Source organism: Primulina huaijiensis, chromosome 6 (genome assembly GCF_012295235.1).
Source record: "Primulina huaijiensis isolate GDHJ02 chromosome 6, ASM1229523v2, whole genome shotgun sequence".
NCBI classification, from domain to species: Eukaryota; Viridiplantae; Streptophyta; class Magnoliopsida; order Lamiales; family Gesneriaceae; genus Primulina; species Primulina huaijiensis.
In genome coordinates, this window is record NC_133311.1 from 2,990,017 (window position 1) to 3,062,105 (window position 72,089).

The following is a 72,089-nucleotide window of genomic DNA, read 5'->3' on the forward strand; positions in this document are numbered from 1 at the left end:
AAAACATGAATCGTAATCTACGAAACATAAATCAATACAAGTCGGTGAATCAACCTCTTGACTCGACTCATCTAATCTAAGGATCCCGGTTGAATAAGAACGCAACAACTCACCTACTCTCCACAGCTAAATGGTGGTACGTTCTTATTCCCAGACTTTGGTACTCTATATCGAATATCTGCACTAGAAGTCGATCTGCTCCTAAGCACATCGATATAAACCAATGTCCAGTGACCTGGCACCTTTGCCAAGGACTCTCTGATTCAAACTCAATCATCTAATCCATGCTTTCTATAAATTAATAGAACAAGCATATAAATGCAATGAATTCAAATATCTGAAACAATAGCAAATAAGTATGTGATTTTAGGGAAACTCAGGTCATATCTTACTCGAGTTATCAATCCCGATCTAACATTGATTTATACCTTTTTTCTGTCGATCTGACGAAGTCGAAGTCTTGAATTCGAAGCTGTCAATACTCAATCTGGCAATGACAATCGAATATATTGTATCACTTTTCCATTCAAACAAGATATCTTAATCTTATCAAATTCTGACGGCATAACGCTACAATCTCAAAATACCGGCAATACAAAATCAGTATATACCAATCTCAATATCTCATAATCAATCAAGAACATAATATGATATCAAATCTGTATAATCTCATCAAATCAAATCTGAAAAATCATAACAATTTCACATGTTATCCGTTCTTCGATCTGGTTTCGATTATACGATGTCTAATATCTCCAGAACACTATATATTAATCATATCTGATTCTTTCAATATCATATTTGCAAACCATATCAAAACATAAGAAAACTTACGTCTTTGTGTAGCCTTTGTCGAGAGGATCACAGAAATAAATTCAGATCGAAAATCGGACGGTTAGATCTTGTGTAAATCAAATTCTCGTACATGAAGGAACTCAAATGTCCCCTGGAGCTCTCTCTCTCGGTTTCTTTCTTTTGCTGGAAGAATGAATGAAGGAATTGATATATATATATATATATATCATGCAGGGTAAGGTTAGGTGGCTCCCTCTTGGTGCAGCACGTCTCGCGCATATGCGCGACCATCACCGGCGCATATGCGCGAGACCTACTGTCTCGGCACTTGTCAAGTTCACTAGCTCGCGCATATACGCGCCCTTTTCTCGCGCATATGCACGAGGTTCTCTACCTGCCTCGCGCATATGCGCGCCTCATGCGCGAGGTGTTCTGTCCTCGCACATCACATATCACATGCCAACTCAAATCATGTCTCGGAGTGGTCTTTCTATAAGCACATCAATGCATATTCAATAATCTCAGATTATCATAATAAAAATCTCGGGCATTACATATGAGTTGATCGTGCCCTTCTTATTCTCTCTTATTTTTCCGCACACATGTGTATTTCCACACTTATTGATTGTTATGTTGATGGTCTTGATCTTGTATTTATAGTGGCAATGTATGACCGTACACCAAGACTCATCAAATATGTTCGTTGCAATTCGAATCCGTTCCTCGAAATGTGACCATACTTTTCGACAGCCATTCTGAAACATTTTGGCTTTAGCTCTGCTGTAACATCTATTATTGTCCTTTGACTGGACAAAAGCTTTTTCCTTACTGCGCACAGCTGGATTCCATTGAATAAGCTTGTCGTGTTCTGCAAACTGATTGATTCCTAACTGATTGTTCTGAAATGGTTAGTTGAACTGATCTTGAACTAGTTTGGTGAAATCATTTGGCTCGTTAGCTAAACTGATTTCGCTGCTTCAGTTGAACTGGTCAGCTGGGCTCTTCATCAGCTGGCCGGGGTTCTGAAGGTCTTCTGCCGAATTTCCTGTCAGCTGGACAATCAGTTGAACTCGTCTTTGATATATTAGTTGTAACTGATTCAGTTTGGGCAAACAGTTGACGCTTTCAGTTTGCGTACCGACAGCTTCAGTTTTGGCTTGATAACTGATCAGTTTGAATCCTTATCAGTTTCAGTTTCTGCGCACTTAGGTAAATCATTAGAAACAAAATAACAAGTGTTAACATCAATCAAGATTACGAACATGTAATGTTTCAACAATAATTACTCAAACGTGATCGATAATTTTATCAAAATTGTGCAAGCACCCATATTAAGACATATTAAAACTATTAAAAAAAATATCATTTGGTTTGGTCATTGAAACCAATTTTTTTATATTTCTCAAATTTATAGTTCACAATATTTTGTTTTTATCGATTTTTTGAAATTTAATGAAATAACAGAGGTAAAATTCTTGATTTGTATATCAGTATATGTATCTTTTTTACCTGAGCGATGCAATTAGCCAAATTAAATAACAAACTATGTTACTATCATTTTATAATATTTCCATGTCACAAAATTTTCAAACAAATTTCAGAACACAAAAATTCTACGAGACTTTTTCATGAGTCAGTTTTGTTAGGTTGATTTCTTATCCAAATAAATCCTTAAAAAATATTAATTTTTATAAAAAATATTAATTTTTATAAAACAAATATTATTTCTCATTTTAAGTATAGATCAAATAGATTGTCTCACAGTTAGGGGGCATTTAGTTTTATAACCTCCGTTGGAAAATCGATTTGGTTGTTGACCTTCAATAAATTTTATTTAGATAAATGACCTCCCATCTAGTTTGAAATTAATTAATTCTCTTAATACCTCTCTTGGGTGAAATGGTAACAGAGTCGATGTAAAATTATTTCAAACATACAAATTTATTATTATGAAGTAATTAAATATTTGAGGAGGAGAATATTCTCGATTAACATGAATCCGAACCCAGATTTGAGATTAATTCTTTGCAGGAGTTATTCCAAAATTTTGGAATATTTGACACAAGAATATCTAATCAAGGTTAGATACCAAGAAGGAACCTATAAGAGTCCTAAGGTAAACTTATGATTCAAAATAACAGGTTCTTAGAAATAGTCTCGGATTCCTCTAAGATCTTGAGAGATCTAAGAGAAATTCAAAAGACAGTACAAAATTATGACAGTATGCTGCATTATGTACCTCAAAAGGTGAAAAAAATCCTTGAAAACCAGGAAGAAATTATTGGAATATTAAAGGAGATTCAAACAAGAATTGAAAATCTAGAACAAAATCCAAGTTCTAGTAAAAGAAACTCAGAAAGAAAGTTACCACCATCTTTTAGTATGAACCCTTGTTACATCAACGAGGAAAGGCCATAGTCATGCCAAAACCTTTAACTGAAGAAGAAAAAATGATCAATATAATTAAATCTATCTCAGAAAAGAAATTAATCTGATGACAACTTTAGAATGGATTGATCTAGAGGATCTAAAAGAGCTTCCAGAATCTTTTGCAAATCTCAAGGTTGTAGATCTAAAGATGAACACAACTGGGGGTGAATAACCTACCATAACATGGTCATCTTCACAGGAACCACTAAGAGAAAGTGTGGGATATCAGAATATAAATATGAGGGAATCCCAACCAGACTTTTATACTAGTGGAGAATCACACCCAGCGGGAACAAGGTCAAGGAAGAATTAAATTCATTTGCACCAAACACCCTATGGAAAATCTGTTTTAGAACCAATACATCTTTACGGGGTTATGCTTAATCTAGATGTATTAGATTTCAAAAACAGAGAAGATCTCATAGATGATTGGACATCTGCTATGAGGATCGCTGCAGGTACACTCGATCTCAATAGAGAAAGATTCATTAAACTACTGAAAATGAGTCTTATGGGATCAGTTAAAATTACATGACTTCGATAAAAACCAAAGAATCAGTCCTAGTCGGAGAATCTCTTAACGAGATAGCCGAAAGAATGGCTACCCTCTTTAAAGCGAAATTTATAGGGGTAGACTATTTTAACAGTCAAAACACAGAGAAGAAAAAGAAATATACTCAAGCTTGTATAGTCTTGAATTACATGAAATATGTTTAGTGGATAAATACATTATGTTATTCACTAAATATAGATGGAATTCAAGAGTCGAAGAAGATATAGCAATACAACTCTTCTTCGCAAAAATGCCTAGTCCCTGGAGAGAAATGCTAATAAGGGAATATATCCCTGGCAATCCAGATACCTTGGCACGAAGAGCCTCTTTTCTCAAAGGAAAATTAGCAGAATGGTGTAATCTGGCAGCATTACAAAAGAATTACAAACGACTAAGGGGTATTAATAAACGTACTCCTTTATGTTGTAAGAAAAATGATCTTCCAACAATTATTGGAAGTAAACCCCAGAAGCATAAGAGGAAAAGTTTTAGAACTCATCCTTATGCTAGAAGGGGAAGAAGTTTTTGAAAACCAAGAACAGTATGGTCTAGACAGAAAGCCATATCTTACAAATCTGGACAAAGAAGTGGACCATCAAAACATAGGATATCATCCCAAGCATCGAGTACATTCGAAGTACAGGAAGAACACCTTCAAAAAAAACTTTCAGAAGAACTCATACTCGAGCTAATGAAAGTTTCAAAGATTGTAATTGCTGGACATGTAGAGCAAGAGGTCATATCTCAACCAACTATCCAAAAAACGAAAAAAGAGGTATTAAACGCTTCGATCCAACCCCGGATATTGAATAAGCAGTTTATTACAAGGATCTTATTCAAGTATACCAGTTTGAGGATATTGTCTCAGACGAAAGTATATATGAAGAAGAAGAAGTTTTGAGTCATGAAGAGTCTGATGGAACTGAATCGGAATATAATTGAAGACGAAGTGTTTCAACGCGAAACACATGAAGATTTGTCTGGTTTCTTTATCCAGACAACAATATCTCATAACATGGTCCAAAGGATCATGAAAAAAAAATCCTAGTCTACAGAGATATCAGGGATTCTCTGTCAGACTGATAGAAAAGTTCTTAGGAAACCTTGGCCTAAGAAATAGAAAGCATCATCTGATCTATAAAAATTTCCAGAAAGGAAATGGCAATCCCAATGGAACTTACAGTAAATTGAATGGAGATGCAACTAATTCTTTCCGAAGAAATTAAAGAAGAATTACAAAAACTCAAGATAGAAGTAGCACAGACCATGTCCTGGATTCATATTGGAGCAATCCAAATAATGAAAAAGTCTACTTTCAAAGAATGAATAGATTCACTCATTGATATTGCTCTATGCGATAAAAGAATGGGAAACCTTCAAGATTCAGTACTGGGAACTATCTCAGGAAATCTCTGCGCAGAAAAAATTGTAGGAGTAATCTATCCAAGAATAGCCTACAACCTGACAGATCGAGATTTTAATCGAGCCTTGATATTACATCAGAATTTCAAGGAAAAAAAGCTGATGAAAGAACGTAATAGACTATATTCTATTACCTATCAAATTTCATATGCTCTATCTAATACACATCATTCAGAATTGTTTATTAGAAATGAGTTCATTGAAATACCTGAGATATTTGAAAAAGTTGCTCAGGTAATTTATCTAGAAAGAGTTGAGTTTCCCTTAATACAGGAGACATACATCCAAATACAAGACAAACCGATTGTACGGAGGAATTAAAGTATTAGATTGGAATCAAGAAGACTATCTTTTCAGGGAGATAGAATTACAAGTTACAGGTGGGGAAAATCACATGTCCAAGAAACCCAACATGAGCCAAAAAGCTTCTCCACGATAGGAAATCTTAGATGCTCGGAAGGGTGAAAAGAAATAGAATTAGTTTTTGATATTACAAAACAAAGGAATCAATTTCCTTGTAATACCATATACTATTTAGAACAACTTACAATAGGAACTTACCAAGAAATGATTAATATCGGAGAATTGGAAGTTCATATCAAAGAAATTCCAGAGAAAGAACCAAATCGACTGGTTCTTGGACTAGAGTTTCTCGAGGATCATAAACCTTGGAAACGTCTAGAATATGGAATGAAGTTTATGGCAGAAGATAGGATGTTGAAAATTCATTGACCACAAGCTCATTCTCGATATACATTCCAGTAGGGATGTTATATGAATAATATAAAGCATAATACTTTGCTGCTTATATTTATTCAAAGGCTGGAATCTGTACAGGAAAAAGAGGAGTTTTTCTGAATAATTTGGAAGAAGAATTACCAAAGATTACTGGAAGAGATTTCTCTAGAAGAATCTTAATCTTATGTAAAGAGATTAAGATGGCTAAACTCATGATTGACGGTGCTGGACAAACGCCTTGGTACAAGGTCAAAACACCACCGATTTATTTTCATGATATAGAAGCTGACATTTTGCTAGGAAATAATTTCTTACAAATGTTTAAGTCCTATACACAAGAAAATGAGACTAGACGATTAGTGTTTACAACATCTTGCAATCAAAAAATCATAGTCCAGAGACTACGAGATGCGTTTTACAAAAAATCGCTCGTTCAGTTTCGCAGCAAGCGTGGTGGTGATGAAGGAAAACTTCTAAACCCAAAAATGAAGGATTCTAAACGATTTGGAGAAACAATGTTTCGATTAAGATCAGATAAATCTCTCAAATCAGATGAAATAGAATGCCTTAAGATAGCTCTACATAAGAATGAGGTAGATTTTGAATCAAAGGTATCATTAGAAGATGTCAAGAGAAGGATCAAAGAAAATTACAATGAAGATCCCTTGGCATGATGGGTCAAAAATCAACTTAAAGCTTGCCTTACAATTAAGGAAGAAAAAAAGTATGAATTTGTCCGGTGAAAGCCTATCCCAATGAATATAATTGATCAGAGGGATATGCATATTATAATCAAGGAACATTTGGATCTTGGTTTATTCAAAGCATGAATTTCAACATACAACAGCCCATGATTTCTTGTAAGAAATCATGGTGAAATAAAAAAGAACAAACCCAGACTTTAATTATCAAAAAAATTAATAAGATTCTGGAGTTTGATGTGTATTTTATATCTAGTAGAGAACATTTTATTAGTTGCATACGCAATGCTAAGATATTCTCTAAATTTGATTGCAAGTCTGGTTTTTATCAGATTCGGATGCAGGAAGAAAGCAAGAAGTTCACAGCTTTTTCCACACCACAAGGACATTATATCTGGAAAGTATTACCGATGAGATTGGCTAATTCACCTCAGATATTCCAAAGAAAAATGGATAATCTTTTTAAAGATTATATCAAATTCATGTTTATCTATATTGATGATGTGTTAATTGCATCTAAAAATATGGAAGAACATATTAAGCATTTAGAGATTTTATCTAATGTTTGTAAAAAAGGACTGGTTCTATCAGAAAAGAAAGCAGTCATTGCCACAAGAAATATTGAATTCCTCGGAATAGAAATCGATGAGTCTGGAATAATTTTGCAAAATCATATAGTAGAAAAGGTACAAAATTTTCCAAACAGGCTAAAAGAAAAGAAACAACTTCAAAGTTTTCTAGGATTTGTTAATTTTGCTGGGATGTTTATCAAAAACTTAGCAAAACACAGAAAAGTGTTTAGTCCATTACTGGAAAAATATGCAAAATTTATATGGATGGAAAAACACACACATGGACTTAGTCAATTAAAGGAGATTTGTAAAAATCTTCGAAAATGGCTATTCCTCAAGATGAAGATAATCTGGTATTATATACAGATGCTAGTGATCATTGGTGGTGGCAGTTTTAACCAAGCTCACACCCGAATGAGAACAGCCATGCAGATATTGCAGTGGAATCTTCTCAGAGGTAGAAGCCATAAAATGGCATATCAACGAAAAAGAATTCTATGCAGTAAGAAGGGCTTTTGAAAAATGGTCATTGTTTTTACTTGCAAAGAAATTCACTTTAAAAGTTGATAATATACAGGTAAAAGTTTTCTTAAGGAATAGAATTGAGTCTAAACCTGAGAAGGCCATATTATTAAGATGGCAAGCATTATGTCAGAATTATATTTTTTATATTGTGATAATTAAATCTCATGAAAATATTCTTGCAGATTTTTTAACAAGAGATGGACAGCGTTGATATCGATGCCATCATAAAAATACAGAGACATTTGGGGGAACACCTTGAAATGCTTCAAACCGAGTTCAACAAGCTGGCCTTAAACGCAGAGGTTGCAGGAAGGCTACAACAAGCCGATAAGAGAATTGTCTCTGATCGAATCACAGGATGTTTACAGGCTTATACTTAGTTATGGTCTGTGATATTAAGGTCTCTCCTACAAGAAATTGAGAAGCCACTGGTTTCTCAAATGGAGAGTTTTCGAGTACAAGACTCTACACCTGGAGCAGGGGATTCAAATACCCCTAGCACAAGTGTTAAGTCGGGATTATATCCAGATGAGTCGGCTGAAACAAAAATTGAGACTCCAGATCCTTATCTCGAGTTCTCAAGTCAACCCTTCACTTCGGAGATTGAAAAGGGAAATATCAACCTTACACCTAAGACAGAGAAGGGTAAATCTAATGTTCATACTAATGAAGCAACAATTTATTCATTTCAGGTTTACCAACAAAATTGGGAGAAATTGAAAATAAGATTAGGCATTAACCCAGCTACCATCAGGGTTGATGTTTCAGAGAAATATCCTAGGGTATGGATGAAACCAAAGCCATATCCAAAGGAGGTCAAAGTATGGTATTAATTTGGGGCTCTTGTCTCAGTTTATACCACATCACCAAGCTTCCCAGAAATTTCAGGATTACCTAAATGGATTCAGGAAGTTGTTCATGAGACTTGGGCAAATAACGACTATTTGTCCAGAGGAGATATTTTGGAGTTATACTTCTTTAGTACAGCCCCAGAACCAGCAGGAAAAGGCTTACACGAAGCCTTTTATTTTAACAAGTTAAGGAGGCCAGATACAAACGTTCAAAAATTTATCAAAGATCCTCCGTCAGAAGAAACACCCTTGTTGCTTCAATAACTAAAGACGACATTTCCATCAGATGAGCATGGGGTTTATGGGTCTGTCTAACGTAGATGAACAAGGTATAGTTTCCGTTTAAATTTTATCACAATTCAGTAAACAGATCATTCCTGTTAAATACGATGACAGGAAAAACAACAAGTTTTGCAGAAGATTTATTCGAAAAAAAAAAAAGAAATCTTTTGTGGAACAAAAAGCTGTCGGGGAATAAAGAAACTCATCGTAAATTCTGAAATATGGATCATGTGGGAAGATGGTCAGAACAGATCTGCCCAGAATATCAAAACCAGAAGGAGCCGAAATTTGACAAAGGTTTCAGACCTCGGTCTGACAAGAAGCATCTTGCTGAGATAGGATCAAGTGGTAAAGGACCACAACCACGTTTTTCTCGGATAAACCAAAAGTATAAGATTCCTCGACAAAAATAAGTGGACATGTGACTACCATCACTTTTTCTTAGGGACAACAAAAACTAAAGATTCCTCGACAAGAGATAGTGGGCATGTGACTAACCCACTAAATGAACAAGAGAACTTGGACCCAATTAAAACTATAAATAAAGAGTAAATGTGAACAAGAAAATCACACCAGAGTTAAACCAAAATTTAGAAACAAAAGAAATTGTATGTTACATATCTTAAAGTTTCTAAAATACGGATTAAAACAGTAAGAAAGAAGCTGATGAATTTTAAAGCTTTCTACAAAAGGTTAAAAGAAGTCGGGAACGAAATCTCAGCTGATATGATAAAAACACATAGCTTTTGGATATACCAGGAGATAAGATCAGAAGAACGAGTAATTTCTAGATTAATAATCTAGAAAAAAGACAAAGCAAGAAAAGGGGGTAGGGAGCATTCAACCACCCGAGAGATAATGCCAACCACAGCTGGAAGGCATTAAATAAAAGTTATAGCAAGAGTTTGAAGTCCGAAAAACAAATCCGAAGGGGCTTCTATAAATAAGAAGGCAAAAGAAAAATGAAGGCATCGATCAACCTCTTCATTTTCTTTCGACCCAATTGTAATATTTTCTCTTTCAAGTATATGAGTGTTTTTATTTCGGCTACTATAAATAGCTAAACAAGTTTCTCATCCTCTATAGGAGGTTACTATGTAATAATATTTTGTATGTTTGAATCAAAAGAACCAAGGTTTTGCCCCACTCATGTATTAGTTTCAAATTGAACTTCTTTATCATACACCATGAGGTAGGAAAAAAAACAGAGTTGTGCTAAGTGTTGTTGAAGGAATCTGCGTCAGTAACCATCTGTTGCGACTGCGTGGTTAGGCTGTGAGGAGCAGTCTGTAAAACACGGTGGATATAACCCGACGGCACTCTGATCAAAGAGGTAAACGGTTCAATTTATTATACGGAAGCATGATGAGCCATTAAAGGAGTTAAACTATGTTTGAGGGAGATTATTTGCCTTATAAAAGAAGAGATCAAAATTTTAAAAAGACCATTTCAGGAGGTCATATAGCTAAGTATCCCCACAATTAGTCAAAAAAAATTAATTTGTTTTAGGAGGAAAAATGGTTTGTGGGGGCAAACGGTCATTTTGACTCGTCTCATATCTTGTTCTCTCCCATGACTATTACTCTGGCAACCTAATTCAAAAGCTGAAACCTTTCTGGGAGGACCGTTACAATCAAATTTTAAAACCTCTAAAAGTTTCGATCGTCTTTACTGCTCTCGAGCTCAATAGATTACACGAAACCCCGACAATCTCAAATCCCAGAAAAATGGTTTCAAGAAAAAGTCCCAAACCTTTTGAAGAAACCATGAAAACAATGATTCTTACACCAAGTTCCTCTGTTAAATCCAGCACCACAGTGAACAGCAACGTATCTGAAACTCGAGACAGCGTTTATTTTCCGAGGTGTAGAAAAGATGCGAATTGCAATTGCGAAATTTGCATAGCAAGCATCAAGGCGACTCTTGATTTGATACCACAGAGTAAGCACAGAAGCTCACTTACGAAATTATCCGTCTCGAGGCCTATAGTTTCAAAAATCCCTTTTTCTCTCAACCCCTCGTCAATGGATCTCTCTACGCCAAAACCAAGGGCTCAGATCAAGAAGATTGTTGTTTCTCCGCCGCTGAATAGAACTGAAAGAATCAATTTTCAGGATAGGGTGAAGAAGGGAAAGAGGGAGTTGGGATTTGGAAATTCTGTGGTGAGGTGTTGTTTAAGCTTGATCTTGTTTTGGGGTATGGAGTATGGCGTTTCCTGGATTGTTTCTGGGGTTTTGAAGACTAAATTATCACCGGATATTGTGAAGAGTTTGGGTGAGAAATCATGGGATTTCGAGGAATTCAATACTAGGTTTCTTTTCTTGGAGAATGAGTTACAAGGTTTAGTTGAGAAAAAGGTCTCAAGCTGCAGCTCTAATAATTCTCTGTGGAGAATCAGTGAGGTATATTGGATGAATCTTTGGCCTCGTTAATCTTGGATACTTGCTCTATGTATTCATATTAATGACCGTATCTAACTATGAATGAATGAATATGAGCTTTATATTGATTCTTGTTAGATTATTTTGTTCTGTCGTCAGGATTTTCAATAAAATAAATGACTATTAAATGATGAATGCATGCATTTGATCTTGATTCTTCGTAGATAATTTTTTATTCACCCTGGGGATTTGATCTTTACCGAAATTATCAACTGTAATTTAGGATGGTTTGTTGCTGAATTCGCGATGTGTGCTTTACAAATCAATGACAGAAGAGATAAGCATTTGGGGATGGCCATTACAGACAGCTGGATTGCTCTCATCACAATATTCTCCCCATTTATTAAGCATTATATCGGGAAGAGTCACACAAGTAAATGATTTGCATTTGCATTACTTACATTGGTTTTGCAGTTTTCATACTCTATTATTGGTTTCATGAGCTAAGAACCTCTCGATTGCATTGTTTACATGGATTACACTTTGTGATGAATCTTATGTAATAGTGGTCAAATGGGGAAGCGAAATATACGATTCACGATGGTAATAGTTTTTGGGTGCATGAAAAATGGAGTGCTTCTGTGGTGCAGTTTGATCCAAATACATGGATTCTTGAGTACAGACGGAGCTTCATATTGAACAATCCAAGACTGGTGTCGGCTTTAATGGAGTTCTTGAAGCTTAGGATGACCAGAGAATTTGAAAAGATGAGGCAAGTATTCTGGGTTTCATTTGCATTTGGAAGTCAGCATTCCTATTTTTCAGGAAGGATCATTCAAATTCCAACTTAGAAAATCTTACATATGAAATATATTTTGGTGATTCTAATGGAAAAGACTGATTCTCATAAAATCTTTTGAAGTTAACTGATTTTTTTGGTTGTTGAAAAATTGGATTAGGTGCAGCTGTTCAATGTATAGATTAATTTGATTATCTCCATGTTCGAACCAAAATATACACCTTGTCTTCAAAGGTGGAACCTACTCTCTGGTCTTGTAAAAAGTTCACTATTTGAAAGCATTCGATGCCAATTTCAATAAGTCTTCCTCCGATTGAATTAAAATTAATCGTATGATGGTGATGGTCAGATTTGGTCAAGCCTGAGATTTGCTCAAACCTGCTAGCCTTTTTGACCCGACCGAGCCTCTGCATGGAACCAGTTACATGACTACATCTTTGGTTTGGACCACAATAACAACTTTAGTTGTTATTCTTCAAGCACGCAAGCGCAGAAAACCAGGCTTGATAAGTAGAGATTCCTATAGCAATTATATATTTTTAAGAAAGTTATTAATACTTGGTCATAGAAAAGTCAATTATGCAATATAATAAACCTTATTATCACTTTTAATACAATTGTTATGTGATACACACACACACACACACACACACACTAAAATGGTCATACTTAGATAGCAAGAGTTGCCACGCGAGGTGATTCTTGAGGTCTTTTACCATCCAGCTGTGGGATGCTCTTCTTGCTTTAGCACTCTGCCAATAACATCCATGTGCAGTTCGAGCTCCTCGCTAAAGTCAGATAAGGCTAAGATACTTGTATTGATTACTGCAACTTTCAAGTCATCAAAAGCCTTGGCACATGAATCCACACACCTGGTCATGGTTGATTTTTTCCTAGAAGATTCATCAATGGTGTGGCTTTAGCATAGTATCCTTTAATGTTTCTACTGTTGGTGTACCGTTTTCTCGCACCCAACGAGCAGCAGAAGTTTAAAAGTTGTGTTTTGACAAACAAAACTCTCTTGGGTGTCGTATGATTTTAAATCATTCATAGTGTGTTTAGAATAATTTACCTTTGAGTATTTAACACTGGCTTCAACTTCTCCGGATTTTAAGCGGCAATATTGCTTCTTGTAATTTCCTACAAACGGATCAACTGGATCTCCTTCCTTCTAATCAAGTCCACTATCAGAAACTACGGCACGACATCTATGCGGTGGAAGGTGGTCGGCCGAATCCTTAGAAAGGGGGTGGCCGATTTTTGTGTGAGGGGGAGATAGAAAATTGTTTTGTGGACAAAAACTTGTGTGTAAAATTATGTTATTTCATATAACTCATAATGAAATATTTATAAATTTTAATTTTTGATCTAATCACGGCTTTTCTTGAATCGGAATATTGTATTTTCATTATTCAAAAACTCTAATGTATGTATTTTTCAATCTTGAAAATATCATGCATCATTAAATTATTATCACCTTTTGATAATACAATATATATACACATATACACACATATATACATACATATATATACACACACATATATATATATATATGTTTTAAATTAAATATTTTTTATTTAATTACTCAATTAATTATTTAATTTTAGACTCTTCAGAATGTTTCATAAAAATTTTGCACTTAGTAATCACTACTACTAATTGCTATTTGATTAGTATATTCCAAATTTACCAAATAAATAATTGTGAATTCATTGTAAACCCGACTGATAACCAGACAGCGCCGATGTATCGAGGGTACAAATTTCTTCAACATAAGGAAAAATGAAAATTTCGTCTCCGCTGATTCATTTTTGACAGCTACCGAATTTGTGAATTCCTTAACTAAAACAGGAAGTTACACTCTCTTTACTTAAATATCAGTTAAACTAACTTTCACAACTTCCATTACATGGAATCAACTTATAAACTCATTTATAAACAATTTTTTTGATCTCCATCAAATTAGAGTCGTCAAATTCAACTCTTTGAATTTGACTATCTCAACGAGGACACGAAATCCAATACTTGTGTGACTTTTGATGGTTCAGGGATACAGTTAGTTGTAGGTTCACAATTTCATGTTATTCAGAGCAACATTTGTTCCTATTCGGGCTTACACTAATTAGCTTCATTCTTTTCATCAACTTTTTGATCAAGAACGACAGAAGTGAAGTCTGATTGCACTCATCGGATAATAGTAAGAGCTTCTAGTAGCATCGTATCATGATCCCCTAGGTATCATTGATAGTGTCTGTAAGAACCTTAAATTATGGTTAGCGTACAGTACAGTCCTTTCAACTCATATATCACAATCGAATATGCAATCATCAATATATCGAGAGTTGCAAATGAATTCGATAACGATGTGATGTATCTTTGAGTAATAATAATGACGTGATTTTTGTAACTGAGGAAACCTTTTTTTTTTTTTCAAAATGCACATATTTTGCTCTGGTCAAATATTAACTCATCAGACATATGATATCTTTACCCGTGGGTGAGAGGTGAATCTCCTACTACAATGCATTGACTCCTACGTATTTCGAAACAACATCTAACCTCGTCACCTGACAACTCTCAATAGAGCCAATAAATGGATCAAAGTGTATGCTAGTACGTAGAGCCTCCATGTTGTCACGGGTTAAATGACTAATTGTGTACAACAATAACTGCGGACATTTACGTGAATGGACATCTATATGTCTTTACCAATGAAACATGATGTTTATGTCACAGTTGTTAGTTTCAAGCTCAAGAGAGATTTATCCTTATTTTAGGAGGATATATCTATTAGGAACCAATTTAAAATATACAGTAAGCTTCTTAATGAGTTTCACGAACTTATGTTGAGAGGCAGGTCTCATGGTACTTATTGTATATTTAAGAACTTTATCTACGCAGCTTGCATGAGTATACATATAAAATAAATGTCGTTATTAGATAAAACCATAAAATATTATTTAAGCAAAGATTATTTTTACATAAGAGTCAATAAAGCTCAAACCATAAGTTAGCTCGTCGAGAACCAACTCTAACAATCTCTCACTTGCCCTATAGCCAACTATCCATAGATCTCAAATGTATTACTTCAAGATGTTTCTCAAACAATGGTCCTGGTAGGGGCTTCTTTAATAGATCAGCAATGTTATCTGCAGAGGCGACTCTCTACCGAAATGTATTTTTTTCCCACAATCTCTCAGATATGTTTGGATCACTGATGAGACCTCGGTTCCTTTGCTTGCGCAACAACATCAGCTTTGTTGCAGTAGACCGGGACTAGATCAACTGTTTGAAGAATGACACCCAACTCTTGAACGAAATTCCTCATCCAAACCCCTCATTTGATATAGCCGATGCAACTATGTATTCGACATCAGTGGTTGAATCCGCTGTGGTCTCTTGCTTGGAGCTTTTCCAAGAGATATCACCACCATTGAGCTTGAATACAAATCCAGGGTTGATTTCGAATAATCCACATCTGATTGGAAGCTAAAATCAGTATAGCCTTCTAATTTTAATTTTCCAATCTCGTAAACTATGAACACATTTTTAGTTCTTCTTAGGTACTTAAGAATATCCTTCACGTCTTTCCAATGAACTAGATTGGGATTCGACTTGTATATGCTTGCAACACTCAGTGCAAATGCAATATCATGTCGAGTCAATATCATACCATACATAATACTGCCAATGGCAGATCCATATGGAATTTGAGTAATGGTTTCTATCTCCTCATCAGTTTTAGGGCACATAGACTTAGATAGAGTAATATCATGAAACATAGAGAATCTCTTTAGTATAGTATCAATATAATTGGATTGCATGAGCCCTAGTATCCTCTTTAATCTATCATCCCTATGGATCTGTATTTCTGATACATAGGATGTTTCATTCATATCTTTCATGAAAAATTTACTATCTAACTACACTTTAGTTAATTCCAATATCCCTACATCATTCCCAAAGAGTAGTATGTCATCTACATAAAGTATTAGGAATGTCACTGCACTCCCCACTAACTTTTTTGTATACACAAGGTTCCTCAAGGTTTTTAACAAATTCAAATTCTTTGATAGTATGTCATCTACATAATTTATGCCCACTTTCTACTGAGGTGAATCCTTCATGTTGAGACATATAAATATCTTTTTTAATGTCATCATTATGGAATGTTGTCTTCACATCCATCTACCATATTTCATAGTACATCGTTCTGCTATAACCAGTATTATTTTAATGGATTTGATCATTGGGACAGGAGAAAAAGTTTTTTCATAGTCAATACCTTGCCTTTAAGTATATCTTTTTGCTATCAATCTTACTTTTAAGGTTATTACCATCCCATTCGTCTCAAGTTTCCTATTGTAAATCCATTTGCTTCCTATGTGAACAATTCTCTCATGTGGTTCTACGAAGGATTGTACTTGGTTTGAATAGATGGAGTCCATTTCGGACTGCATAGCTTCAATCCATTTTGATTAATCGACATCTCATAATGCCTCTTTTAAGTTTCTTGCAAACCAATCACGTGTCATCCTTATTTGTATATTGGTCGGATTCTTTCAACTCTTGTTATTATATTAATAATAATGCAAATAATATTAATAATAATGCAATATTGATTATTTATAATATATCACATGCATTATAAATAATAAAGTATGATTGAGCAGGATGATCGAGCATCGAGAACAGGATGATCGAGCATAGAGAATTAATTGATCCAAATGAGCTAAATATGGATCCAAGTCCAAAATATAGATAAATGCAGGGATGCAAATGCAATATTACATTAGCTTCCAATATTTTACATGTATTCGATCTTTAAAACTCATAAGGATCTGAGCCCACCATTTTCAAATCTTAATCTCTCACTAAATCTAATATTTCATCTTCAAATCTTGATTTCTCAATAAATCTTATATTTTCATTAAATTTTCATTGGGATACAAATTTAAGGGATCAGAACGGTCCATAAATCAGATCTACTTTTAAATAATCATCAAATAATTAAAACAAACAATGTAAAATAACCTTACATATATTTAGCACTTTGGTCATGGCTCTCTATTATCACTTAAATCATGTATCTTGTAATTTTATCATTAACCGTCATAATTAAAAATAAATTAATAATTAAATAAACATATTTACTCAATTCTCCAATTAATTATTTAATTGTAGGACCGAACGCTTGACACTTTAACAAAAGTTATAGTTGGTGGTAATGGTGCAAATCAAATAAAATTTAACAAAAGCTATAGTTTGTGGTAATGGTGCAAGTCAAATATCTTAAACCGTACAGCGATCACTCTTCCAACAGAGATAATTATTGCACACAACAAGCTTTATCTCAATAATTGCATTTTTTGTAGTCAATGGGAATCGAATATGTGACATTGACTATGAAGCCAATTGTAACACTAAGTGATTACCACTTTAGCAAAAGCTGTAACTGGTGGTACACCGTACAACAGTTCAATCACCATTCTTATAAAACACATTTTACCATAAATAATTTAAATCTAATTATTTATTTTGTAAGAAAATTCAATAATTTTATCAAAATTTATTTTCAAAGGTATATTTGATTAAATTTTCACAAAACATTAATTTGACCCAAAAGATTCAAAAAATTAGAAAATAGCCTCGAGACCCGTAAAAAATAGATTTCGTGGGGCAGGGTTACTCAGGACCATGTTGGCCACCCTGTTCATGCCCTTTTTGTACTGCCCAAACAGTTCGGGCAGTTTTTGGTAACACGCTGTCTAAAATCTCCGGGCAGCATCTTGGCAGGCATGGCTCCAAATTTTTTCTTAAAAAAGTTTATTGGGCACTCACGGTTGCTCAGTTGTGCAGTGCGCTGCTCGGAACTATTCTGACTAGCCTAAAAAAAAAAGCTTTTGTGTTTCGAAAATCAAATTTTACAGAAGCTTCAAATTTCTAGAATTTCAAACACGGTTATAAACGAATTGCTCGATACGATTTAAAAATAAACAAATGAATCATACGATAGAGAAACCTAAGCTTCAATACCACTTTTGGTGAACCGTTTTCTCGCACCCAAGGAGCACCAGAAATATGAAAATTGTGTTTTGATAATCAAAACTCTTTTGGGTATCGTATGATGTAAACTATTCATAGTATGTCTAGAATAACTTATCTTTTCTTATTTAACGTCGGCTCTACTATTCTGGATTTTAAGCAGTAATAGCTCATGTTTTAATTCTCTACGAACGGATCTACTGGATCTTCCTCCTTCTAATCACGTCCACAATCAGAAATGGTGTCCCTCATATAGATCGCACTAGAGATCTATACGGAATTCACGTCACCGAAATTTCAGAAATTCGACTGCGTTGCAGCGGCAGCACGACGATGATGCGGTGGAAAGTGATCAACAGAAACGACGATGCAGTGGAAAGTGATCAACAGAATCCCTAGAAGAAGGTGGCCGATTTTTGTGTGTGCGAGAGAGAGAGAGATAATTTTTTTGTGGACAAAAACTTGTGTGTAAAGTTATGTTATTTCATATAACTTTTAATGAAATATTTATAAATTTTAATTGTTTATCTAATCAGGATTCTTTTTGAATCAGGATATGGTATTTTTATTATTAAAAAATTCTCTTGTATGTATCTCCCAATCTTCAAAATACCATGTATCATTAAATTATTATCAACTTTTGATTGAGTAAATAAATAATTGTAAACTCATTATAACTCCGATGGATAATCAGACAGCACCAATGTATCGAAGGTACAAATATCATTCACATAATTAAAAATGAAAATTTCAAATGACAAAATTTTCCACTAATTCATTTTTTGCAGCTACTAATTTTGTAAACTTATTAACTAAAACAGACAGTTCCACTATCTTCACTTAATTAGCAGTTAAGCTAACTCACAATTTTTATTACATGAAATCAACTTATAAACTCTTTTATAAACAATTAGTTTGATATCCATCAAACTACAGTCGTCGAATTCAACTCCTTGAATTTTAATATCTTAATTGGAAGACAAAATCATATACTTGTGTGATCCTCAAAGATTCATGGATATAGCTAACCATGAGCTCATAACTTCATGTGATTCAGACCAACATTTGTTCTTATTCGTGCTTACCTTAATTAGCTTTATTTTTTTAATCAATCTTTTGATAAAAAATGTCAGAACTAAAGTCTGATTGCACCTATTGGATAGCGTTGGCTCATGATCTCTTAGATATCACTATTCACGTGTTTGTTTCTTAACATTGTATGAAAATTGATTTCATGATTATTCAGTTATTTGAAATATGTAGACCAAGTGAGAGAATATAAGATCATTTTATTTAAGTTTAAATAAAATTTAATTATGGTCAACATTTTTCATTAAAACAAATAAGAAAGACGTATCATATTTAAAGGAATAAAAATCAAGAATATTTTATATATTAAGATGGTAAATATCTTGAATTTTTTTTACCATATTCCGAATGAAAATAATTAAGAATCGTCAAATCTCGAATTTCTTTATGATGGTTAAAGAACATATCTATAAATAATGGCATTTGGGGTCTCTAAGCACACACATCAAAAATTACACAACACCATTAATTTGTGAGGTTTGAAGTACTTAGAAGACTCTCAAACAATTAAGAAGAAACTGAAGAAGGTGTCAAGGTGTTCTTCATATTCAATAGTTGGAGGTAATGTTCGATCTTTTTTTTTTCACATTCAATATCATGTTATTAAATTTAAAAGATGAATAAATTCTAACAATGAGATGATTGTACGACTATTTGACATTGTTCAATATTGTCATGTGAATGTGCATGCGCTCAACGTTTTGACCAATACAATTTTGATCTATGGATAATATAATACTAGTATCCCTTCACATATTATGTGCTTATATATTCGATTTTTTTTATAAAAATATACTTTTTAAGTAAATTATATTTTAAATTCGAAAAATTAAAAATCAAATGTAAACTTTTTGATTTCTAACAAGTGTTTTCACATAAAAAATTTTTCCATAAAAAAAAATTAAGGACATATTTGAATACACACAAAAAAACCTTGTCAAACAGTCTCGCGGTTCACTTTTGTTAGGCGAATCTTCGACCTGACTGACCCAACTCATGAAATAAATTATGGATCGATTTAACCTGTCTCACCAATAAAAATCAGTGAAACCGTCTCACAAGAGACCTAAATTTATATATAAAAAAATTATTTATTTATATTTTTCTATCTATTTATTACTATTTATTAAGAAAGAGATCCATATAGAATGGTTCGTTGGTATGTTCACCCATCAAACTGCAAATCAAACCCCCAAAGCATTCTAAATTACACTGGTGAAATAAAGAAATGGGAGCAATTTTAATTTTCTGATAATCCCCATCTAAACCTCGGAATTTCCTTCTCCTAAATTTTTTGGCATTTCGTGTTGGCCGAAAGCTTTGGTGTGAAGGGAAGAGAGAAAAAAAATTGTGTGCAAAAATAATCTTATTTAATATAACTCTCAATGAAATATTATAAAGCTTGATTGTTGATCACATTAGGAGTCATTCTCCTATCAGGATTCATAATCTTACTCCCACCATGATTCCTTATTTTTATTAATTAAAATTCTCAAAGTTATTAAATCATGTATTAATCAACTTTTGATAATGCATGATATATTTATATTTACATAATTATATCTCAATATAAAGTATATTTATATATATATATATATTAATACATCTATACATGCACATATACTATATATATAGACATATTATTTAAAAATTACATAATCCTTATTTAATTTTTTGATTAATTTATTAGTTAATTAATTCTAGACTCATCTAGAATATTTTATGAGAATTTTGTACATATTAGTAGTTATTACTACTAACTCTATTATTTAATTAGGAAATTTCAAATTCACTAAATAAATAATTGTGAACTCATTATTACCCGATCGACGATCTGATAGCGTCGATGTATCAAATAGACAAATCTTGTTATATAATGAAAATTAAAAATTTCGAAGATAAAAAATTCAACTGATCCATTTTTTGTAGTTATCAATTTTGTGAACTCTTTTACCAAAACGAACCGTTCCACTGTCCTTATTTAAATAGTAGTTAAGCTAACTTCCACTTGTTTCATTATATGGAATCAACTTATAAACTCTTTTATGAGCATTCTGTTTCATCTCTATCAAACTACAATCGTCAAATTCAACTCCTTGAAATTTGACTATCTTAACTAGAACATAGAATCTCATACTTGTGTGACCCTCAATGGTTCAGTGATACAACTAGCTGTAAGTTCACATCTCCATGTGATTCAGAATAATATTTATTCTTATTCGGGCTTACCTTGATTTGCCCCATTATTTTCATCAACCTCTTGATTAAGAATATCATAACTCATTTCTGATTGCACTCATGAGATCATGGTAAGAGTATCTAGTATCATCGCTCTGTGATCCTTTAGGTATCGCTGATAGTGCCTGCAAAAATATTAAGTTATGATTAGCTTATAGTACGGTCCCTTCAACTCATATATCCCGATCGAATCTGCAACCATTAGTATATCGGGAGTTACATATGAATTCAATAACGATGTGATGTATCTTTGAGTAATAATAGTTACACGGTATGTGCAACTGAGGAAACACCTTTCGAAAATGCATATATGTTTTACTCTGGTAAGAGATTCATCGCACTACTTACTCATCAGATCACAAAGAACATCTTCACCCGTAGACAAATGATTAATTTTCGAAACTACACTCAACATCGTCACCTGAAGACCCTCAATGGAGTCGGTCACAAATCAAAATGTATGCTAGTACATAGAGTCTCTACATTATCGCGAGTCAAAGTACTAATGATGTATAACCATAACCGCAGATTATTGAACTCGATAAATGGTAAACACTTGGACACTCCGAGGGAGAGTTATTCTTAGGCCGTTGATTCTACTAAGAACCTGTTTAGAATATATGGTACGCTTCTTAATGAGTTTCATGATCTTACGTTGAGAAACAGACCTCGTGATACCTATTATATATTCAAGAACTGTATCTATGCAGCTTGCATTGATATACAAATAAAGTAAATAGTACTATAATTGGATAAACCCGTAAAATATGATTAAAATATAAATTGTTTTTACATTAGAGTGAATAAAGTCTAAGCCATAAGTTGGTTCGTTAGACATCTACTCTAACAAACTTGACTTCGGATCTTCAATTTTTTCGACAAAAAAGCTTCAATTTTCTCCACCAAGAACCATATAGATATGCTATTTTTATTGATTTGTTTTTGTTTCTTAAATCTAATATGAACTCTAATTTTTCGCTAGTAGTAAAATATTAATATCTTTTTGTGTTTCTTTATCTGAGTTTAGCAAACTTTGGATGCTTACTTCTACGAAAGAGCCGAAGAAGATTTATTTTTTCTTTCAAGGTACCAATCTATTACTGATCTTCTTACGGTTTTTTTTTTTTAATAAAATTTTTGAAGTGAAAAGTTTAGTATTGATCTTCGATTTGCTTGGCTTCACTGTTTTATGCATAATTGAAAAGGCAATATGTCATGTTATTCTAACTCAGTGCCAATGAAGGGCTGAACTATATTTATTTGTTTAATTATCTTTGATTCTTGTTATGAAGTGCTGTACTTTGGACTTGATTTCCATGACAGCCACATGCGATAACTAGTAGGTTTAACTAGCATTTTTTAGTACTCAACGAGTGTAGAGATGTAAAAAAACCAAACCGTTCGCGAGCTATTCGGAGTTCGGTTCGATAAAGAGCTAGTATGAGTTCGTTTGTTAATCATATCAAGCCAAGATCAAGCTCGATAATTTAATCAAACCAAGCTCCAGCCTAAGAATATTCGGCTCAAACATGTTCGTTAATAGGCTCGCGAGCTGGAGCTCGGCTTGTTTAGGTGGCTCGTAGGCTCGATCTTGGCTCATTTGTTGAGTTGACGAATAAAAATATTAGTACTGATAAAATTTACACTTTTATGTGTGATTTAAAATTAATTCATAAATATATTTAATTTTTACTAAGCTCGAATCAAGCTAAATTGTATGTTTTTAAAAGCTCGGGCTAGATTAAATTTTATTTGTTAGGGTTGGTATCAATAAATTTTCAACGGCCTCGATTCCTTTTCTAGTAAACTTGGGAACTTATTTAGAAAATCAAACAGCGAGTAAACAAACACAAACAGCAGAAGTGTGATTTAACTGATTTGGGGTAACCTTCGAATTTTCTAGGAAAAAGAAAGGTATTGCTGTAAGTGAGCATTCTGATCTGATTTCAATATCTAAAACCTCCTCGCTTCGCGAATGTTTCATCTGTACAGCCAACTTAAAATGGGTTCAGCGATTGTTGATCTTTGGCAACTACTTCTCTCAAAAAAGGTATTTGTTTTTTTTGTTTTTCCCTTGAAAATGTGGGTTTTATTGGGCAGTCATAGCTGTTTTGGGATTAACTGTTGGATATTGGAAGATGGGGTTTTGGTTTTCAGTTTGATTGATCACTTAATTAGATGGTATTAGAAATTGGTCGATTCTGAACACTATGTGCGTCAAAAACTCGGTGGTGTTGGGGACCAGATTTTCAAAAAAAAAAATTAATCTTGGTGATTGGGACTGCTCGTTCTTGTATTTGGGCAATTATTTGATTTCTGTCAGTTTTAGTTTTAGTGCTTCTTATTTTTTGGTTGCTGTGATACAAAGGAGCAGGAGCCAATCACAATTCAAGAAGCAAATTTACTGATGAAATGGCAAAGTCAGACTCTGAGAAACTCGATGATTGGTTTCTCTGGTGCTGCTATTGTTTCCATGCTAGGTACGTGTTTGGATGATCATTCTGGCTACTGAACTTATAATTCAGATAACATCTGTGCAGTTTAGGACATTATGTACAAAAGAGTGCTTCCCTTTGAATGTGAACGTCTTGGGAGATGCATATATATAGGCCTATGTAGATTGGATTTAGTGGTTAGATTTTATTTTCTGAGTCACTCTCACAGAGGTATTTAGACTAGCAATGCATGTGAGAGAGGCAAGGATCTATCTATCATTGAATTATCCGTTGTGTATTTCTGGCTTGTGTTGTGTACTCATGCGTAAAGATGTTTGCTCGAATGCTATTTTCAGTCGTGATTAAAACAACCGCTAGTATTAAGGGTATTTTGTCCTAGAGCTTATTCTAAACAAGCTGGGAGGGAATGTGAAGAATCAATCTACTAATATAGAGGTAAACTAATATTTTTCTTTCATATTTGGTTTCTAATGTTATAACATTAATGTAATTCACAATAACTTGATTGATTTGTGCCTAAGTCAAGAGCGATAGTGAAGAATTTCAACAACAATTTGGTCCTAAATAGTTTTGTATTTTTTTGTTCTATTGAATTGGATTGTATAAACTGTTATTGATGCCTTCCGTAATGGGTAAAATTGCTTGAAAATTTTCTATTTGCCTGTTACATACCAGTGCTTAGAAATGGGGATAAGGGTGTTGTAGATGGAGATACAAATGTTGTATCTTCTGCACCAGTGCACCACTGATTTAGACTAATTAGGTATTTATTCCATGCACGCAGGGAAGAAGGCTATGCATGCACTCTATTTGATAATCCAACCATGTGTTAGTAATGAAAATGCTTATTGTATTGTGTGGTGTCGAATGGCTGATGGCGTTATTAAAGCTTATTTAATTTAGTTATCTAGTTGTGGTTCTTAGGGTCTAATTGCATTACTTTACTTTATTGTTTCCAGTGACCCCAAGGAGGCTAAATATTTTTGTCCGTGGTAGCCTTTCACTTGGTAGCAATTTTATACCTTTCTCATGTCTTTTACATTCTTGAACTTTTTATTTTTATAACTATCTTCATTTCTTACTTGTTTAATCCTTTTGTGAATAAGTAGTGAAATTGAATTAAACTGTGTTGACCGGTGACTGAGTTTCATCATCTACTTCGGACTTCCTAACAACTACTGTGAGATACATTTACTGCCAAATATACTGTGAGATACATTTCTGCCAAATATAATGAAATAAATTCATGCTGTGTTGTCAGCTAGCAATCGGATGTGGAACAAATATTGAAAATTACTTGAAAGAGAAAAATGGAGTTCTGAACTGACTAGATACCACACACTTTGAGTTGGATAATATCAGATCTAATGTAAATGCATTTCCTTCTTATCTTAACTTCGTTTATAAGCTATGCTAAGAGATCTATTTATCGATATACCTGTAGGGACTTCTATTGTTTGCGCATTGTGGAATTTTGGTAGGTCTCTTGAATCATGGAATGACCATTTTCTTTCGCTGGAAGGCAGTCGGATGCAGAGAGAATTGGCAGACATGTAAAAAATTCTTACTGAAGCGCTAAAATTTTGCAACTCTTTTCGGTTTGATTTTGTGTGCATTTTTATATCATTGCCACTACAGAAGCATAATCAATATGTGGCCAAGTTTTCATATTTAAGATTAGATCTACCATGTTTGCTAGTATTTTTTGCATTATCTGCACCATTTTGCAAACCCTTGGGGAGTTTACTTGTTGAATTGTCAACATTAGAAATATTGCAAAAAGAGAATGGGACACAATATAAGATTTACATAATTTGGTTATGAATGCCTACAGCTACGACATAATTCCTAGAGGTTGAAAATTGTATTCAACTCTTAGTTCACATTACATTCATGATCTTTTTATACAGTCGACAATATATTGGAATTATCATAGTAGAACATCTTCCCTAATACTAAATCACGATCAAATCATATTTAATATATATTGTAACTTTAATGATATCAAATCTGATTCAAGAATTCATTCTTTGATTTTTAATAACTCTAGTCGTTGATTCTGTATTACTACGGTGATTTACGCTTATTGACTAAATGAGCAAATGGAAAAGTCAGTTTTCTGATGTTCTCTGTTTTCTTTTGGAGTTAAGATTTGAGGTGTATATTTGCTATTCTCTTTTCCTTTGCTGTTACTTTAGAATGCTGAAGAGGTATAGATATGATCCGTGGGTACTTCAACGTCTCTCAAAGCATTTTTACTTGGAAGAAGTTTATGAAGATTCATCAGCAGACAAGCCAAAATTTTTGTGGCAAAGTCGATACTTTTATGGAGATCCCGCTTCTGATTTTCAGAATACATCATATAATGATATAAAAACTGATTCAAGCAAGAATGATGCCGAGAAGACTACTGTAGAGTCCAAGGAAGTTTATGTGAGTATATATGCTTGAATGACATAATTTTCGAAATCGAAACAACACAATGGAATATGGTCAAGTTACAAGAATATAGCACCTCGTGATTTTTGTTTTTTCTATTGTTATAAATAATGGTTAAGCTAATCCGTTTTTCCTGTTCGTATCCAACCAATCTAAACATGATTTACATTAATTTGGAAACTCAAAAAAATAAAAGTTCCATTTTTCCATGATGACTCTTATCTTGTGTTTCATCCAATTTTAGGTTAACACTGCCGCTGATGATTCACAGAATCCATTTGATTTTGTATTTGGGCTCCCCGGAAGTGCAGAAAACATCCCTCCCAAAACTTCAAGCACATCACCTGGAAGATCGAGTCTCAGAGAAAGACGTTCTCGACGCAGGCACAGAAGCCGTCATCAAGAAGATTCAGATGTTTGAACTCAAAATTTTATATCATCCCTCGTGCAATTCCATCTATAATGATGTGAGATCCACTTCGACCCAAACCCGGTTCGACTTCTATGTTTTTCAAGTAGTTTGTACACGTTAGGGCCAATGGTCATATGTCCTGGGTTTTTTGCACCCTCAGCCATTGGAATTTGCATCAATTCATAATACAAAATACGTTTAAAAATAATAACATTTAACATTGTTTCATTTGCAATTGCTCACTTCAAAAGAGAGTGTGTGTGTAATAATCCTTTTTAAAACTATAAACTAATTTCATAATAATTCCTTTTTATAATGTGATAATTATTCTTTTTTTTTTTTTGTAATTTTAAATATAATCATTTTAATATTATTACCGGCCTGTCCATTATTAGAAAATTATATATGTGGTTCATATAAATTTTCTCAGGAAAAATAGAGATTTCACTTTTTGAGTTTGATAAGTGATTTGAGGTCACCCTCAGAATTTTTCTCAACGCCAACCGTTGAAATTCTTGAATCAAGAGCTTTTATATCCATGACCTCTATCACTTTTCATTTGTGTGTTGTGTAGATAACAATTCATTATAACAAATAATATTAGCGCAAAAAGGGAAAAAAAAAAAAAAAAAAAAAAAAAANAACTTCTTGCTTTTGTACATAATAAAAATCCCCATTTTTTACATAAAGAAATCTTTATGATGCACAAACTCATTTGTATGTATAGAACCTTGTAATATGCATATTTACGATCATTGTTAATGTTTGCATTTTTTGTTCTTTCTTGTTTGTTTCAAATCTTGAACAAGAAACCTTTAATGATTTCATCTTTTCACTTTCATCTTCCAAGAAACTATATTTTCATCAAGAATTAGGTTCTGATAATATTCGTATTCCTTTCATCTCTACAATATATCGAGGCTATGAGGGTGCACCCCATGACAACCAAGAGAAACGTCGCCATCCGAGACGACGACGGTCACGATTTCAGCTCTATGGGAGGAAATGTCCAAAAGAAGCTTAAGAAACTCCCTCATGTTTTCAGCAAAGTCCTGGAGCTTCCGTTTAGGTCGGATGCGGATGTGGTGGTGGAAGAGGGGGCTGATTTCTTCAGATTCATCGTGGAAATCGAGGTGGATGGCTATGATGTCAGCGTCGGAGATGTCAGGGCTCATGCAGTGGAGATTCATCCGGGGGTGATCAAGATTGTGGTTAGAAACAACCTGGGGTCGTCGAGGATGAGTGACGTGAAGTTGTCCTTGAACAAGTTGGAGGTGGACACGTGGAGGTATCGATTGCCACCCTCGAGCCTCCCGGAGATGGCCACCGCAATGTTTATGGACGGAGCATTGACCGTCACCGTGCCGAAAGGCGGAGGTAGGAGGGAGTTTGTGGATGGGATAGATGGTTGGGGAGGTGGCAATCTCGTTCTTGTGCAGTAATAGTTTTCAAATGCATGAGTTTATATGAATCAATTGATGTTTCCATGGTTTTTTTTACCCTAACTTTGTATTCTAATAAAATGGGATTGGGCTGAAAATTCTCTTGAGTTGTGAATTGTGATGATTTTATGATTGCTGCAAATCGATATAATATTGGAATCAACAATTTTCAGGGAAAATAGTTTCAAAAATTGTATAAAATACAAGAATTAAATTAATGTAATAAACCATAAGAGAAAATATAGATGAATACAGAGAACGAGAAAAAAGAGAATAAGTCAATATTCATGTGCAATTTTTATTGAACTCAATCATCTTATTTATAGGAGAAAATAGGTTAATACAAATATTTACTGATATTCTTTTGTCATATTTATCATGATCGCAAATCTATAATCATCTATAACAAGAAATTATTTTATAACACTTCCTTTAGATGATTATTTGCACAACAACCGATTCGTAAAAATCTTAATTTGGCAAGATGGATGTTTGGTAAATTCATCAGGACTCAAATGTTACCTTCTTAAAACATTGACAGTAAAATTCTGTGGGAAAATATGAACGAAGGAAAAATAGTACAACAATAGATAACTTTTTTAGATGTTCTCCCGATGATGAATGAACCTCTTTAAAATCTTATTTGGAAAAACCCAATGGGAGAAATCCTTGTGAAGGAAAAAGAGTACGGCATATCTCGCTACTTGTTAATTGTTTCATTAAAACCTTGTCATGAAAAACCACGTGGGAAAAATCTTAGACGGGAAAAAAGGGGATAATACCCATTTTCGTCCTTATTGTTTACTGATTTTCCCATTTTAGCCCCTCTTCATTTTTGACTGCTTAATTAATCCTTCAAGTTTTCAAAATCTTCCCGAATGGGTCCTTGTCGTTATCTTGACGTTAATATTAACGTTGACCCACATCATGTGCCTCTCACATGCTCATTTCTTTGTAAAGGCAGTCGATTACTCATTTTCTTTTTTTTTTCTCCCCACATGTACAACAACCCAAATCCCCAAATCAAACGATGGAAGGAAAGGGAAGGGCGAATGGTTGAAGACACCACTGAATGCTTGAAGAAGTACATTGTTTTCAAAGAAGTATCATGTCAACTTATCTTTATTGGCCTTCGTTCTTCACCAAGGCTTACCAGTTGGAAACAGACGTGTTTTCTTTGGATTGAAATATGGATCGTGCTTCGATTTCTTGAACCAGATTTAAAGTTCGTTTCTGTTACATTATGCAAATCCTTTCAAAATGCTGAAAAGTGATGTCCTCGATTCTTAAATCTTAGAATTGTACAATATCCCATTTCCTCTCTGAATTGTGCGAGACCTTTTTTCTGTTCCTTTGTCCAACTATCTTGGCATATGTATGTTTATGAAGAAGGATGGCGCTTGTACATAATTTCAAATCATAATCCTATTATGTAATCTATCATATTTAATGAATCTGTCATATTTTTAATGTCTAAGATGATTATTTTTCAAAGAATCCACTTTTGACTTATTCCATTTAACGAGCTCGTAATAACCATAAAAGCTTCGGTTTTAAACAAGTCACATAGCATGTGAACTAAATTGAAATCTCTAAAAAGTTGAAATACAATTATTGAAAACAACAATGGCATAAAACAATATACCCACGTTTATTACCCATATCTACCATGAAACCATGACAAATTAATATAAGCAGTGACTTTGAATTTCTTCAAGAAACTCCGACTTCTTTCGTGTAATCTTACAGAAAATGCAGTTTCTTCACAATCCAGCAACAGCGAAGGGGTTTGCACCCATGATAAATCCAGCAGGATCATATTGGCAAACAACATACACACCTTTATTGCCATCACAATAAACGGCACCGCTGCATCCCACCCGTTTCGTTGTGCCCCACACCACGTTCAAAAATTGCTCGCATTCGCAGCCGTTTCTCTTCGACAGACACCGGCAAACGTTATTTGGAGCATCGTAAAACTGCTGCTCGTTGAAGCAGTCAAGGTGGCATCCCACGTCAATAGGGGAACCCCAACCTTCTGGCGTAGAAAATTGTGCGCATTAAGGTATTCTTCTTGCTCCCACACTACAAGAAATTCTGCATATAACAACGCACATATGACAAGGGTTTTTGTGAAAAACTGTTGTCGTATGTGTTTTAACAACGGTTTTTAGCGAAAACCGTTGTCTTTTGGGGGCCAAAGACAACGGTTTTCAAAAACCGTTGTCTTTGGGGGGTCAAAGAGAACGGTTTTCCAAAACCGCGAAACAATTTAGCGACGGAAATCATGATTATAAACTGTCGCTAAAAGTAGCGACGGAATTTATTGAGAACCGTCGCTCATATTAGCGACGGTTTATAAAACCGTCGCTAATTCAAAATTAGGGATGGTTTTGAATAAATCTGTCGCTAATATTATTTGCGACGGTTTTAAGAAACCGTCGCAAATTCGACCTACCACAACGGATAAAAACCGTTGTCGTTGAACGGACGTTCAACAACACCCTCAGTTACAACAGTTTTAGTATGGCTACGACAACGGATAAAATCCGTTGTCGAATGCCGTTTTTGTATTAGTGCCAGTTGAATGCGGGTGAGAATTGCTGCGGCGGCGGAAGGGGTTTGATTGGGTTGCGCCTTTTTAGCTTGTTTTTCGGGACAGAGTGCACCACCCCCGCGGCCAGGGAAGCAATGAAGGCGGCGACAATGATCAAGAATACGAGTAAGGGTTGAAAAGGAGAGTAAACAATAAGGACGTGTTAATCGACTGCCTTCACAAAGAAATGAACATGTGAGAGGCACATGATGTGGGTCAACGTTAATATCAACGTCAAGATAACGACAGGGACCAATTCGGGGAGATTTTGAAAACTTGAAGGATTAATTAAGTAGTCAAAATGAAAAGAGATTGAAATGGGAAAAGCGGTAAATAATAAGGACGAAAATGGGTATTATCCCGAAAAAAAATAATACAACTTTTACTGCTCCCTCTATTGCAATCATCGCTTGAAATTATTAACTCTTCGTATTCCAATCTTGTACACCGATTTGTCAAAAGTTGATGCAAATGATAATTTTATGAAAAGATCGGTCGCATTATCTTCAATTGTTGCTAATTCTTTATGTAAATCCATATATTGTTTAAGATTGCAAATAAAATTGAGCATGTGATTTTTTGGTTGCCAATGTCTTCAAGTTGGAGAATGATTATACCTCATTAGTGTCATTTCGTGAGATATGATGGTGCATAAATTGCATTTTGATATGGTACTTCAATACCAAATATTTTTTCTTAAACTTCAAGTTGGTGAAAATGATACTTTGAGCATCAAATGGTAACAACCACAAATGTATGTAACTTACAAAAGTATTTTCGTACATTTTTTTTGTACTAAAACTTATGAACATATATTTTTTTAGAAAATGTTCAATCCATAATCGTATACAGAATTTTGTATTTTCTACGTATTTCATGACAAATTTATATTTCAAATATTTGACCATTTTAGTAAACTCTTGAGAAATAAGTCGAATGTATCACATGCACAATGATCATTTTAATTCGTATAATTATATGTTGTTCTATTGAAATGATAGTTTTGAAGGTTGAATCTGATTCCGTTCAATACTTCAAAATATTCGAAGATTTTCTATATAGATCACATTCAATTCAACACATTCTCGAAAAATTAAATTATTTTCTCACAATTGACTTTGGGTTAGAAGCTTTGAGCTAAAGTGTGTTTATATATCACATGTCATTTGTCAATAATTTTCATTGACAATCACTACAAATTGTAGTTATGAATATTCATTATTTTGCATAATAAATTGAGACAAAAAAGTCATTTATAATTATATAATTTCGATCTGAAAATTTATTAGATAGTATATAATTTGTTAAAATCTCATCTAATATACTTGTCATTCTTCATGAAAATCATCATTCAAATTAGATTCATTAAATTAATTGATCGATCACGGTTATAGCGTCTTTTTTTCATTTACTTGCAAGTAAAATAAGATATGGTTTTGCAGGACATCGATTTCTTTCAGAACGACCAGCCTCCATTGACATTGATATATTCACTCATTTTCTTCAAATGGATTATTCGTCACTTCAGACGAATTGTATAAATTGTTCAACTAGAACATTAATGAAGCTAAACATTATAAGAAATCTTATTCACATAATCAAATAATGTATTTTGTGAATTAAACTTTGAACTTCATGTTCACTTTGTATTACATGGAGATCGACCTCAATTTTTTTTTTTTAAAAACTTCTAGTTTCCTCCCCTTAATGTTGGAAACATTACTCACAAGAATGACAAAATGAGAAGTTGCATCAATCTAAACTCATTGTTTTAATTCAAAATACATGATCATAATTAAAATTCAAATTATTTCCAACATATTTACAATCTCTTCAGGAGATTCATTGTAGTACATTTCTCACACAATCAATAACTTTTAATACATAATCAGTTGACATGATATTTACAATATATGTTTCAGATATCCCCAAAATATGACGCATTTATTCTCAAATCAATAGTGTTAATAGTTGATTGGTGGCAAATAAATAAACTAAACCAACTTATTTATAATCATAAAATTGACATGCATCATCTATTTCAATCAAGCTTCTCTTGATTATATATTATTGAAACATTTTTCAATAAATAATTTCTCAAACATCAAGTTGCGATTCGTGAACCCACATTTATTTTACTTATTCATTACAGATAATATGAGGATTTTCCGTCAATTTGAACAACTGATATTCGTATCAAAATTTCTAAGCCGTAAATAAAAATTCATAAAATCTTTTGGATCTTTGATTAAAAAATCTTCATATTTATTAATTCAGGAACTTTTGGCTTCTTCATTAATATCTTTATGCATTATCAATAGTTTGTTAAATATTAATATAATTTGGATGCTCAAAAGAACGTATGCAAAACATAAAATCGTAAATCGTAAACCAACCAACCAACCTATTATTTGAAAATAAAGCATAAAATCTTAAATATCTCAAAACCACTCAAAAGCATAATGTCATAAAATCTTTAAAGTAATCTTAATGCAGAAAACTAGCAAAGGTCCTCGGGTTATGTGCACCATCAATCCAGCTAGTTCAACCATCAAGTCCTCCATAATCAACAACATCATGCTCACATGCATCGATCACACCTAGTGAGTCTATTGACTCAACAAACCTTAACATTATAATTAATAATACACACAAACACACACACACACACATTCACAAGCAATGGTGAAAGATACATTTAATAAAATAGCTTTTCATGAACATGCATACCTTTAAATCTTTTTTCTTTTCATTATATAATTTCTCCTTTCATCATATACGTATGCGTTTCCTTTTTATTGAATTCGGATCGTTAATTGTGACTTTCGTATAAGCTCTAGGTCGATGGATCCATCTATGTATAATCATGGTACCGGGCGGCGGGGACATCAAGGATACTCTCACCCGTCAAATGAGAATTAGCCTTACATATCATCGTATTAGTCACAATCAAGTCACCTCCTTCAACTTTTCATTATATTCATCACTTATAAAAATTCGTACACATATATCAATTTTTTTAAACCAAGCATGCAACACGTCTTTTAGCATTATCGTTTTCATCATAAAATTCCATAAAATTTCAAAATAAATATTTTAGCATTCATTACAGCATTCAGGGCAATGCCTCTCAATAAACATTCTAACAGTTTTAGGTGTAAAATGAACATTTTGCCCATGAAACCCTAACTTTCCTAATTTATTCTTAGATCTTAAAACGACGACCCGAATCCATCCAAACTTTACATAACACCTTAAAATACACCCATAACCATTTATTAGCTGTAAAATTAAGTCCCTCGTCTAATTTTTTAATTCGTTTACAAACTTAAACATAATTCCTGGTTTTAACCCGAATCAACTCGAGACTTAACCAAACTTTTTCAAACTTGAATCATAACTTATTAACACCTAAAAATGCCCTATACAACCAAAATAAAACCTTTTAAGACCTTCGATCAAGCCTAGGTAGCTGCTGAAAAATTTTGCTCATAATTCGAAAACCCTAGGCTAACTTAACATCGGTTCCTTCAAGCCTAGACCCTAACCATCATGTACAGACCCTAACCAACTATCCTAGGACCAAGATCGACCCTAGAGACCCTGCTGTACTGAGATTAAAGAGCCTAGAAGCCACAGCCCCCAAACCCAATCCTCACAAGGCTTGCGTGCCCAAGCCTCAAGCTACAGCCCCTTTCCCTTTGAACCAGCCTTCCCTCAATCATCCTAGGACCATGACTACCCCCATTAGGCCCCTTAAACATGTCCATACAGCAGATGGTGGCCGCGCCATCCTAGGAAGCCAAAACCAAAAACCCTAGCTTATTGAAACCCCAATTTTCGTTTAATATATTGCCTTACCTGTACAGCCCTTAACCATGGCCCTTAATCACCCTTAAACACACTGAAATTCATCCCTTCCCATAGCCCTATCATGGCAGCCCCTTTGTGCATTGTAAACATGAATTTAAAAAGGCAATGTCACGTCCCGATACCGGGGTGAGTTGACATCCGGCGTTGTTTTACAATTATTCAATCGTAAATCAACAAGCCTCGTAGTACAGTGTACAACCAAACCAGTCTTTTTCATAAAACATACATTGTCTTTACAACGTATTCAACTTAACAAACGAGTGCGGAAGCGAACAACGTAAAAATAAAAGATAGCCAAATTCCAAAGTATGTCGTGATCAACTGAAACCTTGTTACCATCCCCAGAAATGCATTTGCTCTTCTTCTTCAACTTGTTTTTCATTCTTATCTGGGAGTGAGAGGTGTAAGGGTGAGTATTTTGTGAAATACTCAGCAAGTGGGGGACGATCGATCACAATAACACAAGGATATACAAATATAGATCTTAACAATTCGAAATTTTCCGTGTCTCAACAAACGTCGGAACAATAAAAAGACAAAATGATAGACACGACATAACTTATATATATTTATAAAAATATTAAATGAATTTCATGTCACAATAATAATTCATAACAAAATCAGGACATGATATTAACAATGAGCATAACTTATCATATGCATATAGACATATCATATATTATTCGTATTGCACTGTTATTTCATCTTATTATCCATGGTGTTACTGATCAGTCCCCTATATGTAATTCCTCTAAGGGGTGAGGCCATATATCGGTTATTATTACCCACCGCATCAGGGCCATAAACTTGTCATATCTTATCATGTTTTGGGAAAATTTTCCTTTTTACCATTTCTAACTTGAATCATAACAGTGCCTTTAAACATAATTCTTAGAATACACCAAATTGATGTTTAAGAATATATATTAGAATATAACATGAAACGAAAACAACATAATTTTGAAACGAAAGGAACATGCATTTGAAATTGATTTAAACATGCTTAACAATTTATCGAAACGAAATATTCATATATCAAATCGAAGGAATATATCATGTCGATCGATTTTTCGAAAACATACTTAAATACTTTAAAACATAAGCCCACTTACCGAAAAGGTGCTCCAAAATTACGGAAGAAACAAGCTGGAATTTATCGTCCGAAAATCCGTAAATTAGCTAAACTCGGTTGAAATCCGAGCAGTTTTCTTGCCGAATTGTTTCACAAAATTTGACCGTATGGATGAGGCTGAAATTTTGATATGATGTTTAAAACATATGAAAGTGTAATATGAACGGTGGAGATTAGATTTGAATAAACCGTTGGACTGGAAGTTTCTCTCGAAAATGAACAGAATTTCTAGCTCGAAAATATCACTCAAGAAAATGTTGATGGTGTCCAAGCTTCATTCATGCTCTAGTTTGAGAGGTTTATGGTGTGTCTTCCCTCATTCTCAAAACATCTATTTATAGGTAAGATTGGAGAATAATTCTTATAATTTAATGCATGCTTTAAAATATTTTAATTATTTTAGTCAAAAATTTGGGCACAATTGTTTTTCAATGTTTTGAACTCTTGTTTTTTCAATGTTTTGAACTCTTGTTTTTCAATGTTTTGAGCTCATGTTTGTCAATGTTTTGAACTCCATAATAGATAATAAATATAATACTAATACTAATAATTAATAATAATAAATCATATTCTTACATTCCTCCCTCCTTATTGGAAGTTTCGTCCCTGAAACTTGAGTTTTCTAGATTTTCGAACAGATAGGGATATTGCTCGAACATCTTCTCTTTTAGTTCCCAAGTAGCTTCTCTTTCGGTATGATTAGACCACTGTATCTTAACATAGGAAATGTTGCGTCGCCTTAATACTTGTTCTTTGGTGTCCAAAATTCAAATTGGAACTTCTTCATATCTTAGTTTTTCATTCAGATTACTTTCCATCAAGAGTGGTCCAGTTTGAAGAACATGACTTGGATCTGGGATGTATTTCCTCAATTGTGAAACATGAAATACATTCTGAATTCTTGACATATCTGGTGGCAATGCTAGTCTGTATGCCAATGTTCCGAATCTTTCTAAAATTTCAAAAGGTCCTATGTAACGAGGATGTAATTTCCCAGCTTTATTGAATCGAACAACTCCTTTCTTGGGAGAAACTTTTACGTAAGCTTTTTCTCCAACGGTGAACTCCACTGGTCTCCTCTTTAGATCAGCCCAACTTTTCTGTCGATCTTGAGCAATTTTGAGTCTTTCTTTAATGATTGTTACTTTGTCCACGGTTTCTTGGACAAGTTCAGGTTCAGTTATGGATTTCTCTCCTACCTCATCCCAGTATAGAGGTGATCGACATTTTCGACCATACAGAGCTTCGTATGGAGCCATTCCAATACTGCTATGATAACTGTTATTGTAAGAGAACTCAATTAAAGGTAGATATTCACTCCAATTACCACTGAATTCTAAAACACATGCTCGTAGCATATCTTCAAGGGTTTGTATTGTTCTCTCTGTTTGGCCATCAGTTTGAGGGTGATAAGCTGTACTGAGAGTAACCTTAGTCCCCATAGCTTGTTGAAAACTTTTCCAGAACCGAGATACAAATCTTGGATCTCTATCAGACAGAATGCTTGCCGGATCTCCATGTAATCGCACAATATTGTCCATGTATATGGTAGCCAATTTTTCCAGATTATAATTCATGCGAACAGGTAGAAAATGTGCAGATTTTGTGAGTCTATCTACGATTAACCATATTCCATTATGACTTTGCCTAGACTTTGGTAAACCTACTACAAAATCCATGGAAATATATTCCCATTTCCATTCTGAAATTTCCAAGGGTTGAAGAAGTCCTCCAGGCCGTTGATGTTCAGCTTTAACTTGTTGACAGACCTGGCATCTAGAGATGTATTCTGCTACATCCTTCTTCATTCCGCTCCACCAGAAATTTTTCTTTAAATCTCTGTACATTTTTGTACTGCCGGGGTGAACCGAAAATTTTGATTTATGTGCTTCAGACATTACTTTCTGTCGAAAATTCTCGATGTTTGGTACACACAATCGTCCTTTCATCCACAAAACTCCTTTCTCGTCTATATGAAGATCTTGTGACTTCTTTTCTTTGACTTGTTCTTTATGTTTTGTCAAAGTAGGATCTTGATTCTGTCTTAACTTGATTGTTTCTTGAAGGCATGGTTGTGCAGAAAGTGAAGCTAGGATCACTTTACCCATGTTTTTCCTACTTAAAGCATCAGCTACCTTATTTGCCTTGCCCGGGTGATAGCTTATTGTTAAATCATATTCTTTTAAAATTTCAATCCATCTTCTCTGCCTCATGTTCAATTCTTTTTGTGTGAACAAATACTTGAGACTTTGATGATTTGTGAAGATCTCGCATTTGGCGACGTAAAGATAATGCCTCCAAATTTTTAAGGCAAAAACTACCGCAGCTAGTTCGAGGTCGTGAGTAGGATAATTTTCTCGTACCGCTTCAATTGTCTTGATGCATATGCGATTACTCTTCCTTCTTGCATGAGTACTCATCCTAAACCCTCTTTTGATGCGTCACTATAAATGGTAAAGCTTTTGTCCTCAGTGGGTAGAACCAGTACTGGTGTAGATGCAAGCTTTTCCTTGAGCATTTGGAAGCTCTTTTCACACTCCTCACTCCAGTTAAATTTTGAGTTCTTTTGTGTGAGTTTTGTAAGAGGCGTAGCTATTGAAGAGAAACCTTCAACAAATTTTCGATAGTAACCTGCCAATCCCAGAAAGCTTCGAATTTCAGTTACTGCCTTAGGTCTCGGCCAGCCAGTGATTGCTTCCACCTTTTTAGTGTCCACAGATACTCCTTCTTTTGAAATGATATGGCCTAAGAAAGTCACACTTTTTAGCCAGAATTCGCATTTCTTGAATTTCGCGTATAACTCTTTTTCTCTTAACATCTGAAGAGTCAGGTGAAGATGTTTTTTGTGATCCTCTTCACTTGGGGAATATACGAGAATGTCATCGATAAATACCACCACAAACTTGTCGCGAAATGGCTTGAATACTCTGTTCATGAGATCCATGAAAGCTGCTGGAGCATTTGTCAATCCAAATGGCATTACCGTAAACTCATAATGGCCATATCTTGTTCTGAAAGCTGTCTTTGGAACGTCTTCTGGTTTTACCTTTAGTTGATGATATCCTGTCCTCAAATCAAGCTTGGAAAATACTGTGGCTCCTTTGAGTTGATCGAAAAGATCATCTATCCTTGGAAGAAGATATCTGTTTTTGATTGTGATCTTGTTGAGTTCTCTATAATCGATACACAATCTCATACTTCCATCTTTTTTCTTTACAAATAAGACTGGAGCTCCCCAAGCAGAGACACTTGTCTGATTTGTTTCTTGTCTAACAACTCTTGGAGTTGTTCTTTTAGCTCATTGAGTTCTGCTGGAGCCATTCTATAGGGTGCCTTTGATATTGGTGTAGCACCTGGTACCAAGTTAATCTCGAATTCTATCTCACGGTCCGGGACCATTCCAGGTAGCTCTTCTGGAAAGACATCCGAAAATTCTTGTACCACTGGAATATCTTCTATCTTGAGCTCGACACCTTATTTTACTTCATTTACCATTGCTAGGTAGACTATTTCTCCAGACTTCATGGCTTTCCAGGTTTGAGATGCAGAAAGGAGGAATTTACGTTTCTTAGCCTTGCCATGGTATGTGATTTCTTTTTGGCTTGGAGTTTGGAGTTTGATAATCTTACGCCGACAATCTACTATTGCATGACTCTTGGATAACCAATCCATTCCCAGAATAACGTCGAACTCCACCATGTTGACTTGAATCAATTCAGCGTTGAATGTGTGTTCATTGATATATACTATGCAGTTCCGATGTATCTTATGTGTTTCAATTGTTTTACTGGTGGGAGTAGCAATTCTAAAAGGTTCAACAAGTATCTCTGGTAAAAGCCCTAACTTCTTAGTGAATCTCTTAGAAATAAATGAATGAGTGACACCACAGTCAAACAACACATAAGCTGAAATTTTATTGATTATAATGGTATCTGCCACGACATCGTTTGCAACATCTGCCTCTTCTTGAGTTATGGCAAACATACGAGCATTGGTCTTATTCTCCTTTGGCTTGTTGGGGGGAGCATTAGTGTTTGACCATGTCATTTTCTTTAATGGTTCAGGACAATTAGCAATTCGGTGTCCCATCTTCCCACAATTAAAGCAAGCACCAGTGTTCCTTCGACATTCTCCAATGTGTCGGTAGTTGCATAATGGAAACGGTTTTATGCTTGAGAATGTCATAGTTGAATTGGAAGGAGTTCCCTTGAATGGTCCACTCGATTGGTTTGACCTTTTAACTGGTTGTTTACCTTGAAAAGATTGTCCAGTGAGAGGTCGTTTATTTTAATTTCATCTTCTCGGCGCTTGATATCAGTCTCAGCTCTAATGGCTGCTCCCATTAAATCATCAAAACCTGTGGGTTGGTAAACTGCCAGAGCTGATTGGATACAGCTGTTCAGACCACGTTGAAACGATGCATCTTCAGGATATCATCTGCCATGATGGCAGGAGCAAAGGTTCCAAGGGAGTTGAATTTAGAAGTGTACTCCACAACAGACATATCAGGGGTTTGAGTAAAATTCTCGAATTCACTCAACAATTTTAATCTCAACTCTGCTGGATAGTATTGTTTCAAGAATGCTTCTCGAAATCTTTGCCATGTGATTGGTCCGACTTCTGTCATATTTGCTGAGATTGTCTACCACCATTTAGCCACCTTTTCTTCTAGGAATGGTGTCACCACAGTCACTTTTAGTTCATTTGGCACTTCAAGCAATTGGAGTTGTGTCTCAATATTCTTGAGCCAGCCTTGACCAACTTCTGGGTCAGGGTTGCCGTCAAATGTTGGGACTCGATTCCTCCGAAGAGATTCATAATGGTGTTTGATTCCATTCGGTGGTGGAGGTGGTGGTGCCTGATTAGTGTTGGTATTTAAATGGCTCATTCCTTGGAGAGTTGTTGCCACAATGGTTGCTATGGCCATTAAATCTTCTCTGCTAAGGCCAACTCTTGCTGGTGGTGGTGTATCTTCGTTGTTATTGTTGTTGCAATCATGGTAGCGATTGGCATATCGCGGGTTGCGGTTGCTACGATGGGGTCTCTCTGCCATTTCCTACACGCATGAGAATTTCTAAGAGGTTTGAATAATTATGTACAAAAATATTGAATATTATCTCAAATATGAAATCAATCAAGGAATAGATCAAATAAACTTTTTATTGATTCCAATGAAAAGGAAAAGCAATACAAATCAAAGTTTTCAGAAGTGCAATGATAAGAAGTAAAAGAAAGAAAATGGGTTATCAATCCTTATTACAAATAGTCACGACACTAAATACTCAATCATCTAAAATCCTTCCATCTCCTAGTACTTCATCTTCCATCTGTTCTTCTACCAGTTCTACATCCGGCTCCAATGCCATAATGATGGCATCCTCAAGATGATGAACATGATTATGTAATTGTTCATTTTGCATAGTCAAATTCTTGACCGAATTCTGCATTTCTTGAATGGTTGTCTCATCTTGCTGACGGCGTTGTTTTTCCATTAGCAACATTTGTTGAATCTGAGACTGTAGTGCTTGTGATTCCTCTAACATTCGTTGGCGTAATCCATCCATTTCAAGGGCTATTGTTTGGGAAGCCTCTAGTTTGTTCTTGGTCATTTCGTGCTGTTTTTCTTCTGAGTTAAGATAATAAGCAAACCTTTGCACGTTAGCCTGAAGATGGTCTTTGATATCTTCTAGTTGTTGTTTTTCCTTTTTCAAGTTTTCATATACCAAGTCTTTGGCTAACAATTGATCTTGATATTTTTGTTGTTCCTCATAAAGTTGCGCTCTAAGATGTGCAATCGCAATTTCGTGGTCGCTAAGGGCGAGTTCACTCATACGTTTGGGTATTTCAGCACGAGTACGGGGAGCCGTTTCCTGAAATAAAACAAATGGAAAGGCTTAAAACAAGGAGTTATGATATTCACGATTATTACCCAAAAACGGCAAAACGTGATTTTGGATGCTTCAACAATAGAATGTTGCGATTTTCAGATGTCACGATAAGAATAGTGGATATTGTTCATTGGTAGGAAGTCGCTATGGTCTTGCCAAAAACTGACTTTGTCAAATTTCCTATGGCAATTTCCCAGCCGGATTATGAATCTGGAGGGCTCTGATACCACTTAAATGTCACGTCCCGATACCGTGGTGAGTTGACATCCGGCGTTGTTTTACAATTATTCAATCGTAAATCAACAAGCCTCGTAGTACAGTGTACAACCAAACCAGTCTTTTTCATAAAACATACATTGTCTTTACAACGTAATCAACTTAACAAACGAGTGCGGAAGCGAACAACGTAAAAATAAAAGATAGCCAAATTCCAAAGTATGTCTTGATCAACTGAAACCTTGTTACCATCCCCAGAAATGCATTTGCTCTTCTTCTTCAACTTGTTTTTCATTCTTATCTGGGAGTGAGAGGTGTAAGGGTGAGTATTTTGTGAAATACTCAGCAAGTGGGGGACGATCGATCACAATAACACAAGGATATACATATATAGATCTTAACAATTCGAAATTTTCCGTGTCTCAACAAACGTCGGAACAATAAATAGACAAAATGATAGACACGACATAACTTATATATATTTATGTAAATATTAAATGAATTTCATGTCACAATAATAATTCATAACAAAATCAGGACATGATATTAACAATGAGCATAACTTATCATATGCATATAGACATATCATATATTATTCGTATTGCACTGTTATTTCATCTTATTATCCATGGTGTTACTGATCAGTCCCCTATATGTAATTCCTCTAAGGGGTGAGGCCATATATCGGTTATTATTACCCACCGCATCAGGGCCATAAACTTGTCATATCTTATCATGTTTTAGGAAAATTTTCCTTTTTACCATTTCTAACTTGAATCATAACAGTGCCTTTAAACATAATTCTTAGAATACACCAAATTGATGTTTAAGAATATATATTAAAATATAACATGAAACGAAAACAACATAATTTTGAAACAAAAGGAACATGCATTTGAAATTGAATTAAACATGCTTAACAATTTATCGAAACGAAATATTCATTTATCAAATCGAAGGAATATATCATGTCGATCGATTTTTCGAAAACATACTTAAATACTTTAAAACATAAGCCTACTTACAGAAAAGGTGCTCCAAAATTACGGAAGAAACAAGCTGGAATTTATCGTCCGAAAATCCGTAAATTAGCTAAACTCGGTTGAAATCCGAGCAGTTTTCTTGCCGAATTGTTTCACAAAATTTGACCGTATGGATGAGGCTGAAATTTTGATATGATGTTTAAAACATATCAAAGTGTAATATGAACGGTGGAGATTAGATTTGATTAAACCGTTGGACTAGAAGTTTCTCTCGAAAATGAACAGAATTTCTAGCTCGAAAATATCACTCAAGAAAATGTTGATGGTGTCCAAGCTTCATTCATGCTCTAGTTTGAGAGGTTTATGGTGTGTCTTCCCTCATTCTCAAAACATCTATTTATAGGTAAGATTGGAGAATAATTCTTATAATTTAATGTATGCTTTAAAATATTTTAATTATTTTAGTCAAAAATTTGGGCACAATTGTTTTTCAATGTTTTGAACTCTTGTTTTTTCAATGTTTTGAGCTCTTGTTTTTCAATGTTTTGAGCTCATGTTTGTCAATGTTTTGAACTCCATAATATATAATAAATATAACACTAATACTAATAATTAATAATAATAAATCATATTCTTACAAGCAAAAACTCAAGTTTTGTTCATGTGGTGCCATAAAAAAGAAATTAAAAGAAAGTGAATCATGTTTTCATGCACACATATATTCATGCATATAATATGTTATGAACGATGAGGGAAGGAATATTAAGGTGTGTCTTTATTTATAATAGGCCCATTGGTCCATAAGATAGTATAAAATATTTTGTTTAGAAAAATTTTTGAAAATATTAATCGAGCCTCCAAAAAGTCCTTGTTTTCGTCAAAAATTGATTACCGGTTCAAAATACGACTCGGCGTTTAAAAACACCTAAAAAATCACCAGTTTCGAAAATATCATTTAAAATATACCATATATTGAATAATTAAAATTAATCATTTAATAAAAATATTTTACCTTTTATGGTCCCTGGTCGCCGTTCCTCGTTCGCGTCTCGAATAACCTTTAAAATACAGTTTTATGCATTCTAATATAAAACCACATTTTAATCATGTAAACATGCCTACCATATTAAATAAATGCAATTAATATAATTTAATTAGACATTTTTCATTTTTCTTAGATTTGCATATAGTTGGATTACGTTATCACGTTTTGGACATTAAAATTCCTCCCTCCCTTCAATGAAATTTCGTCCTCGAAATTAAAACTTACTGGATAACTCCTGGTAGCGACTCTTCATGTCAGTCTCGGTTTCCCAAGTAGCTTCCTCCTCCGTATGATTTAGCTACTTGACTTTGACCATTTTTATAACTTTGTTTTTGAGCCTTCTTTCTTGCCTATTAAGAATTTGTATAGGACTTTCCTCATAAGACATTTGGAGTCAACTGCATAGGTTCATAATTTAGTATATGTGAAGGATTCGACATGTACTTTCACAACATCGAGAAATGGAACACATTATGCACTCCAGCTAGCATTGGTGGCAACGCCAATCTATAGACTAATGTTTCAATCTTTTCTAAAATCTCAAACAGTCCTATGAACCTCGGACTGAATTTGCTTTTGTTGCCAAATCTCATAACAAACACCCTTCATAAGTTCTACTTTCACAAATACGTGATCACTCACTGCATACTCTAGTTCTCTTCGTCGCTTGTCAGTGTAGTTATTTTGTCGGCTTTGTGCAGTCTTCATCCTATCTCGGATTTTGACTACTAGCTCTGCTGTTTGCTTGATCAAGTCCGGACCAAATTCTCCTCCTTCACCAACCTCGTCCCAATGTGTAGTTGATCTACACTTCCTTCTATAAAGTGCCTCATAAATAGCTATTCCTATAGACGATTGGTAGTTATTGTTATAGGTGAACTCCACTAGAGGACTTTCTTGGAAATCGATCTCACAAGCTCGGAGTAGATCCTCCAAAATTTGAATCATCTTTTCGGACTGACCATCGGTTTGAGGATGAAACGTTGTACTGAACAACAACTTTGTCCCCATCGCTGAATGCAGACTCTTTCAGAAAGACGATGTAAACCTCGGATCTCTGTCCAGAACAATAGACACTGGAATTCCATGTAGTCGGACTATCTCTCGGATGTACAGATATGCGTACTGTGTCATGGTGAATGTTGTCTTAATAGGTAGAAAGTGCGCTGATTTCGTAAGACGATCAACTATCACCCAAATGGAATTAAATTCCTTGATAGTCCTTGGCAATCCCACTACAAAGTCCATAGTAATATTTTTCTATTTCCACTATGGAATAGGAAGTGGCTTAAGCTTCCCCTTCCCTACTGGCCTATGATGCTCTGTCTTAACTTGTTGGCATGTCAAACACTCGGACACAGAACATAAGTTGTCACGCTTCATGCCCGACCACCAATATAATGACTGCAGGTCCTTATACATCTTCGTACTTTGAGGATGAATGGAGTACGAGGTATTATGGGCTTCTTTCATAATGAATTCTCTCAATGAATCGCCACTAGGAACCCATAGTCGATCTCGATATTGAACTATGTCATCCTCCTCAGAATACAGCTTCCGACCCTTAGCTTCATCTCTCAGTCTTCATTTTTGCAGCTGCTCATCTGAATACTGACCTTCACGGATTTTATCCCTCGGAGTCGACTGAACTGTCATAGCAGAAAGATTAGGAGCTTCGTTCCTAGCATACACAGCAAACTCGAACCGCTGAATCTCCGCTTGCAATGGTCTTTGAACTGTCAGTTGCGCGATGACCACTGTCTTCCTACTTAAAGCGTCCACAACTACATTAACTTTGCCTGGGTGGTAGCTAATATCGCAGTCGTAGTCCTTTACCAACTCTAGTCATCTTTGTTGCCTCATGTTCAACTCCTTTTGGGTGAAGAAGTACTTCAAAATTTTATAATCAGTGAAAATCTTGTACTTCTCTCCATATAAGTAATGTCTCCAAATCTTTAAAGCAAATAGTATTGCTACGAGCTCGATGTCATGAGTCGGGTAATTCTTCTCATGAACATTCAACTGGTTAGACGCATAAGCTATCACTCAGTCATTTTGCATAAAGACTGCGCTTAAACCAAGCTTCGATGCGTCCGTATAGAGAACAAACTCTCCTTGCCTCGATGGCGTCGATAGAACTGGCACTGAAGTCAAAGCTTGCTTCAGCTTGTCGAAGCTCTCTTGACAGTCCGATCCCAAATAAACTTCGCATTCTTCTTCTTCAAGGTGGTCAAGGGTACCGCAATAGAATAGAATCCTTGAATGAACTTCTGATAGTAGCAAGCTAGACCCAAGAAGCTACGGATCTCGGTTACGCTCTTTGGTACTGGCCATTCTCTAACTGCCTTGACTTTGCTTGGATCGACCTCGACCCCATCTCTAGAAATGAAGATCGAGGCAGAAAGAGTTGAATACGAGACAGAGAAGGTGGTTGGAGTTAGTGAAAGATTACGACTACGAAATTAGCTACCATCCAGGAAAGGCTAATGTTGTCGCAGATGCCTTGAGCAGAAAAGTGACAGTTGTAGCACAATTGTCAGTGCAGAGACCTCTTCAGTCTGAGATTCAGAGGTTTGGCCTAGAAGTTTATCGTAAGGGCAGAGCTCCGAGGCTGTCTAGTCTAATAGTCCAATCTTCGTTGCTAGACCAAATACGTAGGGGACAGTCTTCAGATTAGCAGTTACAGAACTGGAAACTGAAGCATGAGGCCAAGGATAGTGTACTCTATACAGTGTCTGATGGTACTTTGAGATACAGAGGTAGAATGTGGGTGCCTAGCGTTGATTCCATCAGGGAGGACATTCTGTCGGTGGTACATGCATCTCCGTATTCCATCTATCCCGGAGGTACCAAGATGTACAAGGACTTGCAGATTTTGTATTGGTGGCCAGGTATGAAGAGAGACATCCGTCGGTTTGTGTTTGAATGTCTCACTTGTCAGCAGGTGAAGGTGGAGCATCAGAGGCTAGCAGGGATGCTTAAGTCACTCCCTATTCCCGAGTGGAAATGGGAGAATATTACCATGGACTTCGTCATTGGTTTGTCGAGGTCAGTCAGAGGATCCAATGCTATTTGGGTTATAGTGGATCGACTTATCAAGTCAGCACACTTCTTGCCAGTGAAGACGACTTTCTCCATGACGCAGTATGCGGAGCTTTATATCAGGGATATAGTCCGATTGCATGGAATCCCAATTTCTATTGTGTCCGACAGAGACCTACATCGTCCTTTTGGAAAAGTTTGCATGCAACCATGGGGACAAAATTGCTATTTAGTACAGCTTTTCACCCTCAGACAGATGGCCAGTCTGAGCAAGTGATTCAGATTCTGGAGGACTTATTGCGAGCCTGTATGATCGATTTCCATGGGACTTGGGAATCTAAGCTACCTCTAGTGGAGTTTACCTACAACAACAGTTTTCAAGCATCTATAGATATGGCTCCCTACGAGGCATTATATGGGAGGAAGTGCAGATCACCAATTCATTCGGATGAGGTTGGTGAGAGAGCAGAACTTGGTCCAAAGATAGTTCAGCAGACTGCAGATGTGGTGTTCAAGATTCGAGACAGAATGAGGACCGCCCAGAGTCGTCAAAAGAGCTATGCTGATAAGAGAAGGAGAGATCTCGAGTTTGCCGTAGGTGATCATGTTTTTGTAAAGATAGCACCTATGAAAGGTGTTATGAGATTTGGGAAGAGAGACAAGTTGAGTCCGAGATTCATTGGACCGTTCGAGATTCTTGACAGAGTTGGGACATTAGCTTATCGTGTTGCCCTTCTGCCGAATCTGACCGGGGTACACAATGTGTTCCACGTCTCGATGTTGAGAAAGTACCTAGCTAATCCTTCGCACATCCTAGAACACCATGGCACTGACTCAACTACACAAAACGTCCCAACGTCTCCAAAACGACGCATCATAAACAATGCAACAAACTTATGATTACGACACCATTATTCTTCCTAATGTTTCTATTATTTCCCAAGCCATTCCCGACTCAAAACGAAACCTCAAACAGTACCTGAACACCTCCCGCATCATGTCTAAACGCAGTAGTGATGGCCTAGCGATGTCCAACTAAGCCTGCAACTCAAACACTTCAAGAATTCATCAATAACATATTTTTCGAAAAAACGCGGCTTGAGCAGTACCACAAAAATGGTTATAACTCACTCAATTTTTATCCAAATAATTTGAATTTTATATCAAATCGAAGGTATCAAAAATTTATACGTTTCATATATTAAAATTTTTCCCAATTTATCGACCAAAAAATCGCAGTTTTTAAAAGAACAGAAAAAACGTGATTTTTAGATCCAAAAACGTTCCAAATGTTATCTAAACAATTTCTGCTCAAAACTCTACACATCACACATGTAGTTTTACGCATAATAAATAACACAACACATAATATGACGAGATCGATGTATAAACAAAAGAATATATGTGCCTTTTGATAATAAAATTTATCGAACCGACGATATCGAAATGGAAAGAGTGCGAGGGTTGATCCGGAACGATCGTGGCACGATATCTTGCAACAAAAGCCAACAAAAATTGCTGGAACTGAATGGGAATAGGGGCGGCTGCTCTCCCTCTCCAAGAATTCTAATATTTTCTTAAAAAAATGAAATGAAGAAAGAAAGGGAATTGTGTGTGTGTGTAACCGAGAATGTGTGTGTGTGTTAGTGGGTGTGTGCGTGAGTTAGTGTAGGTAATTAGGGGTAAATTTGCTTAATTAAATAATTAATCAAGCTATTTAAAATGTTAAATCAATTAGCAAGCTAATCAAAATGGTGACTAATATCCAATTTACTAAAATCCTCTAATTTAAAGTAAAATGCTCACTAGCTAAACTTTAAAAGTTTTAAAAATTCTAAAATTCTTAAATAAATAATTTAGGCTTTAAAATGCTAATACCCAACTAAATCTTTTAAAATGCCCCAATCCTAACTTAAAATAAAATACCACATTTAAAATTGCCACAAGCGTCACCGGTCTCTTTTCCTCGATCCCGCCTCGAATAATCGCCTGAAACAAGAAACTCGAGAAAAATATTTTTAACATGCATCACATAAACATAAATAATTTAAAATAATGCATTTAAATAATTCATGCACCGCTAAAACTCATTTTAAATTTAAATAAATGATTTAATAATTAAATAATTGCATGGGTTATACGTGTACTGATTTTGGGCTATACAGTTCCTCCCCCGGTTAAATAAATTTCGTCCTCGAAATTAAATTTTACCGAACAACTCTGGGTAGCGGATCCTCATATCAGCTTCTGTCTCCCAAGTGGCCTCCTCCACTAATTGATTCAGCCACCAAACTTTGACAAGCTTCGTCACCTTGTTCCGAAGTCTACGCTCTTGTCTGTCTAAAATTTGGACAGGTTTTTCCTCATATGACAGATCTGGAGCCAACTGCAATGGCTCATAACTCGAGGCGTTGTTCATTGTCGGTGTAATCGAAATTGGAGAAAATAAGTTTCTAAGTCGCGGAGTCCAGTAGACTTGGCGTCCGAGCGGTAATTTCTTACTGCCCGAGCGCCACCTTCACTGTCGGGAGTTTAATTTTTATAGGCTCGGAGCCCGAGCGGTAACTTCTTACCGCCCGAGCGCCACCATTTTTGTCCGAGGCTAGTAGACCTGGTGCTCGAGCGGTAAGATATCACCGCCCGAGCGCTGGGCCAGTTGGAGGGAGGTTTGGTTTCCTTTTTTGCTTTAGGTTTTAATAATGAGTCCTTATCTTTTATTGTTTGGGAAATGTTCACACGTCATTTTAGAGTTTGTTTCGGGAGGTCAAGTCCCGAGGGATCTAGAATGTCATAAGCTATTTAATTGATTCGGTGGTGAGCACAAATACTTACGTAAGTTATCCAAGTTAAGTGTTGAAATTCATGTTAGTCTGTAGCAGCAGTGGCCCAAGCGAGATCCAACGAATCCCTCAACGCCAAGTAAGTATGTTCGACGTGCAAAAAAAATACTTTAAAGTTTTTTAGGTATGCTAAATGTCTTGTGACCAAAATTATGTATGGGATTGGAAAGCGGTAAAGCATGACCAGGGACCAATCCACCCGTTAAAGCATGAACGGGGATCTCATGTATGTGGCAGTGAATCTTCCCTGTCAGCCCAGTACTGTGGTTTAGTCTGATCAGGCGTATTTATGTATGGGTCACTTGCTTTGAAACATGCCTCTACGCAAAATGATGAAGTTATGTGTGTTCAAGTATGTTCAAGTATGCAAGAATATTTAAGAAAAATTTTATGTTGATGGCACGTCTATGTATGTATGTACGTATGTTCAAGCTTTTGATATGCAAAATCAAGTTTCAGTATGTACGTCCTATTTTAAAGTTGCTTGTGATTTTCATTATGTATTACTCGCTACTTCCAGTTTATACGTGTTGAGTCATTAGACTCACTGGACTTGATCGATGCAGGTTAGAATGCATTTGAGGAGACAAGAGATGTGGACCAGTGAGCTAGCTTGGACTGAGCGGGAGGCTAAACCCGAGGACCACCTACGTTTTATTTTAAGATTTTAAGCATGACAAATTTTAATACTCTGATTTCAAGTTTGGTTTACGATATTCAAACACGTATTTTTCTTTAGCAAAACTTTGATTGTGATCTTTATGTTGCAAATATTTTGGATGAATAGTTTAATGATTCTGCAAATTGAATGTTTGTTTCTTGTTTAAAGAATATTTTTATTTTTCCGCAAATTTCAAGTAGTTTAAAAGTACGGTACATTACAATATGAGGATTTTCCATCAATTTGAACAACTGATATTCATATCAAAATTTCTAAGCCGTAAATAAAAATTCATAAAATCTTTTGGATCTTTGATTAAAAAATCTTCATATTTATTAATTCAGGAAGTCACAATTAACGACACCCTCACCCGTCAAATGAGCATTGGCCTTACATATCATCGTATTAGTCACAATCAAGTCACCTCCTTCAACTTTTCATTATATTCATCACTTATAAAAATTCATACACATATATCAATTTTTTTAAACCAAGCATGCAACACGTCTTTTAGCATTATCGTTTTTCATCATAAAATTCCATAAAATTTCAAAATAAATATTTTAGCATTCATTACAGCATTCAGGGCAATGCCTCTCAATAAACATTCTAACTGTTTTAGGTGTAAAATGAACATTTTGCCCATGAAACCCTAACTTTCTCAATTTATCCTTAGACCTTAAAACGACGACCCGAATCCATCCAAACTTTACATAACACCTTAAAAATACACCCATAAACATTTCTTAGCTGTAAACTTAAGTCTCTCGTCTAATTTTTCAATTCGTTTACAAACTTAAACATAATTCATGGTTTTAACTCGAATCAACTCGAGACTTAACCAAACTTTTTCAAACTTGAATCATAGCTTATTAACACCTAAAAATGCCCTATACAACCCAAATAAATCCTTTTAAGACCCTCGATCAAGCCTAGGTACGTGCTGAAAAATTTTGCTCATAATTCGAAAACCCTAGGCTAACTTAACATCGGTTCCTTCAAGCCTAGACCCTAACCATCATGTACAGACCCTAACCAACTATCCTAGGACGATGATCAACCCCTAGAGACCCTACTGTACCGAGCTTAAAGAGCCTAGAAGCCACAGCCCCCAAACCCAATCCTCACAAGGTTTGCGTGCCCAAGACTCGCGCTACAGCCACTTTCCCTTTGAACCAGCCTTCCCTCAATCATCCTAGGACCATGACTACCCCCATTAGGCCCCTTAAACATGTCTCTACAGCCGATGGTGGCCGCGCCATCCTAGGAAGACAAAACCAAAAATCCTATCTTATTGAAACCCCAATTTTCGTTTAATATATTGCCTTACCTGTACAGCCCTTAACCATGGCCCTTAATCACCCTTAAACACACTGAAATTCATCCCTTCCCATAGCCCTATCATGGCAGCCCCTTTGTGCATCATAAACATGAATTTAAAAAGACAAAAACTCAAGTTTTGTTCATGTTGTGTCATAAAAAAGAAATTAAAAGAAAATGAATCATGTTTTCATGCACACATGTATTCATGCATATAATATGTTATAAACGATGAGTGAAGGACTATTAAGGTTTGTCTTTATTTCTAATAGGCCCATTAGGCCCATAAGATAGTATGTAAAATATTTTGTTTCGAAAAGTTTTTGAAAATATTAATCGAGCCTCCAAAAAGTCTTTGTTTTCGTCAAAAATTGATTACTAGTTCAAAATACGACTCGGCGTGTAAAAACACCTAAAAAATTACCAGTTTCGAAAATATCATTTAAAATATACCATATATTGAATAATTAAAATTAATCATTTAATAAAAATATTTTACCTCTTATGGTCCCTGGTTGCCGTTCCTCGGTCGCGTCTCGAATAACCTTTAAAATACAGTTTTATGCATTCTAATAGAAAACCACATTTTAATCATGTAAACATGCCTATCATAATAAATAAATGCAATTAATATAATTTTAATTAGAGATTTTTCATTTTTCCTAGATTTGCATATAGTTGGATTACGTTATCACGTTTTGGACATTAAAATTCCTCCCTCCCTTCAATGAAATTTCGTCCTCGAAATTAAAACTTACTGGATAACTCCTGGTAGCGACTCTTCATGTCAGTCTCGGTTTCCCAAGTTGCTTCCTCCTCCGTATGATTTAGTTACTTGACTTTGACCATTTTTATAACTTTGTTTTGGAGCCTTCTTTCTTGCCTATTAAGAATTTGTATAGGACTTTCCTCATAAGACATTTGGAGTCAACTGCATAGGTTCATAATTTAGTATATGTGAAGGATTCGACATGTACTTTCACAACATCGAGAAATGGAACACATTATGCACTCCAGCTAGCATTGGTGGCAACGTCAATCTATAGGCTAATGTTTCAATCTTCTCTAAAATCTCAAACAGACCTATGAACCTCGGACTGAGTTTGCTTTTCTTGCCAAATCTCATAACAAACACCCTTCATAAGTTCTACTTTCACAAATACGTGATCACTCACTGCATACTCTTGTTCTCTTCGTCGCTTGTCAGTGTAGTTATTTTGTCGGCTTTGTGCAGTCTTCATCCTATCTCGGATTTTGACTACTAGCTCTGCTGTTTGCTTGATCAAGTCCGGACCAAATTCTCCTCCTTCACCAACCTCGTCCCAATGTGTAGTTGATCTACACTTCCTTCTATAAAGTGCCTCATAAAGAGCTATTCCTATAGACGATTGGTAGTTATTGTTATAGGTGAACTCCACTAGAGGACTTTCTTGGAAATCGATCTCACAAGCTCGGAGTAGATCCTCCAAAATTTGAATCATCTTTTCGGACTGACCATCGGTTTGAGGATGAAACGTTGTACTGAACAACAACTTTGTCCCCATCGCTGAATGCAGACTCTTTCAGAAAGACGATGTAAACCTCGGATCTCTGTCCAGAACAATAGACACTGGAATTCCATGTAGTCGGACTATCTCTCGGATGTACAGCTATGCGTACTGTGTCATGGTGAATTTTGTCTTAATAGGTAGAAAGTGCGCTGATTTCGTAAGACGATCAACTATCACCCAAATGGAATTAAATTCCTTGATAGTCCTTGGCAATCCCACTACAAAGTCCATAGTAATATTTTTCTATTTCCACTATGGAATAGGAAGTGGCTTAAGCTTCCCCTTTCCTACTGTCCTTTGATGCTCTGTCTTAACTTGCTGGCATAACAAACACTCGGACACAGAACGTAAGATGTCTCGCTTCATGCCCGACCACCAATATAATGACTGCAGGTCCTTATACATCTTCGTACTTCCATGATGAATGGAGTACGGGGTATTATGGGCTTCTTTCATAATGAATTTTCTCAATGAATCGCCACTAGGAACCCATAGTCGATCTCGATAATGAACTATGTCATCCTCCTCAGGATACAACTTCCGACCCTTAGCTTCATCTCCCAGTTTTCATTTTTTCAGCTGCTCCTCTGAATACTGACCTTCACGGATTTTATCCCTCGGAGTCGGCTGAACTGTTGTAGTAGAAAGATTAGGAGCTTCGCTCCTAGTATACACTGCAAACTCGAATCGCTGAATCTCCGCTTGCAATGGTCTTTGAACTGTCAATTGCGCGATGACCACTATCTTCCTACTTAAAGCGTCCACAACTACATTAGCTTTGCCTGGGTGGTAGCTAATATCGCAGTTACCAACTCTAGTCATCTTTGTTGCCTCATGTTCAACTCCTTTTGGGTGAAGAAGTACTTCAAAATTTTATAATCAGTGAAAATCTTGTACTTCTCTCCATATAAGTAATGTCTCCAAATCTTTAAAGCAAATACTATTGCTGCGAGCTCGATGTCATGAGTCGGGTAATTCTTCTCATTAACATTCAACTGTTTAGACGCATAAGCTATCACTCAGTCATTTTGCATAAAGACGCCTAAACCAAGCTTCGAAGCGTCCGTATAGAGAACAAACTCTCCTTGCCTCGATGGCGTCGATAGAACTGGCGCTGAATTCAAAGGTTGCTTCAGCTTGTCGAAGCTCTCTTGACAGTACGATCCCAAATAAACTTCGCATTCTTCTTCTTCAAGGCGGTCAAGGGTACCGCAATATAATAGAATCCTTGAATGAACTTCCGATAGTAGCCAGCTAGACCCAAGAAGCTACGGATCTCGGTTACGCTTTTTGGTACTGACCATTCTCTAACTGTCTCGACTTTGCTTGGATCGACCTCGACCCCATCTCTAGAAATGATGTGGCCTAAAAACGCCACTCTATCGAGTCAAAACTCGTACTTGCTTATGCAATTCATGAGATCCATGAAGATCGTTGGCGCATTGGTCAACACGAATGGCATCACCATAAACTTATAGTGCCTATATCGAGTCCTAAAACTCGTCTTATGAACATCGGCATCCTACACCTTCAGCTGATGGTATTCCGAACGAAGATATATCTTCTAGAAAATCAATGCTCCTTGCAATTGATCAAATAAATCATCGATTCGAGGCAAGGGATACTTGTTTTTGATGGTGAGTCTGTTAAGCTATCTATAGTCAATTCAGAGTCTCATACTGCCATCTTTTTTCTTCACAAATAATATCCGTGCGCCCCATGGAGAACAACTTGGGCGAATAAAACCCTTGTCCAGCAACTCTTGAATTTTTCCTTTAGCTCTTTCATTTCGGCGTGTGCTAGACGATAGAATGCCTTAGAAATTGGCACAATGCCCGGCATCAACTCAATAGAAAATTTCATCTCCCGGTTCGGTGGAATGCCAGAAACGTCCTCAAGAAAGACACTGGGAAAGTCTCTGACAAACTCAACATCCTCTAGCTTCTGACTGAGATGAATGGGTGTTGAAGTAACACATGCTAGAAAAATCTTGGCAGCCTCGTCTCATAAGCTTCCTCGCACAGATTTAGGAGATAATGTGTGGCATTTGCTTGTTCCTTGGTGCCTTGAAGACAAAATTTTCCACTGGATGGTCGAATAGATACTGACCTCTGCAGAAAATCTATCGAAGCTCCATTCCTAGATAGCCAATCAATGCCCAGAATGATGTCGAATTCATGAATCGGAAGTACGATAAGATCTGCCCGAACCACATGTTTTTGCAAAGTAAGCTCCAAATTCTTCACAATACTCATAGTAACCATTTGATCACCAGAAGGAATAAAACTTTAAAGCCCCATTCCAAATCCTTGGGTATAATCTTTATTCGCTTGACGAATGTCTCAGATATAAATAAGTGTGTAGCTCCGGAATCCAACAACGCATATGTAGCTACACCTAAAATGAATATCTTTCCTACGACAAATATACCATCAAATCTAGTCGTGTTGAAACTAAAAAAATTTCTATCACTAATTACCCAAAATTTTCAAAAATTATCCAATTTACCCAAATAATTTTCAAAATTTGCATTTGAATCCTTAGAATTTTGAATTTTCTTCATTTTGGCCCTTAAATTTTCAAAAATTGCATCTTAACCCGATCAAATTCCAAATTGCCTCAATTCCAGCCCTAAACTCTCGAAAATTATTGTTTTGATCCCTAAAATTCTAGAAATTACGAAAACAACCCCTATTTATCCAGAATATGCAAAACAACCCCTGAACTTTTGAAACTCTGCAGTTTAATCCGTAAATTTTCGAAATTCCATATTCCACTTTAGAATTTTTGGTTTTCTCAATTCCAGTCCCTGGACTCTTAAAATTTTTGGTTTGGCCCTTAAGTTCTCGGCCTCGTGCATTAAAAATTTTGGTTTGGCCCTTAAGTTCTCATAGAAGATGTTCTTAAATTGCACCCAAGTGAGGGTGGCTAGATCAATTACATGTTCAGCAACTTCCCACCAAAGATAAGCATCATCTCACAGCATGTAACTAGCACATCTAACTCGGCCAATATCTTTCATATTCAGATAACGGAAATGCACATCAAGAGATTGAATCCAACTCTCAGCAGCAAATGTGTTGCCTGAAAACTCCTTCGGACCCAGCCTTCGGAACTGATCATACATATCGTGTTGTAGCCTCGGAGCCTGTTGCTCTAAGAAACGTGTCATGCCCTCTAGTACACGAGTAGCAGCATCCCCATTAGGAGATGAGGGTGCATTCTTTTGGCGATCCTCATTAGTCTCATCTTTCTTATCGGTACTAAGTGCGCGTCTAGGAGGCAGTATATCTAAACGTTTTCCGAATTCTAAACATAACTAACATGCATTTAAATCTAAACTTCTAATCATACGGCATATAAAAATCCTTTTTTAAGCAACTTTAAGCATAAATATCATTTAACTTCAAAAGGAATTTAAAAATATAACTTAAGAATATAAACCATGTAAACATGCAAGTACTATCATTAAAATCATTTAAAGCAATTAAACTTACAGATTTGAGGCTTGACGACTGAGCTTTCCGATATTTTCAGTTGCACAACCCTGGCATGAACATTGCTCTGATACCAACTGAAATGTTCACTACTCGTTTTTCTTTAAAATATACTAGAAATTTTTTTTTCCTATCCTTCCATTCGGCCGAAATATACTATACATATATATGTATTTTTAAATATACATTTGAACCATTTAAAATAAATCAACCAACCTATTATTTGAAAATCCAAAAGAATGTATGCAAATCATAAAATCGTAAATCGTAAACCAAAACCTAAAACTAGCATTTTTCAAAATAAAGCATAAACTCTTAAATCTCTCAAAAACACTCAAAAGCATAACTTCATAAAATCTTTAAAGTAATCTTAATGCGGAAAACTAGCTTTTCATGAACATGAATAATTCATAAAATAGCTTTTAATGAACACGCATAATTTTAAATCCTTTTTTTCTTTCATCATAACCTTTTTCCTTTCATCATATACGTATAAGTTTCTCTTTCATTGAATTCAGATAGTTAATTGTGACTTTCGTATCAGCTGTAGGTCGATGGATCCATCTACGTATAACTATGGTACTAGGCGGAGGGAACATCAGCGACACTCTCATCCTTCAACTTAGCATTGGCTTTACATATCATCATATCATCGTATTAGTCACAATCAAGTCACCTCCTTCAACTTTTTATTATATTCATCACTTATAAAATCTCATGGACATATATCATTTTTTTTAAATCAAGCATTCAACACGTCTTTTAGCATAATCGTTTTTCATCAGAAAATTCCATAAACTTTTAAAATTAACATCTCAGCAATCAGGCTACTACCTCTCTCTAAACATTTTACCTTTTTTAGGTTTTTAATGATCGTTTTGCCCATGAACCCCTAACTTTTTACATATCATCATATCACCGTATTAGTCACAATCAAGTCACCTCCTTCAACTTTTCATTATATTCATCACTTATAAAATTTCATGGACATATATCATTTTTTTTTAAAATCATGCACATATATCATTTTTTTTAAACCAAGCATGCAACACGTCTTTTAGCATTATCGGTTTTCATCATAAAATTCCATAAACTTTTAAAATAAACATCACAGCATTCAGGGTACTGCCTCTCAATAAACATTTTAACATTTTTAGGTGTAAAATGATCGTTTTGCCCATTAAACCCTAACTTTCCCAATTTATCCTTAAACCTTAAAACGACGACCCGAATCCATCCAAACTCAACATAACACCTTAAAATACACCCATAAACATTTTTCAGGTGTAAAATTAAGTTCTTCGTCTAATTTTCCAATTTGTTTTCAAACTTGAACATACGTCCCGATTTTAACCGAAATCAACTCGAGACTTAACCAAACTTTTACAAACTTGAACCATAGCTTATTAACACCTAAACATACCCTATACAACCCAAATAAAATCATTTAAGACCCTCGATCAAGATAGGTACCTGCTTGAAAATTCTGCTCATAATTCGAAAACCCTAGCCTAACTTACCATGGGTTCCTTCAAGCCTAGACCCTAACCATCATGTACATACCCTAACCAACTATCCTAGGACCATGATCGACCCCTAGAGACCATGCTGTACCGAGCTTAAAGAGCCTAGAAGCCACAACCCCCAAACCCAATCCTCACAAGGCTTGCGTGCCCAAGCCTCATGCTACAGCCCCTTTCCCTTCGAACCAGCCTTCCCTCAATCATCCTAGGACAATGACTACCCTATTATGCCCCTCAAACATGTCCCTACAGTAGCTGGTGGTCGCGCCCTCCTAGGAAGCCAATACCGAAAACCCTAGCTTATCGGAACCCCAATTTTCGTTTAATATATTGGCTTACATGTATATCCCTTAAACATGGCCCTTAATCTCCCTTAAACACACTGAAATTAATCCCTTCACATAGCCCTTCCATGGAAACCCCTTTGTGCATCATAAACATGAATTTAAAAAGATAAAAACTCAAGTTTTGTTCATGTTATGCCATAAAAGCGAAAATAAAAGAAAGTGAATCATGTTTTCATGCACACATGTATTAACGCATATAATATGGTTGAACGATGAGTGAAAGAAGATTAAGACGTGCTTTTGCTTATTTTACGCACGAAAACTATTTGTGATGCGAAGAATGTTGGCGGAGAGGGACGAGACTTGCTGTGTTTTTCCTCAAAATTCACGTGAGAGCCCTTGCAATTTGGGGTGTGTGTGTGTGTGCGTGTGCTGATGGAGAAAGAGTCCTAGTGTTTCTAGGTGAAGGGTGCGTGAGTTGTGTGTGTCTTGTTTAGGGTTTCCAACCCAATTTTAAGTATAAAATAAAATGATAAAGATTTAGGTCTAATAATCTAGGTATAATAGACCAATTAGACCCGTAAGATAGTAGGTAAAATATTTTGTTTAGGAAATTTTTCAAAAATATTCACCGAGCATCCAAAAAGTCCTTGTTTTCTTCAAAAATCGATTACCGGTTCAAAATACGACTCAATTCGTAAAAACACCTCAAAAATCGCCATTTTCGAAATTACCATTTAAAATATACCATATATTAAATAATTAAAAATAATCATTTAATAAGAACATTTTCCCTTTTATGGTCTCCGGTCTCCGTTTCTCGATCGCGTCTTGAATAACTTTTAAAAACACAGTTTTATGTATTCTAGTAGAAAATCACATTTTAACCATATAAATATGCCTACCATATTCAATAAATGAAATTAAAATAATTTAATTAAGTATTTTTTATTTTTCCTAGATTTGCATACAGTTAGATTACGTTATCACGTAATTATATTCACAATCAAAATTGAGAAATATAAAAATTTGGGAAATAAAAATCAAACAATCTAATATGTCCTTAATTTTTTTAAAAAATCACAAATTAGAAAATTCATTACCAAATTTAATAACTAATGCAATATTTTATTGAATTTATTGATTAATATAATAGATTCACAAATTTGATAAATTATTTTATGTCATAAAAAAATTAGATCAATCAAAACAAAACACATACTAATTTTTTCCCCAAAATTTAGTTAATTTATTAATTCATTATAAAAACCCAAGCCATGCCAAAGCCAAGAAATAAAACAAAATAAATTAGTTTAATAATTAAATAATTAAAATGACTCAAAATAGCCATACATCAACACTACCATTATCGTGCACGGGCTAACTTCATCGTCTTTTACCAATATAGACGATGATATCACTTCATCGGGTTTACTATTTATTTCCTTTTTCAGTTGATGATGTTGCATTCTCACTGCCATATATTCATAATTTTATTCAATAATCTATGCAATTCATAATTGAACATCAAGTCACTATTCATCGGAAAGAGTGACAATTAATAGATCATATTTTTTCAAGAGCATTAACACCAAATATATGGTTTGGATTTATCAAGTTAATATTATTTGATAAATCTTTTATCTATAGTAATCTTTCTTAGTAATATTGACAAATGTTATATCTTATATCGATTTTTTTTAAAGAAATTGAAATGAATTTATCTACTTATAAGATCCTCAAAAATCATTTTACCAAAAATGCATTAAATCAATTTCTTTAAGAATATTGTTAAATATTGGATCTTATATTAATATTCTTCATGAATATAAAGAAATCCTGCATCTTTTGATCAATATTCTTTATTAATATTGATTTACTTTGACATTGGATCTATATCTTTCAATAAAATTAATAGATCTTATTATCTTAGATTTCATATCAGATCTTAGTAATTATAAATCTATTTCAATTCTCAATATAATAGATCTTATATCAGATTTAATAATGAATATCTTTAGATTCTCAATATATTATGTTATAATCATGAATCTCTTTATATTCTCAACATATTAGATCTTAATAATTGATTTCTTTGAATTTCTCATGAATTTCTCTCAATATAAAATAATGTTGTATTACTTTAGAGCCATTAACATTATAAAATCATGATACTTCATGGACACAAGTATCAATAATTATAATTGTGCTACTTATAGAGAACCAACGAATATATCACAAAATTGAATATTGACGACTCGTTGTGTTTTATCGCAAGTATCAACAAAATGAGATTTATCTTCATTCTCAACAATTACAGCATCGTGCTGGTAAGGTGTTATGAACCATAAGAGAAAAGATAGATGAATAGAGAGAATGAGAAAATAGAGAATGAGTTAATACTCGTGTGCAATTTTCATTGATCTCAATCACCTTATTTATAGAGAATACAAATTTTTAAAGATATTATCTTGTCATATTTGTCATGATCACAAATTTATAATCATATAATTTTTTTTAAAAAAAAAAATCGATTGAAAAATCAGATAGTACTCTTTGGCATCATCTAGAGTAAAAACGAGACATTAATTGATTACATATCTTTATTTATTTCAATGTTTAGCTAAAGTTTTACGACGTTTGACTCAATTTGTATAAATGATTGTGGTTTGTAATCATTATAGTATCCATATATATACAGATTTAAAATTTTTCATATTCTCATCCCATAAACCAAATAGTGCTTTGGGAACAAATTATATTTTTTCTTTGTTTGAAAAGAGTAATTTGTGAGAATATTTGGAATAAAAAAATTAACACAAACAATTAGAGATGTCAAAACCATCTAGCCGAACCCACATTAGTATGCCATGATCAAAATGGATGTGGTGGGAGGCCTGTCATTTGACGGGTCGGAAAAAACTCAATCCAACTCAACCCATCACGGGTTACAGGTTAAAGGGAACAACCTGTCAAATTTTTTTAAAAGAAATTTTTTTAACAACAATAAATTTAAGAATTAATTCTTAAAATCTAATCTTAATGTTGCAAATAAAAAATCTCAAATATTTGATTAAATTGATTATTCATATCTACAAACGTAAATCTATATTTTTTAAAAGTCTACAATTCTTTATTTCTCTTTCAAGAATTGACACTACATTGATTCGACTTTTCTAGAGATCAGTCGTTATAGATGATTAAAGATATATGATATAAAGTTAATAAATTAATAAAGTGACATATAATTTGAGTTATTTGTATAATTTGAGAGAGAAAAAATTGTGATACCCCAAATATGATCGTAAAAGATTTGTTTAAAACTTGACCAAATGGAATATTATTTTCCAATATTTTCTAGAGATTTGTTCTCTCTTCCTTGTCGCTATAACCCTAAGGCACGGACAAATTAAATAAAAGAGGGAAGAGAAATGAAGGGGTCAAGGTAAATCGATCTTCAATTTTCGTATTTGAATTTCTCTAGTTTTGTTCATTTTTGGGGGTAAACACATTAGATGAAAAATACGAAAATCCAAATATTTCATGTAATTCTGAATCAGTGTTAATTGAAAGTAGTTTTCTTTTTGTTCCTTCAATGAAAACTATTGTTAAATTAAGTCGTATGTTTTCAGACCTTTTTTTGTAACCATAATTTCATAAGATAATATCATTTGTATATCATAGAAAAACAACATATTAAAGTCAAGTATGTTATTTTTAATATCATATTATCACTATTTGTATTTCATCTTCTCTAATTTATACTAAAAAAAATCGGTGAAAGCTTGTAGAGTACCAAATCAAACAAAATACATTCACTTCTTCTCCAAAATACTCACGACACGAACTCGGAGAAGAACAATGGCTTCTGCAATGGTGATCAAGACAACATATTAATGATTCAAAGAATTATAATCAATTAGAGTACATTGGAGTTCCAACTTATTATTCACCCATTAAAGCACCTAAACAAAGTTTCATTGGTTCATGCGTCATTTACTAGTTTATTTACAACATAGATAGTAATTTGGAATGGTGGATATCTCATGTAATAGTGATCAAGACATCATATCCATGATTTAAAGTGATATAAACAATTAGATTACATTAGAGTCCCAACTTATTAATTGTACGTACATTAAACTTCTTTATGTCTGTTTGAGACCATAAATCGATATCTGAAATTTGCATATTTTATGCTCACTTCCTAGTGATATAAATCTTTCAGGCTAATACATGTAAATATCTTCCTTAATATTATCATTAAAAAACGTTGTCTTTACATTCATTTGTCATTTTTCATAGCTTTACCATGTTGCTATGGCTAGCAGAATCCTGATGGAGTTGAAAACTGCAACTAAATAAAATGTTTCATCATAGTCAATTCTTTGCCTTTGAATATATTATTTAACTACAAGTCTAGCCTTGAAGGTCAACACCTTCCCATCCATCTCAAGCTTCATTTTGTAAATCCATTTGCATCTTATGATAACAATTCTCTTATGTGGATCCACCAAGGACCAGGCTTGGTTCGAATACATGGAGTCCATCTTATACTACATGGCTTCAAATCACTTGGATGGATCATCATCAGATATCGCTATCTTGAAATTCTTTGGATCACTTCTAGGGTTAGGCTCATCATTTCATTCTTCAAGAAGCAGACCAAACATGACAAGTGGTCTCGAGATCTTCTTAGATCTTCTAGAAGCGTGTATCTCTTCAACTAACTGTTTGGGTGTGGCTTCTACAATCTCAGGAGTAGGTATTTCTCGAATTTACTCGAGTTCTATCATCTTGCCATTTCTATCCTGGGAGGCTTTTCCATCTATATCTCATATGATGTTTTGTTCACTGTCTTTGTATGGGTGTTGTTCAACAACATTGCCGCAATTTCAAATGTACATTCCCAAAAAATGACGGCAGTTCGATGAATCCCGTCATAGATTGAATTATGTCTATCATTGTTTGATTATGAAGTTCTGATAAACCATTAAGTTGTGGTATGGAAGTAGGAGTCCACTTGAGAGAATTTCATTTTCTTTTAGATAATCTTGAAATTCAATACTCAAGTGTTCTCCATCTCTATCAGATCAAAGTGTCTCAAAACTTTTTCCTAATTGTTTCTCTATTTCAGTTCTTAATTTTTTAACATTTCTAAGGCTTCAGGCTTGTATTTAATCAAATACAAATACTCGTAACTCGAGTAGTTATCAGTAAATGTAATGAAGTAGGAATACTCATATTTTGTGCTAACACTTAGCGGCTACACACATCCTTATAGATCATATTCACGTTCAATTTTTTCTTGAAAAGAGCTTTGGTCTTCTTTGCTTTCAGACATAACTCACATGTAGGAAGACAGTTCATGTCTAATTAGTTAAATATGCTATTTTCCACTAGTTTGTGCATCTTCTTTCGGGAATTATGACATAGTCTAGCGTGTCATATGTCTGTTTGGTTAAAACTATATTTTTTTGTAATAACCCGACACCACTCACCCACGATCATTACTCATAGGACTTCTCCAGCCCAGGCACTGGAGCTTTTACTTTCCCAAGATTCTAACCCATGACCTTCTGGACATATAGGTCTTGGCAAAGCAATCTTGGTACCAATTGAGCTACGGAGAAGTCCTATGAGTAATGATCGCGGGGGAGCGGTGTCAGGTCATTACGCGCCTTTTATGGTAATGACCCATTACCACTCTCCCGCGATCATTACTCATAGGACTTCTCCAGCCCAAACACTGGAGCTTTTACCTTCTCAGGATTCGAACCCAAGACCTCCTGGACATATAGGTCTTGGCAAAGAAATCCTGGCAATTGGTACCAGGATTGCTTTGCCAAGACTTATATGTCCAGGAGGTCTTGAGTTGGAATCCTAGGAAGGTAAAAGTTCAAGTGCTTGGGCTGGAGAAGTCCTATGAGTAATGATCGCGGGAGAGCGGTGTCGGGTCATTACATTATTCTTTTCTTTTGTTTTTGATTATTTCAGACATTCGTTTTCCATTTCCAGAGTACTTCTGACCTAGATAATTGCAAATGTTCAAGATTTTAGCAGTGGAAACAAATATGTTCCGATTACGGGATATACCGTGTTGTAAGATTTTCTAGATATCTTTGATTAGTTGAGGGAAAAAATAGTTCGAAATGAAACATGGTTATTTTGACTTGTCGCTTCTTTAAATTATTGGCGATTCTTGGAAATTGATGGCTTATGAATTATGATTCATAGGACGCATTCCATGTTCTTGTCTTTATCGAGCATCTGACTGTTCATGTTGTATTTCATGAAAACTTTTATCATTTAAATTTGAATAAAAAAATTGTGATTTGTATATGTGGGTTTTTTCAGACCTTTGGTTTTGAGCAAGTGGAATACCAAATTTTAATTGTGAAGAGATAAGGTTGAATTTGGGTTCATCTTTTTACCTTCATCTCATAGGAAGGAACCTCGATTCTAAGATTCCAAAAAGTCCATGGAGTGCCACTTCAGCAGTGGTGGACCCCAGCTATCTCCCCAGAGGACACCATATCTTGTTAGGATCAGTTAATAAGCCGATGTGCTTATTCAAGCCCCCTTCTAAACACTTCACTCTTATTAATTGATTCTAACAAGTGGTATCAGAGCGGTTAAATCTTGTCGTGAATACTACCAAATACACACATCACATAACCATGTATTCGTTCAATAAAATTCCTATGTTTTCCAAAGAAGAATTTGATGACTGGAAGATCATAATGCATGCTCATCTAGCTGCACAAGATGATGATATGTGGTACGACATAACTGACAGACTAATGAAAATAATGAAGGCGAATACTGCAGTTGCTCTAACTAATGGAGCACTTCATCGCATTGAGAAGCCACGCGATGAGTTGACAACTGAAGATAAAAAGAAAGCAAATCTGGATAATGATGCCAAAGCATTACGCTACAAAACACTGGAAAAAAAAAACAGCTTCAGCAAAATAAAAATGTGCAAATCTGCCTAAGAAATTTGTGAGAAGCTGATCCAGCTATGTGAAGGCAATGAGCAGACTAAGGAAAATAAACTCTCAGTTGTCGTGCAAAAATTCGATAACTTCAAAATGAAAGCTGGCGAGTCAATGAACGAGTTTGATGAACAAGCGAGCATCATCGTAAATGAGCTGAATGCACTAGAAAAAGTGTATTCAAACAACAAAGTTTCTCTGAAAGTGATGTGTAGCCTTTCCAAGGAGTGAGATATTAAAAATATGGTCATGAGAGAATCAAAGATCTTAATATGGTGGAACTACATGATCTGTTTGCAGGCCTAAAGCATTTGAATTTAAAATGCAAACAAGAGAGGGTGACCCATCAGTCCCACAAGTCACAACTGCCTTCAGCGCTCTGAAACTGGAGCCAACAGTTTCAGTCAAGAAGACTGCTGAACAGCTAAGCAATGGCACGATATCATTATTCGTCAAAAAGTTTGGAAAGTTCATGAGAAAGAATCAAGTATCATTCCAAAGGAACTACCACATAAATAAATCAAAGGAAGAACCGAACGTGTGCAACACTTGTGGCAAAACTGGTCATTTAATAACTGACTTTCCCAAGTTAAAGAAGGACAACAGGTGATCAGTTGAGAAGGGAAAGAAGCCCCTCAGTTGAAAACTGAACCAGTTGCACAGAGAAGTTTGACAGATCCAACATACAGATGGAGCAAAAATCATCCTCATGATTTGGTAATAGGTAACCCATCTGATCCAGTAAAAACTAGAAAACAGATGTTTAATTTATTCATACACTCTGTTTTTATATCTCAATTAGAACTTAAGAAAACTGATGAAGCTCTAGCTTATCCTAGTTGGGTAAATGATATAAAAGAAGAGCTAAATAAATTTACCCATAACAATGTCTGGAGTTTAGTTCCAAGACCGATTTCAAAATCTATTATAGGTACAAAGTGGGTGTATAGGAACAAACTGAACGAAGATGGTTCAGTTATGCTCAACAAAGCAAGGCTAGTCGCACAAGGCTATAGACAAGAAGAAGGAATAGACTACGATGAAACGTATGCTCGAGTTGCTCGATTGGAAGCAATCAAAATATTCCATGCCTACGCATCATTCAAGAATTTCAAAGTCTATCAAATGGATGTGAAGAACGCAATTCTGAATGGTCAGTTACAGAGGAAGTATATGTAGCAAAGCTTTATATGGTCTTAAACAGGATCCTAGAGCTTGGTATAAGACCTTATGAAGATTTCTAATTCATCATGATTTCACTGTAGGGACAGTTGACAAACAATGTTCAAATTCACGAAGAAATATCATACCCTACTTTTTCAAATTTACATTGATGATATTATTTTTGGGTAAACTAATCCCAAGTTATGCGAAAATTTTGCTAACTTAATGCAGGACAAATTTGAAATGACTATGATCGGTGAACTGACGTTCTTTCTCGGTTTTCAAGTGAAGCAACTGGAAACTGATATATTTATCAGTCAGACAAAATGCAAGAAGGAACTGCTCAATAAATTTGGCATGGAAACATGTTCAGCCACATCTACTCACATGAATTCATCGATTAAAATATATAAAGATAAAGAGAGAATATCAGTGGAGATGACAGTCTACAGAGATTTAATAGGTTCATTATTGTACCTAACCGCTATCTCTCCTGATATTATGCTTGTTGTATGTTTATGCGCTATATTTCAAGCTGATCCTAAACAATCGCATTTCTTAGCAACCAAAATTATATTGAAATATCTTAAAAACACACAAAATGTGGGATTATGGTATGCTAAAGATTATTCTTCCAATTTAGTTGGATATTCAGATGCAGATTATGCAGGTTGTAAACTAGATCGCAAAGTACAAGTGGATAATGTCAGTTTCTAAGAGACGGACTGATCACATTGTTTAGCAAGAAGCAGACATCCATTGAGACTTCCACAACTGAATCTGAATACCTAGCTACTGGAAATTGTTGTTCTCAACTGCTCTGGATTCAGCAACAACTGAAAAACTATGGAGTTATTGCTGAAGAATCTTTTGTGATAACACCAGCTCAATTGTGATTACATACAATCTAGTTCTTCATTCCAGAATCAAACATATTGATGTCATACATCACTTCATCAAAGATCATGCTGTAAAAAAAGACATCAGACTGGAATACATCTCAACGGAATAACAAGAAGCTGATATCTTGATTAAGCCTTTATAAGAAACTAAGTTTTCTTACTTTAGAAATATTTTAGGGCTTATTGATTTATCTTAATACTTAAGTTTTGAACGTTGTTGCAGTTGATTTCGATTATATTTTTACTGTCAAAGATGAAGGAGTCAGAGGAGTGTTCCAGAAGATTGAGTAGTCTAGACTTCGTCAATTATTGTGGCAGGCTACTGAAGAAATCTATTCCGCAGAGCTTCTATCTATCTATGAGTCCAGCTCGGTATCTGGTGATGGGAAGATTCAAATGAAGGTCAACAATCACTCTATGATTTTTGATGAAGAATTCTTTAGAAATTTGTTCTAATTGCCAACTGAAGGTCTTTCAAGATTCTCAGAAGTAGCAGCTTCTGACATCAAGGAGATGAAAACCTTAATATCAGCTAGTGGGAAAATGATCAAGGTTTTCGAGGCCAAGTGGGAATTGAATCCTGAGTTTCAATTGCTGGCAAATATTGCTGCTAAGGCCATTTTGGCCAAGACTGGGTCATTCGCCGCCTTAACCCTCGAAAATTTTCATGTAATGACCGATATTCTTCACTGAATGAGCGACCAATATGATTTTAGGTAATGATTTTATGCATGTAATGCATGATTATTGCATGGTTAGAGTTTATTTCTTGATTATTTTAAAGTTTCATGCATTAACGTTTTAGTGGCATTTTGCGCTCGAACGAGGAACGGACATCAGGGATAATCAAGAAAAATATTTTTATTGAATGACTAATTTTAATTAATTAATTTGAAATGTTTTAAGGGTGTTTTTTGAAAATTGGGCATTGGTGGATATTTATACTCGTCGGGTCATATTTTTAATCAGTACTCAAATTTTATTGAATCGGAGGACTTTTTGAGGGCTCGGGCAATATTTTCAAAAATGTACCTAAACGAAATATTTTTCAGGAGTGTTATTGGGCTTGTTGGGTTTGTTTTAATGCTAAATGGGCTCAAAATCCTTTTTATTTTTAATTGAGGTCCATTAATATACATTTTAATTAACCTAAACTACACTTAAGCAAACCCTAAACTTACTTAACACCTTGTGGCCGCCCATCCCCTCCATTCAGCAGCTTCCTTTCGAAAATTCAGCAGCAAGCTTTGGCCATTGTTAGTTCCTTCAAGAAAGCATATCCTCGCCTCTCCGTTTCACGTCCCACGCACGTATTTTCAAGCTTTTGATCGTATAAACGTTAAGGCACACATGTATCTTTCTTTTCTCTTTCTTCACTCCAATATTATTCTGAAATTTATGTATTTGCACGAAAATTTTGCGATCTACCTTGAGTTTGCATGTTGTTACAAGTTTGACCTGAAAATTGCATCATTTCTTGACTCATTCTCACGTTTTCATGTATTGTTGCAAGGGGCTACCGATTTTCATGATTTCTAACGGGAGTGTATGCTGTAACTTAAGGTGACACGATGCTGGAATTCTAAGGTGTGCACAGTCTAGGTAAGGGCCGCATGGTTGTCACTAGGCGGCTAGGGTTTCGAGTGGTTTGGTGAGAGTTTTGGGTAGGCTCGGCTGTGAGAGGGCTGAACCAGGCCAAGGTGGGATCTAGGAGGGTCCAACCAAGGTCTAGGGGAGGTCCATACCTAGCTGGTCTCGGGTAGAAAAGAGGTCGATTGGTTAGGGGCCGAGAGGTGCTTTGAGGGAGACGCAGTCGTGGGCTTTTATTGGTGGTTCGAGTGGTGCGCTTGCATGGGGCTGAGGGCTGGGCTTAGGTCGGTCCAGTAGGGTCCTAAGGTGGGCTAGGAGGGGCTGGTGCGAGGTTGGTCATGCCGGCTTGTAGGCTAGGATCGAAATTTTCAAGAGTTGGTGCACTAGGGTCTCGAGTGTGCACTTGCAGAAATTTCCAGCAACTTTTGGTTATGGTCTGGGGGTCATAAGGTTTCTGGAATTATTGGTTTAGAGGCTTGAAAAGTCGAGTTAAGTCATGTTTTGAGTTGGAAAAAAATTTGGTGGAGTTTCGGGTTGATTTGGGTTAAAACCGGGACCCCTGTCCAAGTTTTAAAACGAATCGTTTAAGTTTTGAAACGAGCTCGATTTACGTCTAAGAAATGCTTATAAATATGTTTGGGGATGTTTTAAGGAGTTTGGTAAGTTTCGGGTCGAAATTTGGAGGTCCAAGCGTAAAATGGTCATTTGGGTTTCCAAGGGCAAAATGGTCATTTTGGGCCCGAGTCGAGTTTTTAGTCATGGAAGTGCCCTAAACACGATTTTACATGTTTTTAAATGTTTATGTTATCATGAACATGATTTTTACGTAATTATGAAAAATACGTTGCGTGTTTGATTTTAAAGAAAATTTACGTATATGCATGATTTTTATAAGTGATGAATATGATGACATGTTTTGAAGGATGAGAGTTGGTTGTGACTAATACGATGACATGCTAATACGATGATATGTAAGGCCAATGCTCAGTGGATGGGTAATACTGTCGCTGATGTTCCCACCGGTGGGTACCGCGGTTATACGTAGATGGATCCATCGCCTAATACGATGATACGAAAGTCACAGCTGATGAACGAAATTCAAATTAAGAAAACGAACATGTATACATTCATATGATGTTATATGTATGAAAATGATTATGCTTTGTCAGGTTATGATTATGCATACGAATTTTTAAGATCGTGAATTGTAATTTGATTACGGTACTCTTCACTGTTTCTTGTTATATATATGTATTTGTTATAACGTTACATGTGTGTTGAGTCTTTAGATTCACTAATTGTGAATGATGCAGGTGAGCATTTTGATCAGGAAGCTGGAGGTGCCGAGGAATGAGTAGGCAGAGTTGGATGTGCGCACGCGAACCCAGTGACCATATTTTTCCGCACATCATGTTTATGGGATAGGATTGGACATGAACATTTTACTGATTCATTTTATTACGTCATTGGCCATTTTATTATTTTTATGGTTGTGAAGATTTTTACGTGTTCCTTATTTCATTATTTTAAACGTAAGTCTAAGTTTGACGATCTATCTATTATTTAAATTGCAGCATTATCCCTGTTAGTTGATTATTGTTATTTTAGCAAAGTATACTTTCAGGAGGCATGCATGTATTTAGATTAATTTTCAGGTATCAGTTTTTTTTATAAAAAAAATTTAACCAGTATTTTAAGTAGTAGTCGTTTCATTTGGTATTAGAGCAAGGGTCCTGTATAGGGTTGTGCCACCGCCAGCTTCTACAACTCAGTCTTCAAGCCTCAATTCTGTAATCTTTTATGTTTTAAATAGTTTACTGCTATCACCTGCATGATTGCATGATTTACGTTTTACAGCGATTTACAGGACATGTTTAGCTGCTTTCATGATTTAAGGATTAAATGATTTGAAAACTAGATTTAATTGCATGATGAGTTACGTTTAGAATTTGGACTGTATTCAGATATCATGCCTCCTAGACGCGCTTCCAATACAGATCGACGAGATGGTACTCCAGGAGGCGATAGAGGCCCTCCACCACCACCACCACCATTACCACCACCGCCATTGGATGCAGCTACTCGAGTTCTCTAGGGCATGGCTAGACTTCTGGAGCGGGTGCAGCAGGCTCCCCGACCTCAGACAGACATATATGAGCATTTTAGGCGGCTCAACCTGAAGGAGTTCGGGGGCACCACTGATCCATTCTTGGCAGAGCGTTGGATTCGATCCTTGGAGTTACATTTTCAGTACCTAGATATGGGGGATGGCGATCGGGTCAGGTGCGCCACGTATATGTTGAGAGATGATGCACCCTTTTGGTGGGAGGGAGCAGCCCACGGGCTGAACTTGGCTACCCTCATGTGGGATATGTTCAAGGAGGTGTTCTATAGTAAGTATTTCCCAGCTGATGTCAGGGGCCGCCTGACGAGGGAGTTCATGAGTCTCCGTCAGGGGGACTCGACGGTGGCAGAGTTTATACGGAAGTTTGACATGGGCTATCTCTTTGTGCCCCTTATTGCTAGAGATGACACCCAGAAGTTGAGGCATTTCATGGATGGCCTTAGGCTGACTTTGCGTCGGGATGTGATGCTTATGATACCGGCTAGTTATGATGAGGCGACTGGTTGTGCTTTTCAGGCGAAGCAGGCCCTGAGGGACATCGATTTTGAGATGCATCGGAAGAGATCTCAGGCCCAATCTAGCTCCCAGCCACAAAAGAAGCAATTTACAGGGCCACCGAGGCATCAGGGGCAGCAGAAGCCCTAGGGACAGTTTAGGAGGCCAGGACAGCAGCAGCTGCCTCAG

At 35.3% G+C, this 72,089-nt stretch overlaps 4 protein-coding genes across 8 annotated transcripts in view; all 4 read left to right on the plus strand.

Moving 5' to 3' along the window:
* Positions 1-10,423: 10,423 nt before the first annotated feature.
* Positions 10,424-12,330, plus strand: LOC140979332 (uncharacterized). The gene is made up of 3 exons (XM_073444684.1): positions 10,424-11,271; positions 11,534-11,683; positions 11,817-12,330. The coding sequence occupies exons 1-3, from the start codon at positions 10,597-10,599 to the stop codon at positions 12,099-12,101; spliced, it is 1,110 nt and encodes a 369-aa protein (XP_073300785.1). The 5' UTR covers positions 10,424-10,596; the 3' UTR covers positions 12,102-12,330.
* A 10,889-nt stretch (positions 12,331-23,219) lies between these two features.
* LOC140979847 (uncharacterized) lies at positions 23,220-26,786 on the plus strand. Of its 5 annotated transcripts, none has more exons than XM_073445450.1 (7): positions 23,235-23,338; positions 23,417-23,480; positions 23,793-23,904; positions 24,840-24,887; positions 25,325-25,433; positions 26,079-26,313; positions 26,564-26,786. In XM_073445450.1, exons 2-7 carry the CDS (start codon positions 23,427-23,429, stop codon positions 26,738-26,740), a joined length of 735 nt encoding a protein of 244 aa, XP_073301551.1. In that variant the 5' UTR covers positions 23,235-23,338; positions 23,417-23,426; the 3' UTR covers positions 26,741-26,786. The 5 variants fall into 5 exon arrangements, with proteins under 5 accessions (XP_073301548.1, XP_073301550.1, XP_073301549.1 ...); XM_073445451.1 differs by having other exon boundaries at positions 23,236-23,338; positions 23,417-23,474; XM_073445447.1 differs by having other exon boundaries at positions 23,220-23,480.
* A 291-nt stretch (positions 26,787-27,077) lies between these two features.
* Positions 27,078-28,290, plus strand: LOC140979848 (uncharacterized). Its single transcript, XM_073445452.1, has one exon. It carries the CDS (start codon positions 27,655-27,657, stop codon positions 28,171-28,173), a length of 519 nt encoding a protein of 172 aa, XP_073301553.1. The 5' UTR covers positions 27,078-27,654; the 3' UTR covers positions 28,174-28,290.
* Positions 28,291-71,378: 43,088 nt separating this feature from the next.
* Positions 71,379-72,089, plus strand: part of LOC140978927 (uncharacterized) — a 965-nt gene continuing 254 nt past the window's right edge. The window contains exon 1 of the mRNA XM_073444161.1: positions 71,379-72,025. Within this exon, the coding sequence (XP_073300262.1) occupies positions 71,379-72,025 (647 nt within the window). The remainder of the gene's footprint in view (positions 72,026-72,089) is intronic.

What these genes read in the sequence shown, in the direction of transcription:
- LOC140979332 (XM_073444684.1), top strand. Translation starts at nt 10,597, where the DNA reads ATGGTTTCAAGAAAAAGTCCCAAACCTTTTGAAGAAACCATGAAAACA. An exon ending in CTCTGTGGAGAATCAGTGAG is followed by an intron (nt 11,272 to 11,533) that starts GTATATTGGATG and finishes ACTGTAATTTAG; the next exon opens with GATGGTTTGTTGCTGAATTC. An exon ending in TATCGGGAAGAGTCACACAA is followed by an intron (nt 11,684 to 11,816) that starts GTAAATGATTTG and finishes CTTATGTAATAG; the next exon opens with TGGTCAAATGGGGAAGCGAA.
- LOC140979847 (XM_073445447.1), top strand. Translation starts at nt 23,400, where the DNA reads ATGTTTCATCTGTACAGCCAACTTAAAATGGGTTCAGCGATTGTTGAT. An exon ending in CAGAGAGAATTGGCAGACAT is followed by an intron (nt 25,434 to 26,078) that starts GTAAAAAATTCT and finishes CTGTTACTTTAG; the next exon opens with AATGCTGAAGAGGTATAGAT. An exon ending in TAGAGTCCAAGGAAGTTTAT is followed by an intron (nt 26,314 to 26,563) that starts GTGAGTATATAT and finishes ATCCAATTTTAG; the next exon opens with GTTAACACTGCCGCTGATGA.
- LOC140979848 (XM_073445452.1), top strand. Translation starts at nt 27,655, where the DNA reads ATGAGGGTGCACCCCATGACAACCAAGAGAAACGTCGCCATCCGAGAC.